The sequence below is a fragment of the Pongo pygmaeus genome, chromosome 14, assembly GCF_028885625.2.
Source record: "Pongo pygmaeus isolate AG05252 chromosome 14, NHGRI_mPonPyg2-v2.0_pri, whole genome shotgun sequence".
Taxonomy (NCBI): Eukaryota; Metazoa; Chordata; class Mammalia; order Primates; family Hominidae; genus Pongo; species Pongo pygmaeus.
The window spans coordinates 36,408,821-36,478,488 of record NC_072387.2 but is presented as its reverse complement, the minus strand read 5'-3'; the positions used below and the strand labels follow the sequence as shown (position 1 = coordinate 36,478,488).

General features: G+C 49.0%; 4 protein-coding genes and 1 long non-coding RNA gene across 6 annotated transcripts in view; 3 read left to right on the top strand and 2 right to left on the bottom strand.

Moving 5' to 3' along the window:
- URAD (ureidoimidazoline (2-oxo-4-hydroxy-4-carboxy-5-) decarboxylase) overlaps positions 1 to 5,343 on the top strand; it is a 10,983-nt gene extending 5,640 nt beyond the window's left edge. Inside the window, exon 2 of the mRNA XM_054446512.2 lies at positions 4,611 to 5,343. Coding sequence (XP_054302487.2) covers positions 4,611 to 4,954 — 344 coding nt within the window. The 3' untranslated portion in view covers positions 4,955 to 5,343. The remainder of the gene's footprint in view (positions 1 to 4,610) is intronic.
- An 8,373-nt stretch (positions 5,344 to 13,716) lies between these two features.
- CDX2 (caudal type homeobox 2) lies at positions 13,717 to 22,089 on the top strand. 2 transcript variants are annotated; one of them, XM_054446511.2, is made up of 3 exons: positions 13,717 to 14,566; positions 18,025 to 18,166; positions 19,656 to 22,089. In XM_054446511.2, exons 1-3 carry the CDS (start codon positions 14,026 to 14,028, stop codon positions 19,792 to 19,794), a joined length of 822 nt encoding a protein of 273 aa, XP_054302486.1. In that variant the 5' UTR covers positions 13,717 to 14,025; the 3' UTR covers positions 19,795 to 22,089. The 2 variants fall into 2 exon arrangements, with proteins under 2 accessions (XP_054302486.1, XP_054302485.1); XM_054446510.2 differs by having other exon boundaries at positions 18,025 to 18,170.
- Positions 22,090 to 37,336: 15,247 nt separating this feature from the next.
- LOC129011299 (ATP synthase subunit epsilon, mitochondrial-like) lies at positions 37,337 to 38,387 on the bottom strand. Its single transcript, XM_054446156.1, has 2 exons — positions 38,352 to 38,387; positions 37,337 to 37,714 (listed from the first exon to the last, which is right to left on the bottom strand). The coding sequence occupies exons 1-2, from the start codon at positions 38,385 to 38,387 to the stop codon at positions 37,508 to 37,510; spliced, it is 243 nt and encodes an 80-aa protein (XP_054302131.1). The 3' UTR covers positions 37,337 to 37,507.
- A 17,287-nt stretch (positions 38,388 to 55,674) lies between these two features.
- On the bottom strand, positions 55,675 to 61,680 carry PDX1 (pancreatic and duodenal homeobox 1). The gene is made up of 2 exons (XM_054446507.2): positions 61,275 to 61,680; positions 55,675 to 57,587 (listed from the first exon to the last, which is right to left on the bottom strand). The coding sequence occupies exons 1-2, from the start codon at positions 61,678 to 61,680 to the stop codon at positions 57,142 to 57,144; spliced, it is 852 nt and encodes a 283-aa protein (XP_054302482.1). The 3' UTR covers positions 55,675 to 57,141.
- Positions 61,681 to 64,453: 2,773 nt separating this feature from the next.
- The window catches only part of LOC129011485 (uncharacterized), a 98,774-nt gene continuing 93,559 nt past the window's right edge, over positions 64,454 to 69,668 (top strand). The window contains exon 1 of the long non-coding RNA XR_008493338.2: positions 64,454 to 64,595. This is a non-coding gene — a long non-coding RNA (uncharacterized LOC129011485). The remainder of the gene's footprint in view (positions 64,596 to 69,668) is intronic.

Below are 69,668 nucleotides of genomic sequence, written 5' to 3'. Positions count from 1 at the left end.
AGGAACTTGCTTCTCCATTTGCAGTGGGTCACTGGGGTTTATGCTTTAGGATGGTGATGTGGGGGCTATGTCAGATGCAGGGGGCCAGGTCAAGGGGCTGCTGCAGTAGTAAGAGTAAGAGATGAGGTTGCTTGGACTGTGGTTGGAGCAGTAGAGATGGAGAGATGCGAATGAATTCTCAGAATAGGCTTACAGTTAGAGTCAACAGGATTTTTTTTAAATGGATTTGATGATGGAAGGCAGATCAGAAACAAAGCTGAATGGTCACTCCTAAGTTTTCAGCCTGAGCCACTGGGTGGGTGTTGGTGCCATTTTCCGAGTTGAGGAAGACTTAGAGTTGAGAAGACAGGATGGAGGAAGGAGCTTGCTGAGTCTGAGATACCCAAAAATCATCCAAATGAAAATGCTGACTGCCCAGTTGCATCAAAACAGAGGAGGTTGGTGAAACACTGAGGGCTAAACTATATCTTGCTGTCATCAAAGAATGGATGGCATTTCAAACCCTAGGACTGGCTGAGGGCACTTAGTAAGTACATTGGTGTAAACAGCAAAGGGATGAGATGTGGGTACTGAGTCCTGTGGTATCAGTGCTAGTGACCTATCTGGCAGAGCAAGATGAAAGTAGGCAAAGGATGTCTCTGAAGGTAAGTGGTAGTCATTTTTTTGAGACAGAATCTTGCTCTGTCACCCAGGTTGGAGTGCAGTGGCGCAATCTCAGCTCACTGTAACCTCCGCCTCCCGGGTTCAAGTAATTCTCCTGCCTTGAGTAGCTGGGATTATAGGCGCGTGCCACTATGCCCAGCTAATTTTTGTATTTTTAGTAGAGACGAGGTTTCACCATGTTGGTCAGGCTGGTCTCGAACTCCTGACCTTGTGATTCACCCGCCTCGGCCTCCCAAAGTGCTGGGATTACAGGCATGAGTCACTGCACCTGGCCGTTTATAGTCATTTTTTAAGGAGAGAGGGCCAACCAGGTGACATGTTCTGGAGAGGTTGAGAAAGAAGAGGTCAGGCATTGGTCTTTGGGCTCAGGCAAGATGTCCTTAATGAGTGCAGATCAGTTGGTACAGTGGCTCGAAGCTTGACAGAGTGAGCCTGGAAAGGGAGGTCAGGAAGTGGAGAGGCCAGGAGACAACTCTAAGGTCTTTTCTGTAAGGAGGAGCAGAGAAATAGGGAGAAACAAGAGAGCAACAGGGAATCAAGGGAGAACGTTAATATTGTTTACGGGATGAGTGATTCTAAGGCATGTTTGCACATTGATAAGGGTAAGCAGTGTAGGGATGGAGAAATAGATATTTGAAATTGCAGAAGCAAAGTCTTTGACAGGAAAGGAGAGCTAGCTTCAAGAACACAAATGAAGGGGTTGGCCTTCCATAGGAAGAACAGATTGTCCATTGTACCAGGGGTAAGAACATACCCAGATACCACTGGGTATGGACCAGGAGGCAGTTGGACTGTTATGGGATTCTGAGCTTCCATGGCCACAGTTGCCTGCCCTGTTCCTCTCCCATAGAACAATGAATGTCTGCTCTGTGCCAGGAATTCTTCTAGGTGTAAAGATTCAGGTCCTGTGGTTCCGGCAAATAACACACATCCACACCTACATCTCTAGATGTGACACACCAGTGCTTAGGAGGTAAGTCCAGATTTTCAAGAAAGACGGAAGAACGGGCAGTACCTAGATTCCCTGAGACTCACGGGCTGTCTGACTGGCCTGGCTAGCACCTGGGCTTCCAGGTGGGGGACACTGAGGACTGGAGGCAAGGAGATGGCACCTACTTGCCCAGTATCCAGCCTCCCACTGGGGCTTATGGGCACAGCTTAGGGATAGCATACTGGCGCTGGCAGGGAACTGGGTCCTTGCTGCAGGCCAGTGGACACATAGACACCATTTCCGATGTACTTACTCAAGGGTCCAGTGGTTTGGGGCAATGAAGATGGGATATCTGGCCAGGGGAGGTCAGGCTCTGTTTCTTCTGAGCTACCATCCTCTACCTGATTCCTCACACCTTTTTCTTGTTAGGCGCAGCTAAGAGACAGAGAGAGAGAGAGAGAGAAGCGACTGAGACAGAGAATAAATTCTAGTTTCTCCTTTTTAGTCTCTTTTCTTCTGCCCTTTGCTCTTCTAGTTTATCTGCGTCTTTTCTCTTCTCGCGCTGCAAGAGTGGAAAACTCGTGCTCAGTTCTAGGCAAACATTAACCCCGGGCGACGTTTCCAAGCGGGAGACAAACTCTGGAGAGTGAGAAGCGAGATGCGAGGGCACCAAGGGCAAGAAGGGGGCCGGGAGTGCGCCACGTTGGCGGGAGGCCGCCGCCTGCCTCTGCTGCGCGGCCTGAGCGGGGAGCCTGGTGGGGGCGGCAAGACGACAGACCCCGCGCCCAGGCCTCCCACCAGTGACCACCGCCCCCGGCCTCCCACCAGTGACCACCTCCCTCGCAGCTTGGGCTGATCCTCCAGACAGCATGCAATGTGGGGGAGGGAAGTCCCCTGACTGGGCGGGGGACCTAGCGGCTGCTCTGAAACTCCGAACACCCGAAGAGGAGGCGCGGAAGGTCCAGCCGCCCAAGACTCACATTTTCCCCTCCTCCGCAGCCCAGGCAGGTTGCCGTCCTGGGCCTGGGTGAGCGCGGAGGGGATCCGAGCGGGAGCTGAGCTGGGTTCCCCAGGCCTGGCAAGTGGCCGCGTGGCACGACCAACCCCGGGCCCAGGGCTGGGGCTGCTCCCCCAGGTGGGGAATTTAATTCTCACATTTTCGCACTACCCGGACGGGGCTGGACGGGTAAGACCCGTTCCTGTTTGCAGTGCCGAGGGGAGGATAGAGAAGGGCTCTATCACAGTGGTGTTAGGCCGGCTCGGTGGCTCACACCTGTAATCCCAGCACTTTAGGAGGCCGAGGAGGGAGGATCGCTTGAACCCAGGAGGCAGAGGTTGCAGTGAGCCAAGATCGCCCCACTGCACTCCATCCCGGGCGACAGAGCTGTCTTGAAAAAACACACAAAAAACAAAAAGCAGTGGTATTAGAGGGATGGGATTACTGGTGACATGACTTTCGTTTTGAACTTTCCTTAACCTTGCAGGGGCAACCGTGCCCTGAAAACTCCTGTGATTTGGAGTAGAGGGTCCAGGCGCAGTATGGTGAGTGACCCTAGGCAGGTCACTAGTTCTTTTTGAGCCTTCACTGAATCCTCTCTTACACGGGGATGTTACCCCCAGTTCTCCGTGTCTTTCAGGGAGAAATTAGTTCATGAGTTAGATGGTGCACTATCAATCATCCTTTTATCAGACAGAAACAATAAGTTTGAGGAAGAGGACGTCTACCTTACAGGGGGTTTAATTTTCAGCCTCTTTGAGATAAAATTCATTGAATGGTGTTTTACATGCGCGCCTTTTCCAACAGACTCCACGCCTATTCCCAGCGCCAGAGGCGGACAACCGCTTTACTGAGATACAAAGACAGGTACTTCCTGAGGCACCTCAGTCCAGTTCCACTGGGTTTACTACGACTAATAATGACTGTTTCTGTTTACTAGGTATTACGCGATGTGTTTTAAGTAAATGAATTGTCTCTAATCCTCAACTCTAAAGCAAGTTAGGCGTCACCTGCATTTTACAAATCATGGCGCCCTGCTCACCATATCTGGAATCTTGCCTCGCCCCAAGGATTCTAATTTTCACTTTAGAGAGCTGAGCAAGATGATTGCCCAGCGCTAACTCCGGGAAATCCCTGCGACTGAAAAGCACAGGTAACTCGCCAGAGTTTTTCAATTTTAGGCCTAGGAGATTATGTAAAGCTTTCCTTCAAGTAAACGCTGTTCTCGGGGGCCTCTGGAATCTACAGTCAGAGAAGGGGAATAAGCCCCGGGCCGGTGGGGGATGAGTGGGTGCAATTTCCTAAATAGAGGAAAGCCACTTTCATTCAAAGGGCTGTGGAACTCTGGCTAGAGGTGGATTTCTTTGCAGTTAATCATCTGCAAGGCTCTTTGGATGCCTGATTCCAGAAACCCAGAACTCACACTTAGGGTCACAAAACCCAGGGCATTTATTTGCCGAGCCCCATGGATGTTATCCCTATGGATGCACCCCGCCCCTGTCAGTTCTCCTTTGGAGCAGAACGAAACCCATTCCAGAGCTTTTGCAGGAAGTCTTCAGGCCCTTGCGTCCGGCCCCTTTAGACATCAAAGCCCCCCCTGAGAGCAAAGGACTTTGAAAGATAGGAAAAGCTCAGGATCCTTATCGCGTCTCTGCTCCCTCCCGACCTAGTCGTAAATTCCGAGCCTCAGCGGCCGCCCTCTCTCTCCGCTCTTCTTCACCCAAGGTCTCAAAAGACAAACTTGTCACTTCCCGCCCCGCCCCTGGATCCTGGTCCCGACCGAATGTAGTGGGGACCGAGAAGCGCAAGGTCCAGGACTTGTTAGAGGGGCGCGCCAAGGGCGCCCCTGTTCCGCCAGGACATCACCGCCTGGGTACTCTACTTCACCCTCCCGCAGCCTTCTTTGGGGCGGGGCGGGGCGGGGCAGGGGGGCCGGGCTCGGCCTACGCGCCCCCTCGAGTGCGCGGTGCGGAGCGGGCGCGGTGACGCGCTCCCGCCTGTGTCTGTGCTTCTCCGCAGGCCAGGAGGGCATCCTGCGCTGCCACCTGGACCTGGCGGGCAGCGAGCTGCAGCGCCCGCTCACGGCCAAGTCGCAGCGGGAACAGAGCGGCGCAGGCCTGACGAGCCTGGGCGCGGACGAGCGGCTCCGGCTGGCCGAGCTCAACGCGCAGTACCGCGCGCGCTTCGGCTTCCCCTTCGTGCTCGCCGCGCGCTTCAGCGACCGGACGGCGGTGCCGCGCGAGCTGGCGCGCCGGCTGCTCTGCCCGCCCGCGCAGGAGCTGCGCACTGCTCTGGGCGAGGTGAAGAAGATCGGCAGCCTGCGTCTGGCCGACCTCCTCCGCGCGGACCCCGCCAAGCTGTAGCTGCCGCGCGGGCCGGGGACCCGGGACGCACAACCGGACGCGCGGGGGCCACGGCCCGGAGCTGTGCGTCCTGGGCGGGAGGCGGACTCGGGCCTGGAACAGCGTCCACACACGTGCACAAAGGAAGTGGAGAATTGAGGCAATCATACGAGTAATGAGTCCTTTTGTCCGCCCACCCACACGCGCACGCGTTGCCAAAATATCCATATTGTTTAGTGCTTTGCCGCGGATTTATCCAGCTCACTGCTTCAATTCTTCACTGCCTTTGCGACCCCCGACACCACCGGCCTTTGTGGATTCCAAAGCGTTTATCCAGTTCTCCCCAACCCTCTCCTGCTAAGCCCGAACTGCAAAGCAAAACGGACGGAAAAAGAATCTTTTATGCCACAGCGGTTTGTCTGTTTTTCTCTTTTCCCACTTCATTTGCTGCACCCGACCTTTACATGTGAGCGGAATCGGTGTTCTCGCTCTTGGGCACTAGGGGAGCAGACTGGGAGCCAGGAAAGTCAAACGCTGGCCTCGGTCCGGCCCGGGGAGCCGGGGAAGCCGCAGGAAGGAGGCGGTGGGCCGGGAAGAGCCCTCCGAAGGGAAGAGCCAACCGAAGGGTTGGGAAGGCGCCCCGTGGGGACGGACGGAATAGTTGCAGCCATCGCTCCTAAAAGGCGGGGGGGCGTCCATGCTGAAGATTTCTCCCGGAGGTCAGCTTTGAGGGGGTGGCTCGACTGCCCCGGGAAACCCATCAGTTATTAAAATAACACTCATTGAGCAGCGCTGGGTATTTGGACCCCAGAATGAAGCGAGATTGCAGTGTCGATTAAATGGAGGGAAGTGCCCATAGAAATCTTTGCTTGTCAGCCCTGGAGTTTCAGACCCCTATTAGGCTGGGCAGCTTCCTGCACCAGCAGCCAGACTGTCCACTGGGGGAAAGTACATTAGCATCCTGCGGAGGAGCCCACCGCATTCTACCACCCGCCGACACCCCCCCCCCCCCACGGAAGGTGTAAAGAGCCCCAACAAATACTACTTAGGCTTCTATTGGCAGAGGAGAAACGAAACACCCATGGTCTCCCCCAACAAAGACAAGGTAATAGGCGAAGGCCAGAGGTGGCCCTTTTGAAGACAAGAGCTTCCATTAGTCACCAACCGTGTCCAGGGTTAACAACAGCAGCAGCAGCAACAACAACAACAACAGCAGCAAGGAAACCTTTCCATAAAGAGCTGCGTGGCTACACCCTTGGTTCTGGGGCTGATGTTCCATAGAAATAAATCACTCCTGGAGCACTAGGAATTTTAGGCAAGGAAGCCCTTTTCCCGGTCCCATCTCACAGTGTTTCCTGCTGTGGTAAGGCTGAAGGAAAGAGAAGCTGGTAGTGGGGCAGGTGTTAGGAAAGCGGGCTGTGCTACCAGCGTCCCTGGGCTTGTGGCCAGACACCTTCTCTGGGTGTAGGAGCCCCGGGTGCACACCATGAAGAAAGTTCCATGGCTCGCTCCTGTTCTTTGGGACTCTGCAGCAGTGGTGGGGTGCTAGGCCTGGGCCAGACACCTGCCTCTCTCTAGCCAGGGTAACCTGGGGGATTTCCTGACACACACAATAACTTGCTGCTTGGTGAAGAGGATTTTCTGACCCAGGATCCAAATACCAAGGCTGGGCCTAAGACTCAGAATAATCCACTGTAGTCGGGGCACCCAGTCCCAAGCCTGGGGGTAAACCCCACGCTTAGATAAACCGGGCCCCAAATGCAGCCTCTGTGCTCTTTATGTAAAAAAGCTCATGTGAGATGCACAGATCCCACCAGGGCTGGGTTCCCCGCAGTTTAGCATGAGTGTAGATGAGCTCAGAATCTCCCAGACACAACCCCGGTGTCTCCAATTACACAGTTATATTTCAACAGTTCCAAGCTTGTCCGGAAAATGGTTTATTCCTGCGGGAAGGGGTGCAGATGGGGGCAGACGCTGAGTCTGTCCCTTTAGAAGGAGCTGGAGCTGAAGGGACAGAGAGCTGGCTGCGCGGCGCCTCCTCCGAAACACCTGAGCATAATAAGCAGCCGCGAGGGCGAGCGCAGGACGCGGGGCGTGGACGCCGGGCTGGGAAGAACCCCGACCAAACCCGCGGGTGGCTCTGACTCTCCCCTTCGGGAGGAGCTCTGCGCAGAGGCCGTGGCTCGCGCGGGCAAGTCACCTGTGGCAGCCTGGCAGGGCAGTTCTCTCCGGCAAATAGCGACATGCTCTCGGTTTCTGTCGGCCTTGGCCTGGCAGAGCCGCTTTCCACTTTCTGGCCTCTGGTGCGCCCGAGGCGGGAGAGGAGCCCCGGCCGTGTGGACCCTAGCTTGCGCTGCAATAATCGCGCCTTGACTCTAGGCCCGGCTGCTCAGGGAAGGGACAGCCCAGGGCGCGCCCAGCGAGCTTCAGGGGGTACGGAAGTGGTTAGGGCAGATTTCAGGGTGAACAACTAATATTTTACTTACCAATTCGTTAAAAACACAAAGAAAACAAAACCAATCGCGGTGGCAAGGCCAAGAAGAGTTGGAAGGCGAAGAGCTGATTTCAATTTCTGTAACCCGACGACCCTCCAGGCACAGGCCCTTACGAAGTGGGGGCAGCTTTGCGGATTTTCACTTCCCTTGGAAATGTCCAAGCCCTGGCAGGAGAACGCTCCCAGTAAAGAGACGGGAGAGCGCAGCTCCGGATGAGAACTCAGGAACCGACCCGGGCTTGTCACTCACCTATGTAACTTAACTGGGATACGGAATGGGGCCTCTCTTTATTAACCCAGAAAGGTAGGCATTTTGGTCTGTGTGCCCAAAAGATGTCTACAGACACTAAAATTGGAAGGAAAGAAAGGGAAAAGGACAACATAAATTCTATATATGATCTTTACCCATTTTAAATATGACACATTTCTAGAAATTAGCAACAGGATATCAGTTCTGACTGATTTTTTTTTTTTTTTTGAAACGGAGTCTCACCCTGTCGCCCAGGCTAGAGTGCAATGGCGTGATCTTGGCTCACTGCAAACTCTGCCTCCCGTGTTCAAGCTATTCTCCTGCCTCAGCCTCCCAAGTAGCTGGGATTACAGGCGCGCGCTTCCACTCCCAGCTAATTTTTGTATTTTTGGTAGAGACGGGGTTTCACCATGTTGGCCAGGCTGGTCTCGAACTCCTGACCTCGTGATCCACCCGCCTCAGCCTCCCAAAGTGCTGGGATTACAGGCATGGGCCACGGCGCCCGGCCCAAGAGGAGTTATTCTAAGAAAGTATTTACTGTGAGACAAAAGTAAACGGATACCATCTTTGTCAACTGGAGAAAAATCTGGGATGGAATTTATGGAAAATTCATGCAATAAATGAATAAACCACAGTTATGGGGTGCCTGTGAAAGACAGAGGACCTGGAGCATGGTCAGAATTGTAGCAATAGCAGAACCTGATTGTTCTGGTGCTATTTGGTGTAGGGGGTGGGAGTGGGAAAATGGGATTCTCTAAACAGTGCTAGTTGGTTTTGTGTTTGGGGTGCAATGTTGCCAGGGTGGCACTAGCAGCTGTAGTAATAATAAACATCTATACAGATCGCTATGGGTTGCAAAGAATGCACATACTGTAGCTCATTTACTTTAAGGGACTTGAACAGCTAGCTGTGCAACTTGGGGAAAATCACCTAACCTCTCTGAGCCTTGGGTTCACCTTAGTAAAATGGAAAGTTTACACAGACTTTAAGACCCCTGACTCCCCTCCAGGGAATGCAGGTAGCCAATGGGACCAGTAACTCAAGAAGAGCAGAACCTTTATTTAAGCTCCTTCCCTTAGCCACATAAAACTTACCCTGTAGGACTTCCTAGGAACATATTTTCATGTGGCAAACAAAGGTCATTCCAGGCATGAGACAATGGTGAGGGAACAAATGTTCATTGAAAGCTTTCCACGCCAAAGCCACGTGGTAACAGTTGGCTGGTGCTGCCTGGGGAGCCTGGGTTTCTAGCATCAAGAGGTTTCCTTTGGGGTGGAAGTCCTGGTTCCCAGTAGGGACACCAATCTCTGAGACCTCCAAGTCACTCCCTCTTGTGGATTTAAATCATCCTCTGTCCTCACCCACCACACAGAATGTGTTATACAATGCCCAAACAGTGTCCACAGGCCCTAGTTTCAGAAGAAAGGAAGAAAATGGGCAACGACTATTTATTTGCCTAACTTTTACCCAATGTACCAAACCAGATTTCTGTACCCAAATATTACCCTTTTTCCTGAGGCTCTTAATTTTCCTTGATCTCTTGGATGTGAGAATATATTTTGGATAGAGAAGCATAAAAAAAAAAAAAGTTGTTCCCTGCCTTGGATCAGAAGGCTTGGTGGTCTCTTCACAACAAGAGTAAAACAGCTGGCTTTTCTTATCCCATTATCCTGCAGCCTGGTCCCTGAGTGGTAACATGTTAGCTCACAGTGACCTCCCATTAATTCAGAAACCTTTCCTCAGGTAGAGAGGGTCAGACACCCAGTTTGCTTGGGAAGAAAATATGCTTCACTCCACTGGGCAAGGACACATCTGCTTCTGTGAATGAAGCCTGGGCAGCTGTGGGCAGCTGCGGCCCCTCCCTGCTGTTCAGGATGGACATGTTGGGATCCATTGTGGCCTGATGGGGCTGGACAGGTGGCGGACTCTCAGGAGGCCCTACAGAAAGGACACTGTCATTGATTTCCTTCCCAGAGATGTCAGCTGAGTGGGCTGTGGCAGGGCAAGGCAGGGTTGTTGGGGTCAAACCAACCATTATTGAGCCTTTCTTTGTGTGAGTAGTTGGCTGATTGAGTGCAATGGCTGAAAGACTCCCTAAACTCCAAATTAAGTAGAGATTGAGCTGTTTTTCCACAGCAGTATAGATGGCCAAGCTGAATAATTTTGTCAGCTGACATTCTCTTCCTTTTCACTCCTCCTTAATTATCCCTGGAATTCAGGTCAATGCAAGGTAACAGTTTCCTGTGCAAGGCATAGAAGGACTATATTATTTGGATAATTTTATTTTCCTTTTTTCAAATTAAAAAAAATTTTTAGAGACAGGGTCTCCCTCTGTCACCCAGGCTACAGTGCAGTGGCACAACCATAACTCACTGTAACCTCGAACTCCTGGGCTCAAGCCATCCTCCAACCTCGGCCTCCCAAGAAGCTGAGGCTGTAGGTGCACATCACCACACCCAGCTAATTTTTTAATTTTTTTGTAGAGATAGGGGTTCTGGGATTACAGGTGTGAGCCCCTGTGCCTGGCTGGACAATTTTCTTGATCTAAAAAAGATTCAGAAAGTCAACTTACATGCTAAGGTGGATAGAGATGGCCTGCCCTAACTGGGTCATGTTAGTCACTGGGCTCCCCAGTTTCCAGGAGCCACAAATATCGGGCAGAGCAGGGTCCCCTTAGTCAGAGCAAATATTAGGACTTTTGAGCAGGGAGGGAGCTGTGTCAGTGCTGTCTGGATTTAAGGAGTGTTTCATCTGCTTGGAGGGGCAGCCCGCCCTTCCAACAGCCTCCTGCTTCCCACCCCCTTTGTGGCCCCTGCCCTTGCCACCAGCCAGGATCCTGCACGCCTGGACCCTCTCTGAAGAATGTGGAATGGCCTCTACTCTGTCAGTAACAGAGGTGTCCTTTTGATAACCTGATCGTGGCCACTCCTGCAGTTTTACTGTTGCTTCATTTACCAGGGTCTCTTTTTTCCCCACCCTTTTCTGCCCTTAGATGTCAGCTCTAGCTCTGGCTCTGTGGGGTTGCAGTTTCAGCCGCAGGCCAACCGCAGGCCTGAGCTTCCCAAACAAGTTTGCCTCTCCCAGAGTGAGTTGCTACAGGCTTCTCTGGCCCAGCAGCAGGACTTACAGGGTGGAAGGGCCCTTCTGGCATCGGGGGTTAGGGGTGACCATCCCTGTCCCTTCCTGGGGGCTTCTCAGTGCAGGCCAAAAGGCTCCTAAGAAAGATGCCTGCACCTGGGGCCTAGGACTAAGAAAGCCCTGCATGGGTCCCTGATGTGGGTGGCTTCTGCCTCCTCCCAGGGACACAGGCCTGCACTTAGAAGCTGGAGAGGCTGCCCCTGAGCAGAGCGAATCTCCAGAGGCCAGGTATGGGGCACCAATCTGCTAGGGGCCAGGGCTGTCTAAATGCAAAGACAACCAGGATCCTAGAGTTCCGTCAGCCACCTTCTACCCCTGTCTGACTGCTCCCACAACCCTGCCTTTTCAGGGACCCAGCTGGGCCCTCTCCTGGCTGAGAGCAACCTGGATGTATGGGGACACTTACATTCTGAGAAGCTTGTCCGAGGACATAATTTACCAGCTCCTTTCCCCTCACCGAACAGTCTAGACCCTGGGACCACAGCTGTGCCATGCCATTGCTAAGGATACCCATTTTTTGCAATGAGGGAAACATTCGTTTTCACAATGATTTCTTTTCCGTGGCTGGGGGCACTCCAAGTGAGCCTCAGGCTTCCCTGTGGCTTGGCCTGCTCTGGGGCCTGGCTTGACTTGAGGGGCCACAGCAGCCCTGGCCACTCCCAAAGCAGTTGGATGAGCAGGCCAGAGCCACGTCTTCAGGGCACAGCACAGAGACACAGCTGGAAAACAGGGACAATTAGCCAGCGGCCGGCAGCCTGGGCCATAAAAACGCAGGAAGCGGCCACCGCAGGGCGGAGAGAATGGCTGTCCCTAATAAAGCGATTGTTCCAAAGAATGCCCGCATTCCGAAGACATAGGCTGGAGCCTCAGCCTCGGCTTCCAGAGCTCAGGCCTGGGAGAGGGGGTGGTGTGGGGGATGGAAAGGGGAATTGTGTCTCCAGGAAGAGGAGGAAGATGTTTGCTAGATCAAAAGTTCGAAGTGCCCACCACTTAACCTCCCACATTCCCACCCCATCAGGTCTGCAGACCTCCCCTACTGCCCTTCTCTCAATGATTTGGATTTTGTAACGGGGTTTGCAATTTACTTCCGGTTTTATTTCTCAGGAAGTCCGATGACACTCGGCTGTCCAGGCCAGGCCCTGGAGGTCCCCCAGGAGGACCAGCTCGGTCTCCCACCTTTTGAGTGCGCAGCTCCTTGGCCCCTGAGTACCCCACCATCCCCACTTTTAGCCTTCTTCCTTACAAACACGAAGGGTGGGAGGAACCAGAAAACAGGGGATCCCGCAGCCCTAGGCTAGTTCTGATCGCTTTCAGGTGTCTGCAGAGGCAACTTGCTGGTTGTCACCTGTAAAATGGGGAGGATAAAAACACCTCCTAGGTTTTGTTCTAGATCCTAGGAGGATGTGAGGCTCAAGGGAGATAAAGGACACTGGAGAGCACCCCAGAAATGACAGGATGAAGGCGATGGTGACAAATATCCGAGCGAAACGCTTGACAATGAGAACAGACAAGTGCAGGTCTCCGGGAGTGCCGCGAGCGCCCGCGGGTTCTGAGAGCGCTCAAAGCCACCGAGTCAGGCTGCCCAGCCCGCCGGGCCTCGCCGCAGTGATCCTCATTCCCGCATCTGGCAGCGCTGTCAAAGGCTTGTATAGGAGGTGAACGGCGGCCGCAGGCCCACTCCACGCGTTGCTGAAACCGAGCTGGGCGTGCGCGGGGGCCGAATCTCGCCGCCTCCGCCCTCCTGTCGCGGCAGCTTCCGATCCCGGGCTGCGCGGCTCCGGTCCCCAAGGCGGCCACTTCCAGCCCTAAGCCCCTTGGCCACAGCGCTTCCCAAACCAAGATAGATGCTTTCTTAACTCAGAGCTTTTCATTAGCAGTCGTTAATAACGGCCCTGAGTTACCTTGTAATCTCCTGGAAATGAGAAATAAATTTCTTCGGAGAACGTTTCACTTTGTAAAGGACAGAGAGTTTTAAAGATATAGGTATGATGTAAGACACATAAATACCTAGGTAAGCATTAGCAGAAATTCTCTTTTCCTTATATTTAAGTATAATAAACATACAAGTGTAGCTCAATGAATTTTCACAAACCTGACATTCTATGTAATCCGCAGCCTAAGAAACTGCGTTACCAACGATCCCCTAAATCGCCTCCAGTTATGCACGCAATAACCACTAGCCTAACTTCTACCACATGCCCATTACTTTTGTAGTTTAAAACTTCTGATTCTTGAATCTAAACGTTTAACAATAAATCGCTTGAATTTAACTCAAATTTCAAATGTAAGATGAAGTCAGAGATGCAGCCTGAATCTAGGATCATAATTTATCTTGTGCGGAGGGCGAGTAATTTCCTTGGGCAAGAAAATAACTGATTGGAGGTGACAGTTGTTTGGGGCTGCAGTCGTCCAGGCCAGGAGCACAGGGCAGGAAGGAATGGCCCATCTCTTAGGGCTCTCTGCTTGTCACCTACCAGGTTGGTCAGAAACGTTCTCATCAAAGCAATGGTTCTCTTTTCTTTTCTCTTTGGGACAGAAGGAGTTTCTTGACCGCCCCCTTCCCTGCAAATGCATAAACAACCACTGCTCCTGTCTCCAAGCCCAGATTCCCACCAAGATAGCCTTTTCTCTTCCCCTCTCTTTTGTAAGTCTCTTGATTTCATTCTTTGAACCTGTGATTGGAGGTTAAAGTGCACCAGGTTGGAAGGAGGAAGCTCTTAACAATAAAGGTTTGAATATTTAGCTGTGTTCAGGTCGCTGCCCTCTCACGAGCCTCCCCCCTTTATCTTTTAAAATGCAAATTATGTTTCGGGGCGTTGTGCGTAGAGTGCGCGCTGCGCCTCGACGTCTCCAACCATTGGTGTCTGTGTCATTACTAATACAGTCTTGTAAACACTCGTTAATCACGGAAGGCCGCCGGCCTAGGGCTCCGCACGCCAGCCTGTGGCGGGTCTTCCCCGCCTCTGCAGCCTAGTGGGAAGGAGGTGGGAGGAAAGAAGGAAGAAAGGGAGGGAGGGAGGAGGCAGGCCAGAGGGAGGGACCGCCTCGGAGGCAGAAGCGCCGCGAGGAGCCAGCAGAGCACCGCGGGCTGGGGCGCAGCCACCCGCCGCTCCTCCAGTCCCCTTGCCCCTTTCCCTTCGTGCCCCCCGGCAGCCTCCAGCGTCCGTCCCCAGGCAGCATGGTGAGGTCTGCTCCCGGACCCTCGCCACCATGTACGTGAGCTACCTCCTGGACAAGGACGTGAGCATGTACCCTAGCTCCGTGCGCCACTCTGGCGGCCTCAACCTGGCGCCGCAGAACTTCGTCAGCCCCCCGCAGTACCCGGACTACGGCGGTTACCACGTGGCGGCCGCGGCTGCAGCGGCAGCGAACTTGGACAGCGCGCAGTCCCCGGGGCCATCCTGGCCGGCAGCGTATGGCGCCCCACTCCGGGAGGACTGGAATGGCTACGCGCCCGGAGGCGCCGCAGCCGCCGCCAACGCCGTGGCTCACGGCCTCAACGGGGGCTCCCCGGCCGCAGCCATGGGCTACAGCAGCCCCGCAGACTACCATCCGCACCACCACCCTCATCACCACCCGCACCACCCGGCTGCCGCGCCTGCCTGCGCTTCTGGGCTGCTGCAAACGCTCAACCCCGGCCCTCCTGGGCCCGCTGCCACGGCTGCCGCCGAGCAGCTGTCCCCCGGCGGCCAGCGGCGGAACCTATGCGAGTGGATGCGGAAGCCGGCGCAGCAGTCCCTCGGCAGCCAAGGTAAGCGGAGGCTGCGCCCCGCCGGAGGGTGCTTGGGAAGGCGCGGGTCGAGCAAGTGGCTGCTGCGCGTCGTGCGTCCAGTGCGCACAGGGGCGTCCCGGGCTGTCTGGGAGCTCGGCGCCAGGAGGGGCACGGCCCGGGGACAAATTCGGCGGCCTCTGGCCCCTCGGGGCTTCTCTGACCTACTGAGCCTGGGAGTGAATATTCTGAGTCTCAACACCGTGTTCAGGCGTCCTCTTTCCAAGAGCTCCTCATTCGCAACCCCGGGACACCTTCGGGAAGCTCCCGGGAATGTCGGCGTGAGCACTGCTGGACGCGGGCAGAATCGCGTCCTCCCCTTCTTGCTGCGGCATGCATTCCTTGCGTGGCTCCTGGCCGCCGAGGAGAGAGGGAGGCTCGAACCTTCTTGGGCTAGGTCTAGGTCACTTCTCTCCGCTCTCTCTTTCCCCATCTGAGCCATCTAAGAAGAGGAGTGACCTGGAGGGGTCGGGGCAGGGCTAGGCTGTGCGTGGGACCGGGTTTGGCCATTTGGGCCAATTCAATGTACAGCGAGCAGACAGACCAGGGAGAGCTGCTGTCGCTGGGGAGAAGGTGCTAGCCCCAGCTGCTAAGGCGACGGGGGCGCGCCCCGTCTCTGAACCTCTGACCTGTGAAGGGGTCATTTCAAGCAAAAGCTGGAAGGCTAGGGGCAAGAAGCAGAGGGGCAGGCGTCTGCGGAGAGAGCAGGGAGACGGGGAGGAAACCCTGGTGGGAATTAAGCCGCCGCTCCAGGTAGGGGTCATTTCTCCCAAAGCTTCCTTTCAAGGGTGTCAGGGATGTCTGTGAGTGTGTGTGTGCAACTGAAAAAGATCCTAGGTTTGCCGGACTGTGGGGCTCATTGACTCCGGGTCTGCCCCTTCAGGGGTTCGAGTGTGCCTAGAGGTGGCAAGGAAGTGCGGTGGGGAGAGTCCTAGTTGAGTGCCCCCTTTATTTCATGAAGTCTTTCCCCAGCCCTCAGCGCTTCCGCTTTTCTTGCTTCGCTCCTTGCTGCCCCAATTGGGCAGGCACGCTGGTTATGGGCACTTTGCAGAAGTTTATAGCCAATTACCACTGTATAAATCAAAGCGCCCTTTGGGGGCTGTCTCTGGGCATCGGTTTCGGCGTCACTGTGCACATGCTAGGGAGAGTCCTGGTGGGAATGCGGCCGTCCGGGGAGAAGGCCACAGATAAGCCTCGGGTGGCCTCAGAGCTTTGGCTTGGTCCCTTCTCCAAGAGGAGGCGCCTTTCGCCTAGCAGGGGCTCCCAGATCCTGGCTACCAAAGACCCACTTTCTACAGCGCCTGTCTGGAGCGCGGTTGGCGGGGGTGGCGCACGCCCTAAGGAAGACTTTTGCGTGTCCCGGGAGAGCGGCCGCAGGGTGAGGGCCGGGAAGGGGGCGGGAGGGAAGCCGCCAGAGCCCAGGCCGCGGGGTCAGCAGATGAGAGGCCGCTGTGAAGTCCTGCGCCGAGGTGGCAAGGCCGCAGTCGGCGCCGGGTGCCCTTGTGATGTTAATGTGGGGTGGCCGCAGCCCGCGGGCCGGAGCCGGGCTCCTCTGCGGAACGTCATCTGTCAAGGGGTGGTGGGGGTGGGGGGGACGCGGCCTAGCTTGCTTTGATATACACCTTCCCAGCCCTGCCATTGTCTCTTTTAGGGCCCGGAAAGAGGGTGGTGACTTTCGCAGTCAATAATGAATTCTGACAAGTCCCTCTCATCCCTCCCCTCCATAGCCCCGCTCCTAAGTTCCCAGGGGGTGTGGGGCGCCTCCAAGGCCCTTGGGGCGCGGGCCGAAGAGCGCTCAGGGTCTGGTCATCGCGTTGCCCCACCCGTCCGGGACACTGAAGGGGCAGCACCCGAGCAAGGGTCGCTCCGAGATACTTCTAGGCGAGTCTCCCTCCTGGGGTGTTCGGCTGAGGGAACTGCCCTGCGCCCCCAGCTCCGGAGGTGTCCTCTGTGGCTCCAGCCAGGCTCCGGTGCCAACCCCGCCTGATACTATCTGCGTGACCTGGTCTGATTCTCCATTTCGTCATCTGTAAAAAGGGGCGAGTACCAATGGCAGCCTGGAGTGGGTTTGAGGCGTTCACGCGTGTCCGAGCGTCCACCGCGGAGAAAGTCGCGTTAGCTCCCTTTACTTTCATAGCAGGCGCGGGGTCGGGGCCGCAGCCCCATTCAAATGCGCCTGCAGGGTCGTGTTTATGTTAATGCGCCTGGCGGGGAGGGGGATGAAAGCCGGGGCCGCCATTTGCTCAGTAGTGGTAATTCAAACAGAATGTGGTTGTTATTAAGGCATTGAAAGGGCTTTTCTTTGATAAGATCGCCTTGTCCTGCATTGTTTGCGGCTGTGTTCCCCTTTCAGCGGCTCAGGGGAGCTCCCCTCTAATCAGGCCTGTATCTTCCCAGGACGCTTTTGTTGTGGTTTGCAAAGGGTTTTACCTGAACAAAGTCAGCCTGCGGGGCATTAAACACCTCCAGGCAACTCCCAGGCCCTTCAGATCTTTCTGTGGGATTGGGCACTGGGCGATTGAACCTGTTCAGCTGCAAGAAGACCCAAAAGTGGGACGGAGCCAGAGAGAACAGCTTCTGGCCAGGGCTCCGCCAAGGGCTGAGCCAAGACAGATCTGGTGGAGACGCCAGGCTCGGGCCTGCTCCAACATTGTGGACACTATTTGTCAAGGCCCTTCAGTAAAACAATCAATCTAGGATTTAATATGTTGACTCAATCCAATGAACATAGATCACTGGTCAGGATAACTCTGGCCGGATTTGCAGCAGGAATAAATGGAGGATCAAAAAAGAAAAAGTACCAAACGCCAAACCTGGTTTGGGCAGGTATAAAGTGTCCCCAGCAGGAGGGGTTTTCTGCCTGTTCCCTCGGCCAGAGCCCAGCTCAGAATTCCACCTGATGGGCCTGGTGTGTCTGGGGGATGATTCTGGCGACTTGTCAGCTCCTGTGCCCCGCTTTCCACTTGTAGTAAAGCAAAGTAGTAACCCCCACACTCCCTCTACAACAAGTGCCCACAATGACAGCTGTTTTCGGGGTGGGCTTCCATCTCTGGTAGGCCTGGAAATCTGGATGTTTCCAGGATCCCGGCCACTTCACCCTGCCTGCTTTCCCTTAGTGTCAAATATATGCCAGTACTGTATTTGGTTTACTGAAAGGGTGGTTACATTCTGCTATCTTCTGCGTGAATGAGGTTTTCACTTTTCTTAATTTTTAAAATCCACTTAATACCAAGGTTAGTTTAGTTGCCTCCACTAGCCTCACACCCTCCCCCCACAGGACCCTCTGGGGGGTCTTGTCAGACTTGGCAGGAACCAGCCAAACCCGGGCCCCCCAGGGTGGTGGAGGAAGAGAAATGTCCCTGGGTTAGGGAGGTTTGTCATTACCCATGACTGATGGGCTGCCTTGCAGTTCTCAGCCCTCACTTCTCCTTCCTCCACAGTGAAAACCAGGACGAAAGACAAATATCGAGTGGTGTACACGGACCACCAGCGGCTGGAGCTGGAGAAGGAGTTTCACTACAGTCGCTACATCACCATCCGGAGGAAAGCCGAGCTAGCCGCCACGCTAGGGCTCTCTGAGAGGCAGGTGGGGACCGCCTAGCTCCCTCCCGGCGGGCCACTGCCTGGGAGAGGACCATGAGAGTTAGAAAATCTGGCTGCAGGGGCCATCTAAATCTATGGATAGACTGAAGCAGGAGGATGCAAGCATTCGTCTTTGGAGTCCTTTTTTTTTTAATAGAGATGGGGTCTTTCTTTGCGGCCCAGGCTGGAGTGTAGTGGTACAATCATAGCTCACTGCAGCCCTGACTTCCTAAGCTGAAGGGATCCTCCTGCCTCAGTCACCTGAGTAGCTTGGACTACAGGCTCGAGCCACCATGACTGGCTAATGTTTAAATTTTTTGCAGAGATGGTCTCACCGTCTTACCCAGGTTGGTCTCAAACTCCAAGTGATCCTCCTGTCTTGGACTCCTAAAGTGCTGAGATTACAGGTGTGAACCACCATGCCTGGCCTGGAGTACATGCCCCCCACACCCCACCACCGAAACACAGTTTCACTCTTGTTGCCCGGGCTGAAGTGCAATGGCGTGGTCTCAGCTCACTGCAACCTCTGCCTCCCGGGTTCAAGTGATTCTCCTGTCTCAGCCTCCCAAGTAGCTGGGACTACAGGCATGTGCCACCACGCCCGGCTAATTTTGTATTTTTAGTAGAAATGCGGTTTCTCCATGTTAGTCAGGCTGGTCTCAAACTCCCGGCCTCAGGTGATCCACCTGCCTCGGCCTCCCAAAGTGCTGAGATTGCAGGTGTGAGCCACTGTGCCTGGCCCTGGAGTACCTTTTTTAAAAGCCTCCTTCTACCTTTAGTCCTCTTTTTTTGATGTTGTTGATTTTTTCTGTCTCTCTCTTTTGAGGGATATAAGAAGTGTGAAAAACAGCCAAGGGTATTAGTTTAATCCAGAATTCCATTTGGGTCTATAAAGACATATTAAAGACCTATTCTCTTTGTTTCTAGCACTGTACCTAAGAAAATAAACTAAATAAAGTACTCAGTCTCTCATAAAAACTAGAGGGACAAGACTTGGTTCATGAACATTTTATACATATAGTTTAGAAAAACAGGCCAACTTCACAGCCAGGAAGCCACACAATTAAATCTCATTTTCAGCTCTAAGGTGAGGAAAATTACATTTTAGTTTAGCCTTGAGGGGCCAAAGGTTGCCATTTGAAGTATACCACCCAGCACTGGCCTCCCTTTGCTGTGTAGAAAGGGCCTTGCAGTTTCAGTTTTCCTTGGTTCTGAGACTTTAAACTTTTCCAGTAAATACGTAGATAAAAGTTGCTTTGAAAAGAAACCCAGGGAGCAAGGAAGGAGGAAGACTCTTCCCCATGAGGCTGAATTGGGCCTGAGAATGGATCCAGGGTTGGGCTGTTATGAGGATGCCCAAGGAAAGCTTCTAGAAGGACTTGGAGTTCTGTAGCTGGAGTGGAAGATGTTGATGATACTGCTGGGTACTGTTCCTCTTTTCCCTCACATCTTCACCACCATGTGCTTTTCTCCACCTTTCCATTTCTAGGTTAAAATCTGGTTTCAGAACCGCAGAGCAAAGGAGAGGAAAATCAACAAGAAGAAGTTGCAGCAGCAACAGCAGCAGCAGCCACCACAGCCGCCTCCGCCGCCACCACAGCCTCCCCAGCCTCAGCCAGGTCCTCTGAGAAGTGTCCCGGAGCCCTTGAGTCCAGTGTCTTCCCTGCAAGCCTCAGTGCCTGGCTCTGTCCCTGGGGTTCTGGGGCCAACTGGGGGGGTGCTAAGCCCCACCGTCACCCAGTGACCCACAGGGGTCTGCAGCGGCAGAGCAATTCCAGGCTGAGCCATGAGGAGCGTGGACTCTGGTAGACTCCTCAGGAGAGACCCCTCCCCTCCCGCCCACAGCCATAGACCTACAAACCTGGCTCTCAGAGGAAAAATGGGAGCCGGGAGTAAGACAAGTGGGATTTGGGGCCTCAAGAAATATACTCTCCCAGATTTTAACTTTTTCTCATCTGGCTTTTTCTGCCACTGAGGAGACAGAAAGCCGCTGCTGGGCTTCATTCCGGACTGGCAGAAGCATTGCCTGGACTGACCACACCAACCAGGCCTTCAGCCTCCTCCCCAGCTCTTCTCTTCCTAGATCTGCAGACTGCACCTCTGGCTAGAGCTGAGGGGAGAGAGGGACTCAGGAGAAAGGCAAGCTTGAGGCCAAGATGGCTGCTGCCTGCTCATGGCCCTCCGAGGTCCAGCGGGGCCTCCTGCCTCCGGGCAGGCAAGGTTTACACTGTGGAAGCCAAAGGCAGCTAAGATAGAAAGCTGGACTGACCAGAGACTGCAGAACCCCCAGGTGGCCTATGTCTTTTTTCTCTTCCCTTCCCAGACCAGGAAAGGCTTGGCTGGTGTATGCACAGGGTGTGGTATGAGAGGGTGGTTATTGGACTCCAGGCCTGACCAGGGGGCCCGAACAGGGACTTGTTTAGAGAGCCTGTCACCAGAGCTTCTCTGGGCTGAATGTATGTCAGTGCTATAAATGCCAGAGCCAACCTGGACTTCCTGTCATTTTCACAATCTTGGGGCTGATGAAGAAGGGGGTGGGGGGAGTTTGTGTTGTTGTTGCTGCTGTTTGGGTTGTTGGTCTGTGTAACATCCAAGCCAGAGTTTTTAAAGCCTTCTGGATCCATGGGGGAAGAAGTGATATGGTGAAGGGAAGTGGGGAGTATTTGAACACAGTTGAATTTTTTTCTAAAAAGAAAAAGAGATAAATGAGCTTTCCAGATTTCAGATTCTGTATTTATCTTCAGATTTTGTCTGCAACCATTTTTTATTTTTTAAAGAAATGAAATATCTTCTCTGCTTGCAAGCTGATTTGGAAAATTCAGAGAGGGAGTGGAGATTATCTGGACAGCCTCATTTTACCCCAGAGCATCAGAAGCCTGAAAGAGCAGGTTCTGAGACCTTCCCTGCCCCCAAGCCTGAGCCCAGCCTTGGAATGCGTGGCTCTCCTGGGGGTGCCTTTGGGCAAAATGCACATCTGAATGGCCAGGTGCTTCCCAGCAGCCAGAAATTATGGGGGGTGGGGGTGAGAGGGCCCCCTCATAGCATCTCACCAAATCCACATGGAGGCTTTTTGCAAGCAGCAGGCAGTTCCCTTCTGCAGTGACTCCCTCCTAAGGACACCCCACAACCCAGCTAGTTAAACGTGAGCATTAAATGTTTTTTAAAAAATCCCCCTAGTTTCCCAAGACAGCATTTCCATGAATTTAGTCTTCTGTAAATCACTGGGCATTTCAATGAGCCCTTTCTGCCTCCACTCTCTTCTCTATCTTTGCAGTTTCCTTATCCCCGACCGCGCCCCTTCCAACCCAATCACCCCACAAACAAGATTTCAAGACCCAGTATAAAATGATCCTTTTAGTGACAGTTTCTTGTTATCTGGCCGATCCACTGGGGACCGGGCTGCAGCCTTTGAGATTTTTGATTCTTGAGGCCGCCGAGCTGAGCTTTCCCGGCAGGACCTGGGCGAGGGGGGCTTAGCCCTTCGTTTCGATCTTCCCACCAACATCCGAGAGCCTAATCAGCGCGCCCACGGAGGCGCCTTAAGGGCAGTTGGGGAAGATGAGCAGAGCCGGGAAACAGCAAGAGGTATAGACCCTCTGCAGCACCTCTCCAATTCCGCGGCCCTTCCGGGTGGCGTATACAGCTCCAGGATTGGGAAAGGGGCTCCGGTGGTCCGGCCCGCGGGCTCCTGGCCTCGAAGCCAGAGGGAGGAGTGCGGGGCGTGGGGTCGGGGGTGCCGGGCAGAGGAGGAAGCCGTGTCCGGGTCCGCTGGGCGAGGGGTCCTAGGTCAGGGCTGGTCTGAGCCCCGTTGCCCCGCAGGTCTCCCCGCGCCCCGGCCGCGCCCACAGGCCCGCCCCCTAGCCGCTGCGGTTGCTATGCGTTGCCGTGAAACGCCTGTCAATAAACCCTGTTTGGACAGTGGAGCAAGAGCACATGGGTTGTTTGCTTAGTGGTTAGAGGTTCAAAAGTCGACATTGTCCCGCTGCAAGCGATTACAAGTTCTTCCCCTTCCCAGGGCTCGGTCCCCTTGCACGCGGGTACGGGGCCAGGGAAAAGAGCTCGGCTGCTCTCTGGGATGCAGGCACCCGGCTCGCTGCTGCGAGCGCCCGGCAAGCCTCCCGGGCCACGGAAAAAGGAGCAAAACCAGGACCCTCTCCGGCAAGTGAGGCCACCGCGCTTCTAACGCCAACCGTGTCACCCCCGAAGCAATACCTACGGAACAAGGGATGTGGCACGAGTGGGGAGCGCAGCTTGAGGAGTGTAGGGAGGCCTGCACAGGGACGCCTGAGGTTATTTGAGACTAGATGACCTCGCGGCTCCTGGCGCCTCCAGCGCAGAGCTTGGGGTCCGGGCTTCCGAATCCCACGCCTCCACCGCGTCCAGTCGTCGGTTCAGGCGCCAGAGGGCGCGCGCGCTCTGGGAAGAGACGGGGCTTGGGCTCGTGGACCCGGAAAGGTTCCAGTTTTCACTCAGTTGGGAGGTGCAAGCGCCTCTCCTGACTCCGGCTGAGCCCAAACCCGGGCGCTGCAAGATTTTTCTACGTTGGCCGTCGGCCTGTTGAAACTAAGTTAAAACTAAGTCAGGCAGGGGAGATTCTTGGATTTGTTGAATGTTTAAGAAAAACAAAATTGGGGGAGAGGGACTGTCTACCATTCTAAAAGGGTCATTTTGCACAAGATGTTTTCTTTCTAAAAATTACAGTAATGTGGGCACAGTATTAATATATGGTAAGACTAGAAATTTAGGATAAATATGAGAATAAAACCTGTCAATTTTGTGGAATAGAGGTTAAAAAAAAAAGTGTCTATGGGCCGGGCCGGGGGCAGTGGCTCACGCCTGTAATCTCAGCACTTTGAGAGGCAGAGGCGGGCGAATCACTTGAGGTCAGGAGTTCGAAACCAGCCTAGCCAACGTGGTGAAACCCCGTCTCTGCTAAAAATACAAAAATTAGCCGGGCGTCGTGGTGCACTCCTGTAATCCCAGCTATCGGGAGGCTGAGGCAGGAGAATCACTTGAACCCGGGAGGCGGAGGTTGCAGTGAGCCGAGATCAAGCCACTGCACTCCAGCCTGGGCGACAGAGAGGGACTCCGCCTCAAAAACAAACAAACAAAAAAGTATTTATGGAGAATGAACAGCCTGAGTCTTCTCCCCCACGCCCCACCGTGAACAATTCGTGGCTTTATCATATTCATCCAATAAAGTTAACACGATGGACTGCCAATGAAAGTAACGAATATTTCATTGCAATGTGTTTCACTTCTTTCTAATAATATCCAGAAAGATGCCTACGTCAGTGAAGAAAATATTAAATAACAATCTAAATACACACATAGCAATATTCTTGCTGTTGTTGTTCACAACCACTCAGGGAAAAAAAAAAGAGGCAACAAGCAGAAATGAAAGAAGTCTCAGCTACAGAATGGCAAGAAAAGTTATTTTATTTATTTATTTATTTCTGAGATGGAGTTTCACTCAGTCGCCCAAGCTGGAGTGCAGTGGCATGATCTCAGCTCACTGTGACCTCGCCTCCTGGGTTCAAGAGAGTCTCCTGTCTCAGCAGCAGGTGCACGCCACCATGCCCAGCTAATTTTTGGTCGAAAAGTTATATATATTTTTAGGGCCACTCTTTGCACCTCGTTTTAGACAGGTTGCTATTTACTAGCCTACTGACCTTGGGAAGGCCCCAACCTCTGAGCTACCACTTCCTTATTTGTAACATGGGGATCCAATGGGGAGCCAATGTAGCATTGTATACTTATGACTAGACCCCAGTCATGATATGAGCAGCTTCTTGTACTGTATTCTGCAAAGTGCTGGAGAGTCCTTACAGAGAGCTTTTGAGCAAGATAATTTCTCAAATTATGATAGAATAACCCTTTCCCAGAATTTTTTTTCTAACGCATTCAGCTTTGCTTACTTTGTCAAAATTGCCTGAAGTCTGTTGTTCCTTGATTACCACTTCCTAACATCTGCATAAAATCTTCAGTGGCAAGGCACTAAGTAGCATTTCAGATGTGGCGACAAGTTGCTGATCTGTATAGCTTACTTGCCCTTTCATTTACTATAAGACATGTTTCCCACTAGAACATCTAGTTTCTAGCTGTACTTAGGAGAATAAAGATTAGTTGAGGATGTAGTTGAGAACCTTCTAATAATCCATCAGCACACTCTTTTTTTTTTTTTTTTTTTTTTTTGAGACGAAGTTTGGCTCTTGTTGCCCAGGCTGGAGCGCAATGGCTCGATCTCAGCTCACAGCAACCTCCACCTCCCAGGTTCAAGCAATTCTCCTGCCTCAGCCTGCCAAGTAGCTGGGATTACAGGTGACCACCACCATGCCCAGCTAATTTTTTTTGTATATTTAGTAGAGACGGGGTTTCACCATGTTAACCAGGCTGGTCTTGAACTTCTGACCTCAGGTGATCCGCCCACCTCAGCCTCCCAAAGTGCTGGGATTACAGGTGTGAGCCACTGCGCCTGGCCATCAGCACACTCTTAACCCAAAAGGAGCAGACAGGCAGATACTCTAACTAGATGGCATTAAAAGTTTCTTTATTTTGAGATAATTTCTACCTCAACACCTCAATATTAATTCTGTACTCTTCAGGAGCCACCCCAAGAGTACAGATTTAATATGAGGTACAGATTTAACATATTAAATCTGTACCTCAGGCTGCTGAGGTTTAAATTCTCTAAGGCTGATTCATCCTTAGATGTTGTTTTAAGAAAAGTGTTTTACTCTCATCTCCATAATTCCCCCTTACAGTAAAATTACAGCAGCAGATCTTGCATTAAATTGGTTTTGTTTCAGAGTATAACAACAACATTCATATCTGAGTAATGTAGATTAATTTGTAAATATTTAAAATAAACATTTAACTTATCTTCTTAATCACACTTAGGCTGCACAAATTTTCAACCCCACAACTCCTACATTCAGTCAATTTTCCTTTGCCTTTTTCCTTTTGCCTCCTGCTCTTCTTAGAGTGGGTGCACTATGATTTTAACAAACCAAGCAGGTTTTAGAGATGGCTGTGGGGCTAGCTGTGTGACACTGGGCCAAAAGAATCACCAGCTGTCTTTTTTTTTTTTTTTTTTTTGAGACAGAGTCTTGCTCTGTCACCCAGGCTGGAGCGCAGTGGCGATCCCGGCTGACTGCAAGCTCCGCCTGCTGGGTTCAGGCCATTCTCCTGCCTCAGCCTCCTGAGTAGCTGGGACTGCAGGCACCCGCCACCATGCCCAGCTAATTTTTTGTATTTTTTAGTGGAGACGAGGTTTCACCGTGTTAGCCAGGATGGTCTCGATCTCCTGACCTCGTGATCCACCCGCCTCGGCCTCCCAAAGTGCTGGGATTACAGGCGTGAGCCACCGCGCCCGGCCTCACCTGCTGTCTTCTTTCTTTAGCTACAAATCAGAGGAATACATATATATAAATAAAGATAGAGATATTTTGTGTTTAGCTACAAATCAGAGGAATACTATATATAAATATAGACATATTTTATACATATTTACACATATATAGACATATATGTATAAAATATCATGACTTCCTAGAAGGTTATGACATTAGATTTAGAAAAAAGACCTCTCAAATTCCAAATAAAGAAGGTAGACTCTGTGAGTTCCAGAGATTATACCAACATTTACCTTGACATTCTTCCTGGAGGAATCAGTCCAGAGAAGGTGGGGGCAGCACTTAGGTGACCTTTTGGCTCCTGCATCTCTAGTGCCCAAACATTACATTTGTTTTAACAACAGCTTTTCCCAATTGGAATTTGTCATTAACCACAGCAGATATAGATAATATCAACAAGGTTGCCAGAGCCCCAAAGTTAAATGACCAGTAAAGCAGGATCCTGGTGATTCTGTGCTAGAGATCTAATCCATAAACCACAACACAACCAGTTTTGATCCATGAAAAAGACTTCCCTGAGCTGAAATGATTTTAAAACCATCCCTTCACACACACGCACATTTACTTAAAAATAATATTTATATCATGTACTGGGTTTATGTGTCCAATATTTTATTGGTAAGTAAAAACCCCAGGCAGTTCATGTACTTTCATATTTGAGTTTTAACTTCAAAACTAAAAAGGAATTTTTTCCTAATTGCTCATGTGTTATCTCAGAACTTTCAGGATTAACAGTCTGCTATCTCAAACTTAGTATCCGTAGTATGATGATAATAGGTTTTATGCAAGTGGTAGTTGATAAGTTCCTCTCCAACCTCAGGGAAGCAAACAAGGAAAAACAATGCAGAGCTAAAGTCATTGTAATACAAACTTATGATGGCTTGTTATGTGGCACTTAAATAATTTTAACTTATTGATAATTAGTAGAATCAAGAACAAGGATTATATACCTAAACCACAGATTAGGAGTTGTTAAAAATGACCAGGGCAGGCTCTGTTTCCTACTCACGAAATATACTTCGGGTATTGTTCTTTCACTCTGTGTAGCTAATATTTAAAAAACAACAGCTACAGCAAAACTTAACAGAACTAGATTCTGTTTTCAGTCTTCACTTCACCTGGCCCTCTCTTTTCTTTTCTTTTCTTTCATTTTTCTTTTTCTTTCTTCCTTTTTTTTTTTTTTTTTTTTTAGGTGGAGTCTCACACTGTCTCCAGGCTGGAGCACAGTGATGCGATCTTGGCTCACTGCAATCTCCGCCTCCTAAGTTCAAGCGATTCTCCTGGCTTAGCCTCCTGAGTAGCTGGGATTACAGGCGTGCACCACCACACACAGCTAATTTTTGTATTTTTAGTAGAGACAAGGTTTCACCATGTCGGCCAGGCTGGTCTTGAACTCCTGACCTCGTGATCCACCCGCCTCGGCCTCCCAAAGTGCTGAGATTACAGGTGTGAGCCATCGCGCCCTGCTAGCCCTCTATTTTCTAGACTAAAGCAGCTCATGCCATGACTGGGGTCTAGTCATAAGCGTACAATGCTACATTGTCTTACATTACTTCACTGGATCCCCAGGTTACAGATGAGGAAGTGGTAGCTCAGAGGTTGGGGTCTTCCCAAGGTCAGTAAGCTGATAAGTAGTAACCTGTCTGTAAAACGAGGTGCAAAGAGTGGCCCTAAAAAACATAACGTTTCTTGCCATTCTGTGGCTGAGACTTCTTTTATTCCTACTTGTTGCCGCTTTTTTTTTCTCAGTGGTTGTGAATAACAACAGCAAGAATATTGCTATGTGTATTTCTTATTATGTGCATTGCCAGAAACAAATAGAAAAAAGACACAAATATGTCAGAACCAGAGATCACTGTCTAGTAACAATACAGAAATGTAGAAGAGTGCAGGAAGAACAAAAAGAAAGAATGCTTGTCTGGAATCCGCACATAAAAAATTAAAACATTATTTTTCCCTTGGACCACTTTATTAAAAATAATGCGTATTTTAGAAATCCAGATTCTTGCATTTATTTTCATTCATTCCTATTATTTTCATCAAATCTATGAATTTTACATAAAAATCTTTACGCTTTTAGATCGCTGTTAGTGATATATTGTTATATACATGGCACATTAGACAATGATTCAGATTCTGGTAACTGGAAAATGACAGTTCTTGGGCGTGATCACAAGTCTACAGAAAACCAACAATCGACATTTATTTATCATTTCTACAGAGAAGGTGAGAGTCTTGACATGTATTAATACATCCAGTGTTATGATTGGTTCTCTTGGGTGGATATTTGTCCGGAATAGGAAACTAAAAAGCGATTCATCAAATGATCATGCCATGTGAAGCTGTTCAGTGGGTAAGTTTCTAGGAGGGCTTGGTATTACTGAGTAAAGCAGGGTGCTCCTTTTGCAAATCTATAGTCAGACAAAATAGACAAGAAACAAGCTCCTCACCCCAACTTTTAGTTTATTCCCACCCACCCCCCCCAACACTTCTACCTCAGAGAAACTATTGTCTAGATTTGTCTTTGAATGTTTTAGACAAAAATGGATGAAATTTGTTCTTTGTTCATGCTCAAACGGGCCCGTTATCTACAACACGCCTTGGGGAAGCGTTCGGCCTGTATTCAAGTATCTCCGCGGATCTATCCCAGCCATTAGAGCAGACAGAGCTCCGGCAGCGGCGACCCGCCCCTTCCCCTGCGGCCGGCGCGGACCAGTCGCGTCCACTCCCGGCCGCCGCGGGGCCCGGGCTCCTTGACCCTCCCCCAAGACCACTCGGAGCGCAGCTTCCCTGAGCCCAGAGCCTCCCCGCGCTCCCAGCGGGCGCCCGGGGGCTCGTGTCCCGCTGCTCTCGCCCAAGGCGGCCGGTCTCGGCCGGCTGCCGGTCCTTGCTGGGTCTCCGCCGCTGCCCGGGATTCCCTGGAGAGATTCGCGGCGTCTCCCGAGGGGTGGCGCGCGGTGAGGGCAGGCGAGGTCCCGGCGCCGCGGCCTCCTGCCGGGTAGGAAGCCCTGGGAGCGCCTCTCCGCCGCCGCCCGTCGCCCGGAAGTCGCGCCCTGAGATTCCGGGCATTCTTTTTCTTCTTTGGAATGGTGTGATGTCCGCGGTTGTTTTTGTCCTGAACCTGAAGACGCCATGCTTTAAAAGGCGCGCGCAACTACGGCGCGGAGGTGCGGGGAACCTGGGCCGCAAGCGCCGAAGCCACTCAGTGAAGAAGGCCCGGAGCACTGGCCTTCGACCCGTCGTAGCTGGACGACCTGGGCTGGCGATGGTGGCACGAGGCTTAAGGGATGTGATTTTCAAAAGGCGGAACGGGAGCGCTGGTGTGTTCGGCCCCTGAAAGCTGCCGCCGCTCGCGGCCTCGGGCGTCTGGCCTGTCTCGCCTGCGCGAGGCCCCCGGCAGGCGGCGCTGCTGCTCCGGCTGAGCGGGCGGAACGGCCGGGACCCAGGGGCCTCTGTCCCCAGCCCTGCGGCCGATCTGAGAGCTGGGACTCGGGGCGGGGAGCGGGAGGCTGAGCAGGGGCAGCCGGAGCCGCCGCAGGAGGAGCTGAGGGGTGCCCCGCGGCCTCTTTCGGCCGCCTCGGTGGCTTTCCGGGCCTCCTGGCCAAGGGCGCGGGGTTGCGGGTGGGTCTCGGGGGGAGTCGCCTCGCATAGCAGGCGCAAGCGAATCTACTCCTTTCCACTCTCCCGGCGGCGCTGTGGCTCTTAAAACCCCCGCTCCTTCTCTTCACAGTCATCAGAAGGCGCGGCCTGCCACCTGGACAAACGCGGTCTCCCCCAGAGCCCGGTTGCGCCCCAAAGCCGGGTTCCATCCCATCTCCGACAAAGACACTTCCTGATTTGTCCCTCGCCAGACTCCAGCAATTTTGTGGGTCCCCGGGAAGCTGATTTCGCCTCTGGGCTTCCATGATTAGTGGCAGCTGGAGCGCCGCTCCCCAACCTGGGCCTACTTTAGGGTGTGTGGGGCAGGGAGGAGGGTGGGATCACTCTTAATCTCGTGTCACAGCTAAATAATTTACTCAAGGTCTTCTCTTCCTGCCAGTTCCCTTCCCTGTTCCACTGCCCTTGACTTCCTGCTTTGTGAAGCCCCGGGGAAAGAAAGGCCAACTCTTAATAAAAGTTAATATTAATAGAGGCCCCATGCTCCGGGCTTCTCCAACACCTCATCTTCCCCTCTCACCTCCACCCACTCCACTCAAGCCCCGTTTCTCGGGGAATTCTTTCAAAACTGGAGATGGGACTTGTACTTTGGGGTATATTCAGGAAACAAGGACGCTTGGGCCACATTGTGTCTAAACCATATCCTCCTCCAGTTCCCATCAGCGCGGAGGGTGGCAAAGGTCGAGCGTGCACACAGTAGCTGCCACACAGAAGCCGCGCTGGTTCCAAAGCAGTCCAGAGATAAGGGCGGGGGCCAGCCAGCCGGTTCTGCAGGAGAAATAACCTGCTGGAAAGAACAGGCCGAGCGACTACCGAGAGGCGGGGAGCAAAATTTACCAGTGTTAAACAGATACTTTAAAAAAGGCAACAAACCAATATTGTACAAAGAATACGTAACAGTATCAAGGTCACTGCTCCCTGATGTGTGTGCGAATTCGAGCCTACTGACTTTCCCATAGCAAAGTCTGGTTTGGTTTGAGCTAAGGGCTTGCACAAACAATTCCTTCCAAGAAGGCTAAACAACGCAGAAATGTGAAAAGAAAAAAGTAACTTCTCCTCCATCCTTTCAATTCCATCCCTCTGTTAACAATGTTAACACTCTGTTGGATGTCATTTCGAGAATTTTTCTGTGCTTACACAAATACGTATTACATTTGAAATCTTGTTCTTTCTTTTCTGTCCTTTAAAAAAAACCAACAAAAATGAAGTCACACTTTACTTGGTGACTTGCTTTTATCATTTAATAATATATCATGGACATTTCCCCAGGTCATTACACATAAATCACATCAATTTTTAAAATGTCTATTGCATTATGTAAATAAAGATATAATTTTATCTATTTATTCAATCATTTCTTTTGAATATTTACTATGTTCTAAGTGCTGGGAAAACAGCAGTAATCGTCACCGTTAAAAATCCCTATTCTTGGGAAACTTAGTTCTAGTGGGAAAAAATTTAAAATCAATTTATTTAACGATTTCCTTACAGATGAACATTTAAGCTGTTGTCATTGTTTTGCTGTTACAAACCATACAAAGGTAAACTTTTTACATATACCTTTTTGTAGTTTTGTATATTTAAAGGATAGATTTCTTAAGTTTGAAAAGGTAGGTCAAAAAATATGTTCATTTTAAAACTCTAGTAAAGATAGCCATTGCTTTCCAAAAAACTTTAGCAAGTCACACAATTCACAGTCCCCTTGAGTGAGTTTCACTTTCTTCATATCCTCTTTTGCCCTAGACATTATCTCTTAAATTTTTACCAATCTGATGGACAGAAAATGGTAACCAATTTAATTTTTCATTCTGAAATTATTAAGCAGGTTGAACATATTTCATGTTTATTGGGCATTCGCATTTTGTCTTTGATGATTTTTCTTTTCTAGTAAACAGAACCAAAAGAAATGGAGTGAGTACTTGCATATCCCAGCCTTCATGCTTGATTTTTAAACTTAAATTATTTTATTTAAGCTTTAAATCAACCAGCATTCATTTCTATGAGATAGATTCTAATCTAGGCCTTTCTGACATCAAACACTGTGCTATTTCAAGCGTTATTGAGTCTGCTCTCTGAACAGTATAGACTTTGGGCCAGGCGCGGCTGCTCACGCCTGTAATCCCTGCACATTGGGAGGCTGAGGCAGGAGAATCACTTGAACTCGGGAGGCAGAGGTTGCAGTGAGCTGAGATCACACCACTGTTCTCCAGCCTGGGTGACACAGCAAAACTCCATCCAAAAAAAAAAAGAAAAGTGCAGCCTTTATAAGTCTAAAGGTAGAGTGAGAAGTGACAAAGAAAACAGTAGATGGCAATTAAGGACATCATTATCTGAAATTTAAAAACAAATAACAAAATGATGAAAAAGTAGTTGCTACAAAAATGCCAGAAAATTGCTAACCTATAAAGAATCCAATACAAAATGAGAAGAAAACATAGACTTCTAAAGAAATACTGGCAAGGCCGGGTGCGGTGGCTTATGCCTGTAATCCCAGCACTTTGGGAGGCCAAGGCGGGTGGATCACAAGGTCAGGAGTTCAAGACCAGTCTGGCCAACATAGTGAAACACAAAAAAGTAGTTGGGTGTGGTGGTGTACGCCTGTAGTCCCAGCTACTCGGGAGGCTGAGGCAGGAGAATTGCATGAACCCGGGAGGTGGAGGTTGCGGTGAGCTGAGATCACGCCATTGCATTCCAACCTGGGCAACAGTGCGAGACTCCATCTCAAAAAAAAAAAAAAGGGCAAATAATAACCAAAACTAAAAAATCCGGTACTCAATGCTGGTGAGGATATGATGAAACAGGCACCCCACAGGAATAATAAAATAGTACATTAATGTGTATTTCTAAATGGCAATCTGGCAATATAGTCACAAGTCGTAAACTGCTCACACTAAGTTCCATATCTAGAATCTAGTCTCAGGAAATAATCTGAAATAGTCTCCCTAAAAAAAATAGGGAGCTGGAAATAAGTGTCCAAAATTAAGCTTTTGGATCACAGTGAGATATCATCTCACACTAATCAGAATGGCTATTATTAAAAAGTCAAAAAATAAGAGGTAGTGAGGTTGTGGAGTAAAGACAATGTGTATACACTGCTGGTGGGAATGTTTAGTTCAGTCATTATGGAAAGCAGCTTGGAGATTTTCAAAGAACTTAGAACTACCACCTGAATCAGCAATCCCATTACTGGGTATATACCCAAAGGAATATATCATTCTCCCAAAAACACAAATACACACGTATGTTTACTGCAGCACTATTCACAATGGGAAAGACACGGAATCAACCTAGATGTCCATCAGTGGTAGACTGGATAAAGGAAATATGGTACATATACACCATGGAATACTACACGGCCATAAAAAAGAATGAAATCATGTCCTTTGCAACAACACAGATACAGCCAGAGACCAGGAAAAGAAAACTAAATACTGCATGTTTTCATTTATAAGTGGAAGCTAAACATTGAGTACACATGGCTACAAAGAGTGGAACAATACACATCAGGGCTTACTTGAGGGTGGAGTGTGGGAGAAGGGCGAGGATCAAAAACTACCCATTGGGGCTAGGCTCGGTGGCTCACGCCTATAATCCCAGCACTTTGGGAGGCTGAGGCGAGTGGATCACTTGAGGTCAGGAGTTTGAGACCAGCCTGGCCAACATGGTGAAACCCCATCTCTACTAAAAATACAAAAATTAGCCAGGTATGGTGGTGCATACTTGTAATCCCAGCTACCCAGGAGGCTGAGGCATGAGAATCACTTGAACGGAGGTTGCGGTGAGCCAAGATCATCACTTTAGCCTGGGCGACAGAGCGAGATCCTGTCTCCAAAACAAAACAGAACCTATCCATTGGGTACTATGCTCACTGCTGCCTGGGTGATGAAATCATTTGTACACCAAACCCCAGCAACATGTAATTTACCCATGTGGCAAACCTGAACATGTATCCCCTGAACCTAAAATAAGTTAAAAGAAGAAAAAAAAATTAAGGTTTTGGATAACTAACATGTTACATTCACTCAATAGAATATTACATACCCATGAAAGTTGCTGTTTTCAGAGTATGTAATGGCATTTCAGAGTATGTAATGGCAGGAGCTTATTTTGGCTCATACATTTAAAAAGGCAAGATACAAAAGAATATATACAGTGTAATATTTTGCAACTATGCAGTGATAGCAGGCTGAAAAAGGGCACCCCAAAAGATATCCATGTCCTAATTCCTAGAACTTATGAACATTACTTTGTATGAGAAACAAAATAAACAAGCAAGCAAACAAACAAAAAAATCAAAATCCAACTCAAAAAAATCTTTGCAGGTATGATCAAGGATTTTGAAGCCAGGCGTGGTGGCTCACACCTGTTATCTCAGCACTTCGGGAGGCCGAGGAGGGTGGATCGCTTGAACTGAAGAGTTTGAGACCAGCCTGGGCAACACGGTGAAACCCTGTCTCCATAAAAAAAATACAAAAAATTGCCAGGCATGGTGGTGGGCGCATGTAGTCCCAGCTACTTGGGAGGCTGCGGTGAAAGGATCGTTTGAGCCTTGGATGCAGAGGTTGCAGTGAGCCGAGATTGTGCCATTGCACTCCAGCCTGGGTGACAGAGCAAGACTCTGTCTAGGAAAAAAAAAAAAAAGTATATGGAGATGGAGAGGTTATCCTGGACTGTTCATGTGGGCCCTAAATGCCATTGCAAATGTCATAATAAGAGAGAAACAGAAGGCCGCTCATGCCTGTAATCCCAGCACTTTGGGAGGCCGAGGTGGGTGGATCGTCTGAGGTCAGGAGTTCCAGACCAGCCTGGCCAACATGGTGAAACCCCATTTCTACTAAAAATACAGAAATTAGCTGGGTATGGTGGCGTGCACCTATAGTCCCAGATACTTGGGAGGCTGAGATAGGAGAATCCCTGGAACCCAGGAGGTGGAGGTTTCAGTGAGCTAAGATCATGCCATTGCACTCTTGGTTGGGCAACAAGAGTGAAACTCCGTCTCAAAAAAAAAAAAAAAAAAAATATATATATATATATAGAGAGAGAGAGAGTGAGAGAGAGAGAAACAGAAGAGATTCCCTCCACCCTGTCTCATCTTATGCACACACACACACACACACACAGAGACAGACATGCACACACACACTCAATGAGAAAGCAATGTGAAGAAGGAACAGAGAGAAATTTGTAGATATTGGCTTTGACACAAGTCAATGTCAGCAACCACTAGAAGCTGGAAGAAGCAAGGAAGGGGTATTCCCCAACAGTCTCCAGGCGGATGTGGCCCGGCTACCACCTTGATTTTGGCCCAGTGATAACAATTTTGGACTTCTGGCCTCCAGAACTGTAAGAGAATAAACTTCTGTTGTGTTAAACCACCAAGTTTGTGATAATTTGTTACAGCAGCCACAGGAAACTAATATAGCAGTGTTCCTGTTATTACTGTCGAACAACAAACAACTTCAAACTTAATGTCACACAACAACCATCTCATTATGTTCATGGATTCTGTGGGACAAGAATTCAGACAGGGTATGTAAGAATGACTTGTCTCCATGCTACAGTGTCTGGAGCCTCAGTTAGGAAGAATTGAATGGCTGGGGCTGAAATCACCTAGAGGTTTCTTTACTGGTATCTGGGGTAAAACAAAGTTGAAATTTGAGCTTACTTTGGGTTGTTAACCAGAGTTCCTTTTCATTTGGCTTGGGCTTCCATAAGGTTGTGACTTCTAACATTAGTGGTTCAGAGCTCCGAGAGTCAGTGTTCCCTGTAGGCAGGATGGAAGCTATATGTACTATTCTGACCTAGCTTCAGAAATCACATGATGTCACTTCCACTACCATTTTCAGTTGATTGAAGAAGTGACAGGCCCTCCCAGGTTTGAGAGGCGGAGACATAAATCCACCACTCCATGGGAGAAATATAAAAAAAATTGCAGCCATGTTTCAAACTTCCAGTTTGCCGCATGTGCACAAATTATTTACGTTCTTCCACATCCAGGCTCTTTCCTCCCAAAATTTCATCTCATTAAAGCACCGGGCTTATGCTCAAGGTACAGGGTCTCATGATATAAATCAGGTCCAGGTGCAGATTAGGCTCCTTCAGTTAAGTTGCTTGAATATGGTTCCTCTTGATCTGAAAATGTATGAAATAAGGTTTTCTGCCACTCTTCCCCCAAATAAACCCAACACAAAGTGATATAGGTATAGGATAACATGTATAAATACACTTGTTCTAAAGTGCGGAAAATGGAAACATGTAACAATCGTTGGTTTATGTTAATTTTGAAACCCATCTGAGCATATGTTGCCCATGTATTGATTAGGGCCCAGTCCTGCTTGTTGCAAAGTACTCTCTGGAATTTTTTCCTCTGCTTTGTAGGTCTTTATTCCCATTTTCTGAGTTATCCTTTCTTTTCCATAAAAGTAGCTTGTGTGTGGCTGGGCACGGTGGCTCATGCCTGTAATCCCAGCACTTTGGGAGGCCGAGGCAGGTGGATCATGAGGTCAGGAGTTCAAGCCCAGCCTGGCCAAGATGGTGAAACCCCATGTCTACTAAAAATACAAAAATTAGCCAGGCATGGTGGCGGGTGCCTGTAATTCTAGCTACTCAGGAGGCTGAGGCAGAGAATTGCTTGAACCTGGGAGGTGGACACTGCAGTGAGCCGAGATTGTGTCACTGCACTCCAGCCTGGGTGACAGAGCTAGGCTCCATCTCAAAACAAACAAACAAACAAACAAACAAACAAAAAGTAGCTTGTGCAGTTTCAGCCTGCTTTCTGACTAGAAGTCTGGGGAGCCTTATTTTATTTTGTACTATCTGTTCCTTTCGAACCAAGCTGATATAATTCCTTTAACATCTTTGTGGGTTTCTTATGTATCAGTTTATAAACTCCATTCCATTAGATAAGGTGACACCCACAAATCTCTTTGTGATAAGCTCTTCTCTACCTTGAGCTCCTTATGAAGTTGTAGTGCAGCAATGCCCACGAGATTTTCAGAAGCCCTACTGTTAGAGGCTGTTTGAAAGGCTTCCATAGAATCCTTAGGAGGCCTTTTGTCTACTTGAAAGTCTACAAAGGACCACCTTATACCTTTCTTAGATCTCAACAAGGAGCTTTAAAGTCACATGTTTGTCTTCATTTTTATTCTGAGAACATAATTTCTTGACTGTGTCCCTAGATTTGATCTTCCCTAGAGGTCTTTTCTTGCCTTGAGAATCTCCTGCTGGATAAATTCAGCTGAAAGCCCTCTATGTGTCCTCTTAATTTGACTTGAAAGCTGAACATCATTTTTTTTTTATTTCATCTTCATCATTTCAGATTTTACATAGGCAGCTATAAGAAGCTGGTGGCACCTTTAGTACCCTGCCCAGAAATCTCCTTAGCTGGACTACTTGAGCTTATTAAGTACACTTCCTGTTTTCCATATCATCTCAGATGACAGTGTTGCCAAATTTTCTGCCAATATATAATAAATATTTTATTTTATCCAGCTTCAAATACTATTTTTCTCACTTTATTCAAATACTCACCGTCAGCTTACCCCAGTGCCTATCTGGCTTCTTCCTGCCATTCAGTCCTCAAACTACATGTTTTATTTTTATTTATCTATTTATTTATTTATTTATTTATTTATATTTATTTATTTATTATTATTATTATTATTATTATACTTTAGGCTCTATGGTACATGTGCACAACGTGCAGGTAAGTTACATATGTATACATGTGCCATGCTGGTGCGCTGCACCCACCAACTCGTCATCTAGCATTAGGTATATCTCCCAATGCTATCCCTCCCCCCTCCCCCCACCCCAAAACTACATGTTTTAGTATTGGCTAATTAAATGTGGCAGTTATGTTTTAGGTGTTTAAGCAGTACTTTATTTCCAGGCACCAAACTCTGTTCCTATTATCCATTATTATTTAACAAACTACCTCAAATCCCAACCATTTTAATACCTTCATGGCTTAAAATGACAAGGTTTATTCTCTTACAGTTCTGGAGGCCAGGAGTCTAAAATCAAGGTGTTGGCAGGGCTGGTTCCTTCTGGAGGTTTCTGGGAGAGAATCCATTTCCTTGCCTTGCACTTTCCAACCTTTTTTTTTTTTTTAACAGTGAACCATATTTCAATTTTTTGACATTGTCAATTTATGAACAAGACAGGATTTTTTTTTCCCATGAAATGAGATCCTTTTCGATTTGCCATAATATGTGCCCACACATCTTCACCTTGGAAATGCAGCATTTCAAACTTTAGTCAGGGTAGATTATTCCTTCTTTACTTTCACAATTTTTACGCTGCTGCCAGAAGTCTTCTCAGTATTTGCTTTGAATTCTGTCTTCGGTGCATCTCTCACTGCTTTTGCACAGATCTGGGAGTATCGGATGTAGCTGAGTCCAGCCTGTCTCCAGCAGGCCACCGTGCTGTAGTGAAAGCGGAGCGCGTCGGGACAAATCGCCAAGCCGGCAATGTCCTTTTTTTTTTTTTTTTTTTTTTTTTTAAACGGAGTTTCACTCTTGTTGCCCAGGCTGGAGTGCAGTGATGTGATCTTGGCTCACTGCACCCTCCACCTCCTGGGTTCAAGCAATTCTCTTGCCTCAGTCTCCCAAGTAGCTGGGATTACAGGCATGTGCTACCACACCCAGATAATTTTTTTTTTTGTATTTTTAGAAGAGACAGGGTTTCACCATGTTGGCCTGGCTAGTCTCGAACTCCTGACCTCAGGTGATCCACCCACCTCGGCCTCCCAAAGTGCTGGGATTATAGGCGTGAGCCACCACGCCCGACCACCCTTTCCAACTTCTAAAGGCTGCCTGCACACCCTGGCTCATGGCCTTCCCTCCCATCCATCACCGCAGTCTCTTGCTCCCATCATCATCACATAGCCACGTTCTGTGGTCAAATCTCCCTGTGTCATTTTAAGCCACGGCATTTGTGGTAATTTGACAGGAGCAATTCAAAAGGAACACAGGGATTAGGCGTGGGTGCCTTCTTTGTGCTCTTTCTTGCTTCTGCATCTTTGCCCCAGGTGTTCTCTGGGCCTGGAACTCCCTCTCCCAGCCACCTTCCTCCAGGCTGCCTACTGCAAGAGAAACTCTGCTAAGACTCACTGAATCCTTCAGGCTTGATTTTTCCTTCCTCTGCATTCCTTGAGAGGAATAAACCTGTGTTATATCACTTGTCTTGCTGTGTTATAATTTATCTTTTCTACCTGTCTAATTTTTACTTTTGATGAGAGACTTCTTGGGGGCTGGGATCCTATATTTTGCCTCTTTCTATCCCCCACCAAGCATGAGCACAGTGCTTGGTAAATAATAAGCAGCTCACACAAGTTAATGGAGTGAAAGCAAACAGAAAACCACAATAAGGAATCACACCATATAAAGAATCCCTTAACAACGGCCACTTGCTCTGCAGTACCTGGTATTCCTCAGCCTGGTTCTGATGGTGTCCACACTCCACGCCCCAGGAAAACTCCCACTCCCTTCCCAGTCAGTCTGACCTTGAACCGTGAGGTCTGAGAGCCTGAAGGATCTGAAGTCAGACAGCCTTCCCAAGCCCTGTGCAGTTTGACCTCATGCCTTTATTTGGGGTCGCTGAGTCTCTATAGGTCAGCCAATGATTAATGAGGTGAAGAAGGGTTCACAGACTTCTAAGAGCAAGACCTACTTGTAACTTGATACACTTGTTGCACTTTCTGCAGGAAAAGTGACAACAATGTAGTCGATGTTCTTTTAAATAATGCTTATTTTTCTTAATATAAATATTCAAATAATAAAAAAAAATCTGTAATCCCTCTACTCAAAGTTAATCATTGGTAATATTTACAAAGTTTATTTTTTATTTATTTATTTTTTTTGAGACAGAGTCTCACTCTGTCGCCCAGGCTGGAATGCAGTGGTGCGATCTCCACTCACTGCAAGCTCTGCCTCCCGGGTTCATGCCATTCTCCTGTCTCAGCCTCCCAAGTAGCTGGGACTACAGGCACCCGCCACCATGCACGGCTGATTTTTTGTATTGTTTAGTAGAGACAGGGTTTCACCGTGTTAGCCAGGATGGTCTCGATCTCCTGACCTCGTGATCCACCTGCCTCGGCCTCCCAAAGTGCTGGGATTACAGGCGTGAGCCACCGTGCCAGGCCACAAAGTTTATTTTTAATTTTAAAATCAATACATTCCCATTGTGAAAAATACAAACAATGCAGCACATAAAGTAAAATAAAAGGAACAGCCAGTTCCACTCCCCAGAGTTCACTGCTACTATTAATGCTTGGTTGCAGCTTTGTCTAGTCTTTTTTTTTTTTAAACTATAAGCAACTGTTTGAAAAAGCACAAAATCTCAACAATAGGAATGCAAACAAATAAAAAACATTCCACTAACCCTAGCAAGATCAACTAATTTCTTTTTTAAAAAAAATCCTAGTCTTTTGTTTATGAGTGGCTAAATGGATTGTGTGGGAGATCTGCTTAGCAAGGGGAACACACCCTATAATTACACAAATCCTGTCATAGATTTAGTACAGAGCAGACAGGGATAACCGTAGTGATGAGGACTCAGCACTTTATCAGCATTGTTTGGTTATTTACATAATGCCTGTATTTTGTAAATGGCAAAACTAATACAGCTGAAAACGAGATTGTAACAGCCTTTACAAGTTAATTGCTGGCCTAAGTAAAGAACACTGGACTCTCCAGTTCCTATTTCTGGTCTCTATTCCACTTTTTCTCATCACTGAGGATTGAGAGCTATGTGGTGCTTTAAGTAATAGCTGGGAGAAATAAATAGTATGTGTGAATAGCAAGGGGAAGCCATAGAATTTACCTGTCAAGATGGCCTTAGTTGTGTCTATTCTCAAGCATGTAGACTGTGTCTGAGTTCTTTTCTTTACATATGCTTTAGGAATGCTTACTTCACTTAGCTACAGGGCTGACCTTGGAAAAACAGCCTTATTGTTTCCGGGAGAAACAACTTACATTTGCAAAACATGTTGAAGAGGTTAACATCTGAAATGGATTCTGTATTTGCCTATTTACTTTCATGAGAGAGTGAAAGATGAGGGCTCCACAGATAACACTGAGAACCTTACAAAATTCATATTTGTATTCCACTCCTCTCACAACTCAGCTCTACCCCTGGATTTTGCTTTTTGGGAATACCATTTATTCACTTTTGTCTTCCTAGCATTTAGCATAGGAGGGGACTATAATTGCATGCTACACTGCCTGATGGATAACAAATTAATTTGTACATTCATCAATTCATTCAATAGGCCTATCAGACTTTCTACTTATCAGAGCTTGTGTTAGGGCTAGGGATTCAGAAATGCACTACATGCTGTTAATTGGCCCTTATCATCCATTTCTAACTCCATCTATATTCTCCCCTTTTTTGAGACAGGTTCTCCCTATGTTGCCCAGGCTGAAGTGTAGTGGTGTGATCATAGCTCACTATGGCCTCAAACTCCTGGATTCCAGTTATCCTCCTGCCTCAGCCTCCTGAGTAGCTGGAACTACTGGTGTATGCTGCCATGCCTGGCTTTTCCAGAACTTTTAGCAGCAAGACTTCTAGGTGCAATGAGGGTTCTGTCAATTAGATGAATTCATGCAATATCCGGAGGACAGAAAGAAGACAGAAGTCATTGTTCTTGTCATAGTGGCTGGCTGGTTCTGGCAGATGTATTTGCATGGCCAAATCCACATTCCACTGTCTGGACATCATTTTCTTGGATATAGGGTAGAGCTGTGGTAGTAGCAGCAGTTTTTAGACCTATGCATTACAACCATGGTGATATGACCTTGAAGCCAAAAACCTAGTGCTGTGCCTTTGAATAATCTTGTAAATACCTAATCTCCTTTTGCTTGAAATGCCTTGAGTGGTTTCTGTTTTCTATACTGAACTTTTTCTGATAAAATAAATAAAGATGCAATCACCACCCTTTAGAAACTTACCATCTCTTAGGGGAGACAGACAATGCAACTTGAGTAGGAATATAATAGAGGTACAAAGGGACAAGGTGCTATGGGATTAAAGAGTAAGAACATAGAACGGGGAAGGGGCATTTCAGTTATCTATTACTGCACAGCAAACTACCTCCAAAACTTAGGGGTTAATTATCTCTCACATTTTGTAGATTAACTGGGTTCAGCTGGGCAGTTCTTTTGCTGGCTTCATATCATTGCAGTCAGATGATGGCTAGAGCTGTGATGAGATGCTGGGATGAGATACTGGGATGCCTGGGCCTCTCTTCTCAGGTGTTCCCGGGGTTTCTTTTCTCCATGCAGTATCTTCCTGTGAGGACATCGTGATATAGTCTCTCCAGCAAGGCAGCTGGGTTTTAAAAATTTTTTTAACGTGATGGTCCAGGATTCCCAAAGCACAAATGTGGAAGATATGAGGCCTTCTTTGATTTTAGGCTCAGGCTGGGCATAGTGACTCTTGCCTGTAATGCCAACACTTTGAAAGGCCAAGGCAGGTGGATTGCTGGAGCTCAGGAGTTTGAGACCAGTCTAGGCAACATAGTGAGAACCTGTCTCAACAAAAAAAGAAAAAAAATTAGCTGGGCATGTTGGTGTGTGCCTGCAGTCCCAGCTACTTGGGAGGCTGACATAAGAGGATCACTTGAGCCAGGGAGGTCAAGGCTTCAGTGAACTGTGATTGCACCGCTGCACTCTAGCCTGGGCAACAGAATGAGACCTTCTGTCAAAAAAAGAAAAAAAAAGATGTCAGGCCCGGAAGGGGCACAGCATCAGTTTTGCTGCAGTTTACTGGTTAAAGTGAGTCATAGGCTCAGCCCAGATTCACTGTGGGAGGGGAGGACATAAAGGCGGGGAAACCAAAAGGCACAATTTATTGGGGGCTATCTTAGAAGGTAGACACCACAGAGGGGTACTTGGGACGTTTGGGAAGTTTCACGGAGAACATGAAACTCGTTGGTTCCATGGTTGTGTGCTAACAGACTTTACAGAGGACCCAGAGCCCAGTCCGGATCCTAGTACAGTTACTCAGTACATTTTATTATTATCATTTTTTTGTTATATAGATGAGAGTTTTCTATGTTGCCCAGGCTGGCCTGGAACGCCTAGCCTTGCCTCCTTATGCGCCAGGACAACAGGCCTGAGCCACTGCGGCTCCCCACTCAGTACATTTTAAGAGAAGGCAAGACGGAAGAAAAAAAGGCAGGCAGGCAAACACAGGAAGTATAAGCTGGTAGGCCCTTCCAGTCAGAGGCACTAAGGCAGTGGTGTCCAATCTTTTGACTTCCCTGGGCCACATTACAGAAAGAATAATTGTCCCAGGCCACACATAAAACACACTAACACTAATGAAGCTGATGAATTAAAAAAGAAAATTGCAAAAAAATCTCATAATGTTATAAGAAAGTTACGAATTTGTATTGGGCCACATCCAAAGCTGTCCCGGGCCACATGTGGCCATGGCCAGGGATCGGACAAGCTTGCACTAAGGCATCAGGGAGTAATTGCAAAATGCAGCTACCAGCCCCCAGGGCTGAGGCAACAAAATAAAGAGGTTGTAAATATGAAAATGGAGAAGCTTGAAGGAGGGGCTCCACAGAGCTGGGACTCACACCCCTGAGAAGGGGTTGCTGGCCAACTGGTGTTGATATCTTTGAGGTGGTGCCAATTCTGAAGAAACTGCAAACCAGAATAAACTACTGCTAATGGAATAAATTGCCACTATCGGGAGAAGCATGGCCTGGCTCGCAACTGAAGCGAACTGGAAGCAGAAAGGAAGAAACAAGTTCTTCCACTGGCCTTGCACCTTGAAGCCTCCCTCCTGGCCCGTGCTGAGTAGCAGAGCCTGACCAATAGCCCGTTGCCAAAGGAGAATGTCATTTTCAGCGCCTCAGCCCACCTCCAGCATCACAAAGAGTGGAAGACTGACTCTGAGGCTGAGATTAAGAGTTTAACAATCAGGCTGGGCACGGTAGCTCACGCCTGTAATCCAGCACTTTGGGAGGCCCAGGCAGGCAGATCACAAGGTCAGAAGATTGAGACCATCCTGGCTAACATGGTGAAACCCCGTCTCTACTGAAAATACAAAAAATTAGCTGGGCGCGGTGGCGTCTGCCTGTAGTCCCAGCTATTAGGGAGGCTGAGGCAGGAGAATCACTTGAACCCGGGAGGCAGAGGCTGCAGTGAGCTGAGATTGCACCACTGCACTCCAGCCTAGGTGACAGAGTGAGATTCTGTCTCAAAAAAAAAAAAAAAAAAAAAAAAAAAAGTTTAACAATTATACCTTGTTTGAAAAGTATTTAACATGAGTTTTACCCTGGCCCTCAGTCTCTCTCTCCTAGCTCAACTTTCTCTCTCCAAAATAGATGTGAGTTGGTTTCTAATAAAAGCACATGATGAATAGAGCACTAAAAACAAAACAAAACAAAAAACCAAATGTTTAACACAGATAAAATGAAGATCATACCATTCCAAGCAGTGTTTTTAAAGCAGTGTTTTGAAAACTTTCTAACAAAGTTACAATGTCAAAATATATTTTATATTTTGATCTGTTAGGCATATACATGTATAACTAAAAAAAGTTACATGAAGCAATCTTTATCCTCACTGTGCATAATGCACTCTGATATTTTCTATTATGTTTTATCTAACTTAAAAAAATCTGGTAATAACCCACTAAGTTGACTTCATTGACTAATCAGTTGCAACCTACTGTTTGAAAAACACTGACTTAGAGGAAGGGAAGATCCAATGTTTTATACATTTCATATAAATGTTATATGTTTTAATTCTATAAATACATGTATAGGGCTCTTTTTCATCTCAAAAAGTACCTTTCGCATACCTTATTTAACCCTCACAACAGTCTTATGAAGTTGCTATTTCTCCCAATTGACTAATAAGAAAAATAGAGGGTCAAAGATACTAAGTCATTTGCCCTAGTTCAGAAGGGGCATGAATGAATGGTCAATGCAGAACTGGAAGCCAATGTTTCCATTGAAACATTGAATGGAAATGAATTGAAATCATTTCATTTCAATTCATTGATTGAATTGAATTCAATCAATTCAATTGATTGAAAATCTCAGCCTTCCTCAATAGCCCATGCTAGGATGAGACACATAGTTGAGTGTTAATTGAATACTAATTTTAGTTCAGAGTTGTCTGATAGACAAGGCTAACACTGGATGTTGTATAATGCACATTGTTTGATGAAAGCACACAAGTTTGTCTGAACAAACTTCCTTCTAGAATTAAATTCCAGGACATAGGCTTCTCTTATGGCTGTTGTATCATAATGAGTATTGTTTTCATCTGTGGCTTTTCTGAGAACACCAGATTATTATGACAATTTTTTTTTTCTTTTAAGATGGGGTCCTTCTCTGTCACCCAGGCTGGAGTATAATGGTGCGATCTCGGCTCATCGCAACCTCTGCCTCCCGGGTTCAAGTGATTCTCCCGCCTCAGCCTCCCAAGTAGTTGGGATTACAGGCATGTGCCACCACGCCCGGCTAATTTTGTATTTTTAGTAGAGATGGGGTTTCACCATGTTGGCCAGGCTGGTCTCAAATTTCTGACCTCAAGTGATCTGCCCACCTTGGCCTCCCAAAGTGCTGGGATTACAGGCGTGAGCCACCATGCCCTGCCTATTAGGACAATTTTTTATACAGATCCTTGGTAACTGTCATGGAGGCTGCTAGTTGTCCCCAGTATCCACTGGACCCTTCCCTTTTTAGTGATGTGCTTCCTCCCATTTTTCATTAGACAAATGGTTGTCCAGAATAAAGGCTACACTTTCCCACCTGCTGTGCAGCTAGATATTTTCATGCAGCTAAGTTCTGTGAATGAGGTGTAAGCAGGCATGGTGTAACTTCCGAAAGTGTCATTCAAGTAAAGGAAATTATATTCATTTTCAATTGCTGCAATTACAAATCACCACAAATGCAGCAGCTAAACACAACATGAAATTTATTTTTTCATTTTTATTTTATTATTATACTTTAAGTTCTAGGGTACATGTGCACAATGTGCAAGTTTGTTACATAGGTATACATGTGCCATGTTGGTTTGCTGCACCCATCAACTTGTCATTTACATTAGATACTTCTCCCAATGCTATCCCTCCCCCAGCCCCCCACCCCCCGACAGGCCCCAGTGTATGATGTGCCCCACCCTGTGTCCAAGTGTTCTCATTGTTCAATTCCCACCTATGAGTGAGAATATGTGGTGTTTGGTTTTCTGTCCTTGTGATAGTTTGCTGAGAATGATGGTTTCCAGTTTCATCCATGTCCCGGCAAAGGACATGAACTCATCCTTTTTTATGGCTGCATAGTATTCCATGGTGTATATGTGCCACATTTTCTTAATCCAGTCTATCATTGATGGACGTTTGGGTTGGTTCCAAGTCTTTGCTATTGTGAATAGTGCTGCAATAAACATACGTGAGCACGTGTCTTTATAGTAGCATTATTTATAATCCTTTGGGTATATACCCAGTAATACCCCAGTTGAGTCAAACGGTATTTCTAGTTCTAGATCCTTGAGGAATGGCCACACTGTCTTCCACAATGGTTGAACTAATTTACACTCCCACCAACAGTGTAAAAATGTTCCTATTTATCCTCATTCTCTCCAGCATCTGTTGTTTCCTGACCTTTTAATGATCGCCATTCTAACTGGTGTGAGATGGTATCTCATTGTGGTTTTGATTTGCATTTCTCTGATGACCAGTGATGATGAGCATTTTTTCAAGTGTCTGTTGGCTGCATAAATGTCTTCTTTTGAGAAGTGTCTGTTCATATCCTTTGCCCACTTTTTAATGGGGTTGTTAGTTTTTTTCTTGTAAATTTGTTTAATTTCTTTATAGATTCTGGATATTAGCCCTTTGTCAGATGAGTAATTGCAAAAATTTTCTCCCATTCTGTAGGCTGCCTTTTCACTCTGATGGTAGTTTCTTTTGCTGTGCAGAAGCTCTTTAGTTCAATTAGATCCCATTTGTCTATTTTGGTTTTTGTTGCCATTGCTTTTGGTGTTTTAGTCATGAAGTCCTTGCTCATGCCTATGTCTTGAATGGTATTGCCTATGTTTTCTTCTAGGGTTATTAAATTTATTATTTCACTGTTTCTGTCCATCAAAGTCCCCCTTGGCTCTCAGCAGTTTCTCTGGTCCAGTGTTGGAGAGGCCAGGTCCTTGTAGCTGCCCCCAGTTTCCTTGCTGGCTGTCACCTGGGGGTGGTGGTTAGCTCCTACCAGCCTCTCTTGGGTCCTTGTCAATAGACCCCCTCATCTCAGAGGCAGCAATGGCTCAGTAAAGCCTCCTCATATTTGGAATCTCTTCAACTTTTCTTCTTGCTGTACCTCTTGAATTCTAGCTAGAGAAAGTTATTTGCTTTCAAGGACTTGTATGATTAGATTGGGCCTACAAGGTTAATCTAGAATAATCTGTTTATTTTAAGTACCTAATCTAATTACATCTGTAAAAATCCCTTTTGCCCTGTAAGGGAACATAGACACAGGTTTCTGGAATTGCAATGTAGATACCTTTCAACTTTTCAGGGACCATTATTCTGTCTACCATAGATGCATATCCTTCTGATTTGTCTCTTCTCCCCTGCTGCTGAGAAAGTAAGCGTATTGGCTGGAGTGCTCTAAGGGACTAGGGAGGTCCACAACACTTAGGGATGGCAGAATAAAATGTCAAAACATCTTGGGTTTCATATATATATTTTATATATATAATAAATATATATATATAAAAAATAAAAATCTGGTAACAACCCACTAAATTGACTTTTTTTTTTTTTTTTTTTTTTGAGATGGAGTCTCCCTCTGTTGCCTAGGCTGGAGTGATCTTGGCTCACTGCAACCTTCACCTCCCGGTTTCAAGCAATTCTCCTGTCTCAGCCTACTGAGTATCTGGGATTACAGGTGCGTACCACTACGCCCAGGTAATTTTTTTTGTATTTTTTGTAGAAACGGGGTTTCACCATGTTGGCAAGGCTAGTCTCGAACTCCTGACCTTAAGTGCCTCGGCATCCCAAAGTACTGGGATTACAGGTGTGAACCACTGAGCCTGGCTAAATTGACTTTATTGACTAATCAGTTGCAACCTACTTTTTGAAAATATATAACATATATTATATGTACAATATATTACACATAATATATATTATATAATGTATAATATATATTATATTATACATAATATATATTATATATTATATATAAATTATATATAATATATATTAATACTAATCAATATAGTAACATCTAGGGAAATGACTTATTAAGAAGGTCTTGGAACAAGCTCCTATTCTTTGAGCGGGCGGCTAGAGATCCCTAAAAAAATTCTACTTTGTCAAGAGACTTTCTACCTTTGGTCATCTGACTATCCTTAAATTGGCTGAAACGCTTGTGCCTTACAAGTAAAGCTAGTTGCATGTCGGTATCAATGCTGTTTGACGTGTGACTTCAGTCAATACAGCTGGCTTTTGCCTCTCTGCTTTATACAGTGGTGGCTTATTTTTGCTCATACCTGGTCAACTTCAATGTGACTTTGCAGTCCAGAAATTCTCTTCTGAAGAGCCAGGACAAGACCTAGCTGTCCCCATCCAAGGGAGGACTCCAGGGCTCCAGGGAAAAGGGCATACATCCAATTGGTGTGGCAGTTGTTGTCTCCCCTGAGGTCCACCGAGCAAAGAGCTGTCTGTGATTTAGTAGGGCAAGAAAGACCTCAGCTTCTGGAAAAACCACATCCTTCTAAAGGGCTACACTCAGCCAGGTGAGGTGGCACTCAGCCAGGTGAGGTGGCTCTCACCTGCAATCCCAGCCACAGGAGGCCAAGGCAAGGGGATTGCTCAAGCCCAGGAGTTTGAGACTAGCCTGGGTAACTTAGCAAGACCCCTATGTCTAAAAAAAAAATGTAAAAAGCTGGGCTTGGTGGCACGTGCCTGTAGTCTCAGCTACTTGTGGGGCTGAGGTGGGAAGATTGCTTTGAGCCCAGGAGTTTGAGGCTACAGTGAGATCATAGGACCACACCACTGCACTCAAGCCTGGGCAACAGAGTGAGACCTTGTACCTAATAAATAAAAATAAAGGTTTCCACTCACCCAAGTATGTGCTCTTCACATACCTTATCTTACTTAACTCTCACAATAGTCACATGAGATGGGATTATCCCTAATTCACAGGGGAGTAGACAAGCTCAAATGGATCAAGTTATTTGCCCTAGTTCGAAGGGCAGTAAATAGGGAACACAAAACCGGAAGCTAAACCCCGCCCAAGGTAGTGAGAAACAGCACTTTCAATTTGCACATTTGACCAGGGATTGTTCCTTTTCTCCTCCATGGGACTGGAGGACAAAGGGTAGCATGAACAATGGCTTGTGCTTTATACAATCTCTGTTTGTGTTTCTGTGGAAAGGCCCAATCATCCACAGGAGAAATTATCCACTCTCCTGTCCTTCTGGCCTAGAAACATAGTCTTTCAATATTAAATAAAAATAAACCACACATTCATTGATTGCAATAAATCCAATTATATAATATTAATTAATTAATTAATTAATTAATTAATTTATTTATTATTTTTTGAGATGGAGTGTCACTCTTGTTGCCCAGGCTGGAGTGCAGTGGTATGATTTCGGCTCACTGCAACCTCTCCGGGTTCAAGCGATTCTCCTGCCTCAGCCTCCCTACTAGCAGGGACTACAGGTGCTCGCCACCATGCCTGACTGATTTTTGTGTTTTTAGTGGAGACAGGGTTTCACCATGTTGCTCAGGCTGGTCCCAAACTCCTGACCTCAAGTGATCCGCCCACCTTGGCCTCCCAAAGTGCTGGGATTACAGGCATTAGCCACCGTGCTGGCCAATTGTTTATTTCTTAGAGATTATTTTGAACATTTAAAAATGCTTTATTTAGAGACAAGGTATTGCTCTGTCACCCAAGCTGGAGTGCATTGGCACAATCATAGCTCACTACAATCATAGTCCTAAACTAAGCTCAAGCAATCCTGTCTCCTCAACCTTTCAAAGTGCTAGGATTACAGGCATGAGCCACCTTGCCCAACTCTATTTTGTACTTTTCTTTTGTTTTTTGAGATGGAGTCTCGATCTGTGGCCCAGGCCGGAGTGCAGTGACATGATCTTGGCTCACTGCAACCTCTGCCTCCCAGGTTCAAGCAATTCTCCTGCCTCAGCCTCCCAAGTAGCTGGGACTATAGGCACCTGCCACTAGGCCTGGCTAATTTTTGTATTTTTAGTAGAGACAGGGTTTCCGGGTTTCACCATATTGGCCAGGCTGGTCTCGATCTCCTGACCTTGTGATCCACCCACCTCGGCCTCCCAAAGTTCTGGGATTATAGGCATGAGCCACCGCGCCCAGCCTTATTTTGTACATTTTTTGTTTGTTTGTTTGTTTCTAGAACTATGAAGTGGAAATAATTCCATGTAATATGTCGATTTCAAATTAGCAGTATTTCCAGACAGATTTAGAAGTGTGGAACTTCTGAATTTTCTAAGAGCACATGTAAATAAGAGAAATGACTTTTCAAAATGTCATACCTTTTGGAAATCAGGCTCATTGAGAATTCTGAAAGAGGAGAGATAGAACTTATTCAATGATGTAAATAATTAACAGCAAAAATATTGTTACACACAAATTTTTTTAAATTGACAAGTGGTGCTTGTACATATACATGGGGTACATAGTGATGTTTTACTCCATATTATGTGTGGTGATCAGATCAGGTTCTTTACACTTTTTAGATGTGTAATTATCATTAGAAGTGAGATTTCAGAGTATTCCACAATGTAGACAAGAATCTTGAATACTGATGCTGATGATATGGCATATATTTAAGGTTTCTATATGCTCTATGTTCAGGAAACAACTCCAAGGTGTTCAACTTGAAGTTGAATGATAAAATACTGCTTAAAGTTAGAGCTATTTATGCTTTCAAAAGCCATGGGATCTCATTTACAGAGGAAATAATTTTAATGAAACATCAGGACTATAATTTATTTATTTATTTTTTGAGGCAGAGTTTCACTCTTGTAGCCCAGGCTGGAGTGCAATGGCACAATCTTGGCTCACTGCAACCTCTGCCTCCCAGGTTCAAGCGATTCTCCAGCCTCAGCCTCTTGAGCAGCTGGGATTACAGGCATGCATCACCATGCCTGGCTAATTTTGCATTTTTAGTAGAGACAGAGTTTCTCTGTGTTGGTCATGTTGGTCTCGAGCTCCTGACCTCAGGTGATCTGCCCACCTTGGCCTCCCAAAGTGCTGGGATTACAGGCATGAGCCACCGCACCTGGAAGGAATATAATTTTATCATGCTCATTCCATCTTACAGATGTGTAAATATACCATACTTTAATATGGGAATCTGGCATTGACAGGTTATCACTAGGTAGCCTATGAGCCTCATCCCTTTCAGCCAGCCACTTTCACTCTGAAATCACCCATTTTTAGCTGCTATTATCTGCAGACCTTGACCTCCCCTTCCTACCCAGTGTTTCCTGCCAGTCTCTTCCCACTGCTCAAGCTGACCATGGGAAGCAATTTCTTGATGGCTGGCTGCCAGATAAGAGGATGCATCATTCCCATTTCTTTTGCAAGGAGGCCTTCTGCTTCCTACTGCCCTGCCTCAGTTTCCCATTAAGTTTATTGTTCCCACATCTAGCCTGTTAGAGCTGGGTTGGAGTAAAGCTTGATTCAATATCAACCCAGAACTTCCTTCTTCTGACATTTGCAACTACTTAATTTTCAGGAGGCTTTATAGGTAAATTTGTTGAAGTCATGAAATACCTTAGTTGTGAACTTCTTTTTTAGAAAGAGAAGATTTTAAAGTTCCTTATGGTAGTACTTTAGCAATCTGTCAGCTTCTACCAAAGTTTCAACTTTGTGTTATTCTAAAGACGGCGCTTCTTGCCTTCTAACGTTGTGCCAACCCGAAGAATTGAGACAGTAACCTGAGCGGACAGTTTTCATCATCAGCAATGTCATCAGACACCTGTGAGATGGCTGTGCTGTAATCCAAGCACTTTGGGAGGCCAAGGTGGGTGGATCACTTGAGGTCAGGAGTTCAAGACCAGCCTGGCCAATGTGTCGAAACCCCATCTGTACTAAAATACAAAAATTCACCAGGCATGGAGGCTGGTGCCTGTAATCCCAGCTACCCGGGAAGCTGAGGCAGGAGAATCACTTAAACCTGGGAAGTGGAGGTTGTAGTGACCCGAGATCACGCCACTGCACTCCAGCCTAAGCGGCAGAGTAAGACTCCGTCCCCAAAATAAATAAACAAGAAAATAAATACACCATAAAATAAAAAGTATATAGGAAGGTTTCCTTGGTCCCTAGATACACCTGATCATTATCATCATGGCAACCCACATAAGACCACCCTAAACCCATGCGCACAAACACACATAGGCACATAGGTTACACAGGCATCCTCAGAAACACAAAGATGGGGACACTCACCCTCAGACACAAACCACACCTACAGAGAGAGGGAGAGAGCAGACAGAGAGAGAGAGAGACAGAGAGAGAGAATGAGAGAGAGAATGAGTGGTGGGGAAGTGGAAATAGAACAGGTAGATTTCACCAATTTGAAAAGGAAAGTACAATACTTAAATTTCAGTCAAACTTACATGCATCGAACTGAACTGGTTGAAGGAGAGGATATGGAGAGGGTGGCAGCGCTAGACTAAGGAGGCCAAAATTAAGAAATGAAAACAGCCCTTGTTCAAAAGGAGCATTCATTTTGGGGAATCATAGTGACTTCTATTTACTCTGGTAAATTCAGTCACTGATAATCAATTCAATCTCCATGACGGTGTTGAACATCAAGTGGGAAGATGTGATTTGTCTTGTAAAAACTGTGAGTGCTTCCAGGGCAAGAACTGTGAGGCTTGCTGCGTGCAGCAACAAAGCAGGAATCCAACATAAGTTGCTGAATGCGTTCACGCCCCAGTACTGGAGCGAAGAGCAAGTTATTTATGGACATCAGCTCTGTTAAAAACAATATGCATGACCCGAAATCATTACCATCTCTCAGATATTGTATGGTATGGATTTAGCTTTTCAAGGTGAGAACTTCTTCAAGTACTATGTTAGCCCACCTACAGGAAAAACTATATTGCGGAAGAAAATGAGAGGTGTTTTTTGTTTGTTTCCCATGCACTATTTTTTGGAGCTATGCGATCCGACACTACGAGTCCCCTACGCCGGCAGGAAACAGAGGGACCTGGAGGAAGTCCCATTGCTCAGGCCCCTCTGAACAAGCGTGCTCTCCCAGATACTGCACCCAGGTTCCCATTTTCGATGATTTCCACTTGATGGTGTATGGTGAGAAACAAGTGCCGGATTTCCCGAATCGCGGGATTCAGCGGCTTCGACAGAGCCAGGAACACGATCTGAGAGATGGGGGCGCGCACGGAGCGCTCGGTAGAGTCTCCCCCCACCGATCGCGCACGGAGCGCACGGAGCGCTCGGTAGTCTCCCCCCTCGATCGCGCGCATCGCTGGGCGGCGCTCGGTGAACTTACCTTACCTTGGGGTTGAAGATTCCAAGAGGAATGGAGAGCTTGTGGCTCCAGCTCGGACCGTCTCTGGGGCAAGGAGGTGCAGGAGGCTGCGCTGTTGGATTTCTCCTCGGGGTGAGCAGGGCCGGGCTGTCCTGCCGGCTCTGGAGCGCATATGCCGAGCCAGCGGGCACTTGCGCAGGGCTAACTGCGTTCAGCGTTGGCAGGAGTTCTGCTCTTCCTCTGCACCCAAGTCCACTTCCTCCGTTCCCGCACCCCAGACCTTTTGAAGGCCACTGGTGTCTGTCCATTATGAAAGGAGCGCGCCAAGCCCGAAGAACAGAGGGAAGCTGACAGCTCCCGGAGAAGTCAGGTACTGGGGTCAACCCTGGAGTTCTGGGACCAGATCACTTCCTTTGCAGAAAAGTCTTTCTGAAGCCCAACTGGCTGCTTTTTTCGGCTTCCTTGGAGACCTCCTTACGGCCCCCTCACTCTGGAGAGCCCGGCACCCTGCACAGGCATGCAGTTCCGAGCGCCCTCGCCCCTCAGGGCCCACGATTCGCATCCACTGGCCAGTTGGCTGAGGGTGGCCGCTCAGAGTTTGAACTACAAATATCGGGCCCCACGCGAGTCTCCCTGTGGGGTCTGATCCAGGAGGTATCGGTCCAGCTGCCTAAGGGATCGGGACGGAGCCCACCGTCCCGCCTCCGAGGCTCGGGTGGAGCCCAGAGGGGCGCTCCGCGGCATTCATTCCTCTCCCCGTACTCTCCTCGAGGTCTCTCCACCGAGCGGGACTTCGCTCTCCGCTGCCTCCCTGGGCCTCCCTGGAAGGTCGGTTTCTCCTGTTAACAACGCATCACCTCCGCCACCCCCCCACCAGGCGTATGGGAGACGCCAACCCCCTCACCAGGTGTCTCCCCACCAGGCGTACGGGAGACATCAGGTCCTGTCCTAAACTCTTCAAAGACATCATCATCTCCTTACCGCCTCCTTATGAGCCCACTGTATAGACGAGGAAATGGAGAGTTAAATGATGTAAGCACAGCCACAAGTAGTAAGGAAGGACTGAATTCAAGCCCAAGGCGGCGCGACCTCCGGAGTCCGAGCTCTTCCCCGCGGGAGGCACAGGCTCCGGTTGCCCGAGTCTCTGCCACCCAGAGAACTTCCAAGCAAAGCTCTGATCCCGGGCCCAACCCTGGTCAGTCGGAGGCCACACGCCTGCCCGAGTCATCCAGCGCCCTCGGCTGCCCGAAGACCAGTCTCAGGCAGCCTGTGCCTCTTCTCCTCTCCTTGGCGAACTCTCGGGCCTCGCGGACAAGCGGCGGCTGGCCCAATTCGCAGAGCAAAGTCGGGGCTGGAGCCTCGGAGAGGGCGGCGGCTTCTGCGTGGGGCCCGAGGACAAGTTTCTGCGCCTCCACCAACTAACTGGTCGGCGGAGCTTCAGTTCTTTGCCTGGTGAAGTTTGCTGTGGAAAACCTAGGGAGTTTATTTATGAGGAAGGGCGTCCTGAAACTAGGCAGTGTTCGGCAAAGATCAGTGGGTAGAGGAATAAAACTCATATCAACAGCGACAGTGTGGGGGTTTGCCAGAGGAGAGGGGCTGCCTGGGGACTGGTGGGGAACTTTAGAAACTCCACAACAGCAGCTCCCGATTGCCTCTGACAACGAAGATGACAGCCTAAAACAATAGCTACTATTTGTGGAGGGATTCCTAGATGCCGAATTAGCATTTTACATGTATTTCTTGGTTTAAACCTCACAGCAACTCCATGAAGTAGTATTTCCCTCCACTTTCTGGATGAGGAAACTGAGTCACTGAGAGTTCGAATCATTTTATCAGGACTTCGGGCTGGGCCAATATTTGAGGGACCAGGGATGCGAGCGCAGATTTGCCCCACCCTGAAGCCCAGGCGGGTGTGGAGAATCGCCAGGAAAGAGCACTCTCAAGGATGCGCAAGTTCCGCTTTCTGATCCAAGGGACTTAACTTTATCCCGAGGGACTCGATATCTCTCTCCAATAAAACAAAACAAAACGGCAACAACAAACAGCGTCTATCTTTGCAAAAAGTAAAAGAAAAGCAGCGACTCCTGGGAGTGAGGTACTGGTACTGAACACAGGGAGCGCCGGAGAGGGCCGTCAGGTGCACCACCGGGCTAAGGCGCCCATCTGAGAGCTTCCTGCAGGGAAGAGCAGAGTGGTCCTAGGGGTTGGAAGCCCTCTAAATCCGGGCATCTTTGCCTCTAACATAAGACACTTTTGGCCCTCGGCCTCCGGGGACAGAGACTCATCCAAAACAACGCTTCTTTTGGAAGGGTCACGGAAAACGGCCTCGCCTGCGTCCTCAGCTTTGGGAGGAAAGAGGAGACCTGACCATGGTGGGAGCCAGCGGCGGGTTTCACCACCCGCAGCACTGAGGCGTCAGGTGGGCGGCGCTTGGTTCTGCCAGGATGCAGTATTAGCCAGCAGTACTCCGAGCTGTCTCCCACCCTCTAGTCTCTATTATCTGAGAAAGCCATCTTGAGAAGATATTCTTAAATTAAAAATAAAACAAAACTGGATATTCATCCCCTCACAGGGTGCTCCAACTAAAACTCAAGTGCACTATTTCTTAATTACCTGATTTTCCCTGATTAGTACCGAAAAAAATAGACGCTGATCAGCCTGGCCATCATGGCAAAACCCTGTCTCTACTAAAAGTACAAAAATTAGCCGGGCGTGGTGGTGTGAGCCTGTAGTCCCAGCTACTCAGGAGGCTGAGGTAGGAGAATCCCTGAAAAAAAGAGGAACCCGGGAACGACAGAATGAGACCCTCTCAAACAAAAACAAAAACAAAAACAAAACAAAACAAAACACGCTAATTTAATTTTAAAAGTGAATTCGAATCATCCCACTGCCAGAAAGGTTTGAAACAAAGTGAGGAGAATCAGTTTTCATCTCTTCCCATATTATCCGTATTTATTAAGCATTTCCCACAAACATAACCTGAGCACAAGGCCCAGACCTTGAAAAGAAGACAGACCTGGGATGCACAGACCTGTTAGTAAATAACTGTTAGGTAATTTTTAAAATGTTAAATAAGATAACTGGTTTTCCAAACACTCCAATCACATACGTTTTCATAATTTCTAAAGACGTGAAGGTCATACTGGCTCGTGAATAGTTGTTGGTTTCCAAGGCGCACCAGGCCACTGTGCTTGTCTTCAGCACAGCCTCTACCTCAGAACAGGAATTACATCCACATCCTAAATAGAAAGTTCCGAATATCTTTGGTTTAGTGGTCACCCAGGGGTCCATCTTTCTCCCTCACCCCCAGATCCAGGCCTGTCCCCCCTTGCCTTCCCTGCCAGCAGTGTGGAACTGGGGCACAGGGACTCTTGCACTGCTCCTAAGCCAGCCCTGCCGCTGCTCGCCCTGCCTTGCAAGATGTTCTCTTCCTCAGAAGAAAGGGGTGCAAGTTATAAGATGTGCAGTAGTGAAGTGTGCAGCTAGAGAAGAGGAAGAGGAGGGATAAGAAGAGGAGAAGGGAGAGGAAGGGGAAGAAGAGGAGGAGGAGGAAGAAGAGGGGGAGGAAAGGAGAGCAGGAGGAAGAGGAAGAGGAGGGAGAAGAAGAAGAGGAGGAGGAGAAAGAGGAAGGGGAAGAAGAGGAGCAAGAGGAGGGGGAGGAAAGGAGAGCAGGAGGAAGAGGAGGAAGAGGAACAGGAGGGAGAAGAAGAGGAGAAGGGAGAGGAAGGGGAAGAGGAGGAGGAGGAAGAGGAGGGGGAGGAAAGGAGAGCAGGAGGAAGAGGAAGAGGAGGGAAAAGAAGAGGAGGAGGAGGAAGGGTAGGGGGAAGAGGAGGAGGAGGAGGAAGAGGAGGACTCACTGTATTCCACTGGCATCAATTTCACCGGATCTTTGAAAACTCAAACATTTCCTTTCAATTATTTCTAAACTTAAAGGGGTCGCCCGAGTAAGAATGGCTTTATGGGCAGATTAAGGCACTCGGCCCAGCTTCCCCGCTGTGTGTTAGTGAGCCTTCCAATGTGTATGGTACAGTTTCCATTGTCTTTGAAGAGTCGGCTTCTCTAAACAGGTCCCAGGGTGGAGTGCCGTAGGCGGGCAGGGGGCAGGGATGTGCGCAACAGCCACAAACAACGCCAATGCAGTATCACTAAGTGAGGGCCCCAATACTACAGAAACCAATGGCTCTTTTTCTTCCGGAAGGCCTGCCAGCATCTACCCGCGGGGCCCCAACTGGCACATGCGCCTGACAGAGAGCGGGTTTTCCCCTTCGGTCTAAGGTGGGCCCCGCAATTGCCGCCCCATTCAACTGCCAGGGCGGGTGGTCCACGCCCGGGGTCCTCCTAGGCCCTCTGCTCCTCCTCGGCGAGTGGTTGAAGCCGCTCAGCCAGGAGCAGCTCCTGCCTCTCACCGTGGTTCCTGCGGCCGCCGAGGCGCGACGCTGGAGGGCTGTGGCGACGCGCTAAGGCCAGGCGGCAGGCGGCCCTCTCGGGCGGCAACGGGGGCAGCAGGCGGCACAGCACCTCCGGGGGGCGGCGGCGGCGGCAGCGCCAGAAGCTCCTCGCCGGAGGTCACCGCGCAGTCCTGCTCAGGCTCCGCGACCCCGCCACCCCCGACCGCTGTCCCGCCGCCGCGCTTCTTGTCCTCCTCCTTTTTCCACTTCATGCGGCGGTTTTGGAACCAGATTTTGATGTGTCTCTCGGTCAAGTTCAACATGACAGCCAGCTCCACCCGGCGCGGCCGTGAGATGTACTTGTTGAATAGGAACTCCTTCTCCAGCTCTAGCAGCTGTGCGCGCGTGTAGGCCGTGCGCGTCCGCTTGTTCTCCTCCGGCTCCGCCGCGTAGGCGCCGCCTGCGGGCGACACAGGGCGTGAGTGTGGCCGCCGGAGCCCCGCATAGCCCCCACCCACGCAGCCCAACCCCTTCAAGGGGGACCAGGGAGCCCTAGCCCTACCAGTTGCTCCCGCCAGAGCCACCAAGCCCCAACATCCCATTTCAGCGCCTAGTGTAGGCGCGCGAAGCCCTTCCCTAGTAACTCAAGCCCTTCCTAGTAAAGGAAGCCTTTTTATTGGAGACCAAACTCGGGTCGGCTCTCGCCATGAGCCTAAGCTTGGCTCTGCCAATGAGTGGTCTTTGAATGCGCTCATTTAATCGGTGTTAATCAACTGACTGATGTTGATTTAAATATATGTAATAGATAGTTAAACCGGCTGGATCCTACAAAAGCAATAAAACGCCTTTAATCCAGGGCTTTAAAAAACCTCCTGATGGTGACCCACAAATGTGAGAAATACATTTCGGATCGTTGTGTTCACACACGGACACTGTAGGTCAGTTATACTGACAAATCTTAAGGACATAAAACAAACGTTTACCACGTATGATGTTATCTACTTTTTTCTCCATTATCTGCTATTTCGTTTAAAAAATACTAATCTCAACCTAGTAAATTGATTTTATGACCTGCGAATGGGTGCAACCTGCAGTTTGAAAATCTTTGTGCTAATGGAGACTGTGACACATTTTGTTATATCTGACCACGTATTTCCTCTCTCTATAGTTATATCGTAATTAGTCCCAACCTGAGAGCCAGCAAATTCTCCATAATTGTTTTAACTTCAGCCGGACTTCTGCCCGCGAAGTGAAGGAATATTGTTCTGGCGGTCACGTTGTCCAGAGCAGAACTCTGGCAGCTCCAGACTCTATGCCCTGGATCCCAAATGCCCTCCGAGGTGTTGAGGGGAGACACAGCGGCCCTAGCCCAGCTGCAGAACCGACAGCCCCACGGAGGAGAGGGTAGTGGTGCAGAAACAAGCCTCTCGTGTCTCCAAGATGCAACAGGACGCCCTGGCCCAGGAAGTTGGAGACCCACATTCACTGTTTGCCGCTTCGCTCAGCCAGGTCCCAGTCTTTTCTTTTCTGTGGAAAATACTGACTGCACCCAGGCTGTGGACGCTGGCGCGGGAAGTTCCACCAAAGTTCCGGGGAGAGGCTTGTCTTAGAGCAAAGGCAAGGGGACATTTCTCCTGTGAATGTTGGCTAAGCCTTAAGGAATTGAAAGGCGAGTGTGTGTGTTGGGGGCGGGGTTAATTTCGCGATGGAACACTACTGGGTTTCCCCCCAGGTCGAGAAGAGGGGCCAGAAGCTAAAGCAGAGGCTCAGACCCTAGTCCAGGGAGAGTTCTACTCCCTGGGGGCATCCCCGAATCTACCTGGCATCCCACGCCTGGGAGAGAAGCCAGACGGACCTTCAATAAACATTTTGAAAGGCTCTCCAAAGTTCTTACATTAAACCCACATGTCTCTGGGTTCCTGCCTTAGGCTGCGGGCTTCGTGAAGTCCCTGCGAGAGACTGCTCAGGGAGAGACTGCCTGGGGTGCACTATTCCCGGGGGAACTTTGCCCAGCGCGACGCGGCAGGGATGGAGGTTGAGGATGGTGGGAAAAAGTCAAGGGCGCCGAGCCTGGGCCCTTCCCCAAGGCGCAGGGTGAGGCAGTTTAGGTGCCAGCTGGACAGCGCTGCTGAAGCATTTGGGGGTCAATGTTTTTCAAAACCTCTGTTGTCATTAGCATTCAGATTCGTACTGCCAGTGAGAGCCCTTTTGTCACTTAGCTCTTCCCAGGGGCAGGTGAGTTTGCAATTTTTGAATTTTGGCCCCATCGAAGTTTCCCCTAGAGTAACGCGGGGATAGCAGCCGGCCCCACAGACGGCTTCCAGGGGAAGAGAGGGGAGGTGGTCTCCTTTCCCGAGAGTCGAGCATGCAGCGGGTTAGAGGGCGCCAGCAAAGGCCTGGGGCCAACTCGAGCCCGAGAGTGTCGCCCTCCTTGGGTCCCCGAACCCACGCCAAGGCTGCTGATTTGCCTTCTGGTTTTACTTTCTGGCTTCTTGGGTCAGCCTAAGCCCAAGTCTTCCAGAGCAGAGGTATCACCGCTTGGGTTGGGATAGGGAAGTTACTCCACCTCACAAATCCTCTTTCGGGACCCTGATGTCGCCCATTTCCTGAGGAAGGCCCAGGGTGGCAAAGCAGGAGCTCCGAGGGCCTAGGAGGCCAGAAGAGAGGCCTGGAGGGGAGGCAGCCCTGGAAGAAAACTGGGTGAGGACGGGGAGCCCCCCACTTTGTTCGAGGGACTGTCTTCCCGCCTCCTAAGAACCCCGCATTTCCGGAGACTTCAAGGCCTTTGGCCCGGGCCGCGCGAGCTGGATAAGTTCGCAGAGGCGCCGCGGCAGCTTCTGGCGCCCCTGTCAACTGGGTTTCGCTGGAGGTAGGGACGATTGCAGCGCAGTTCAGCCCTCGTCCTGCCTCAGGACCTTCGCCTTAGCAAGAAAGTGAACTAGGAAAAAGAGAGTCCCGTGGACCCCAGGCGAGCTGGGGTCCCCCTCCCTCTCCCGCACAAAGCCCCTCCTGGCTGCATCTGGGGTCAGTGTCAGGCAGGGCTGGCCAGACCCCGCAGATGGGCGCTGAGGATTTTCGGGGTGGGCCGGGGGACGCCGGCTCGAGCTGTTTCCCCCTACTCCCGGCTGCCAGTTGAAAGGAAAAGGCAACTATTTGCGCTGCAGGTGTGACCAGAAGTGGCTGAGGCACGGCAGCGATGACAGTGAGTAGCGGCGACGACACAGGCCTCGCCGGAACTCGCCGCTCGCGCGAGGCCGCGAAGGACCCGGGGGCTACTCCGTGCCTCCGGCTCCCGGCTCCGGGAAATACCTTCTGTTCTCTGCCGGCGCGGAGGGCCGCAGGAACCAGGCCTCTCGTCTCCCCACCAGCTAGGCAGGGAGCGCCCATCTCCTGAAAAATTACTTCCTGGGAAGCGGTGCGGGGGAGACAGCTTCAATTGCTTTCGGTTGGTGAAAAACGAATTCGCTTCTCAGATTGCTCTCCTAGCTGCCAGGCTCTGACGTTGAGAGGCCGGCCTTCAGCCTCGGGGTGAGCCCCCGCCTTGCCCTAGCCCCTTCCTCTTTACTCCTATCCTATTTCCCCAACCAGGGCAGCCGGACACTGCGGGGTTGGGTGCAATTTCCTTTCCCTCCCTGCCTTTCTGCACCTACCTGGCGCCCCTAGATGCCTGCCCTTCCTTAACGAAGCGCGGGAAGTGAGGGGCTCCGGGGCTCCGAAGACGATCTGGGGCCTGGGTCCGAGGCACCCTTGTCCCTACTCGGCTTCCTCGATGTGCACTACCAAGGAGTCCTGGGTTCCCGGATCCCCTGCTCGAGGAGGATCTGTAGTGTCCGAAGCCCTGAGCAGAACTCAGCCTCGGCTCTCTAAGGATGGCGCTGGGAGCGCGGACTACTGGGGCGAAGATGGGCTCAGCGAATAGGGAAGGAAGGAGTTTACGCTCCCAGGAGAGCTGGGTGGGAAAGATGCTTCAAACTGGACCAGAGAAGCACTGCTGTGAGGGATGGCCTCGGTAGCTCCCTGATGTAGTTTAGTCCGACCCGGGATAATCCAAGGTGCCGGGAACAGAGAGAAGGCTCCGGGGAGCGCTTGGAGGTAAGGCGGCCGGGTGAGAACCGGAAAGGAGAAAGGGGTGGGGAGCCAGGCTTACCTGCCCACTGGCCTTTCCACGCGTGAGCTTTGGTAGACTTCATCCATGGGAAAGGCAGCTGGACGCGGTTGGGCTCATCCAGGACACCCGGCTCGGCTCCCTCCGGGAAGGGCCCGGCGGGCGGGTGGGGGAGCGCGAGCTGAGCCGGGAGGTGGTGGTGAAGGTGCGCCACCGCGGGGTCGTCGGCGAGGGGGGGCACCTCGTACGGGGAGATGTCCGGGGGGCTGCCCTGCTCCAGCGCGCCCAGGGCGCCAGGGAACGGGTGCGGCGGCGGCGGCGGGGGCTGGCGGCCCATGTACAGGCACGCAGGGGGGCTTGAGCTGAACTCCGGCGCGGGGCCTCGCTGGAACGCGCATGGGTCCTTGTAAAGCTGCGTGGCCGCGTAGTACTGCTCCTCGCCGTTCATGGCTGCGGCCCGGGATTGGGCACCGGGAGCCGGGAGCCGGGAGTCGGGAGCTGGAGCCGGGGACTTGGCACTGTGCGGCGTTCCCACTCCCGGCGCCACCCCTGCTCGCTTTGACAGCTCCGCACTGATCTCAGAGGGAACCCACAGCCAGCACGGACCGGCGGGCCGGCCGCCGCGCCATAGGCTCCGCGGGGCCCCACGTGGTTCGGCCGGTGGCCGTGATTGGCCTGGCTGACCGCACTAAGAGGCGAGGCCCAGGTACCCGCGAGCACCTGCTTTCGTTCCAATTTTCTCTCTCAGCTGAGTTTGCTGCACACCCTTGAACGGGCAGCTGGCGGTGCTCTCCAAAGTGGGCGCTCACGAAAACATTAGGACCACTCATTTATAGAAACATTTTCACCGTGGCTTAAACGTTTCTATTTTCCTATATTTTTCTATTTTCTATTTTCCTATATTTTTTCTATTATATTTGAAAATGGACATAGTGTGTTTGTTAATTGATGTAGTTTACAAGGAGACATGGAGGTTTTAATTTTTTGTTTAACTGTTGGGGAATACGATAAAAAAAAAAGTTTGCAGGCCCAGCTTCTAGGTCAGAAGCATTTGAGTCTATTTTATTTACGAAGTTTGTTCACAGCTACAAAGATGTCTGTTAAAAAACACACAAAACTCTGGCATTCGTTGTGTGTTTTTACTTGTGGATGTGCTGCAAGTACTTCTGGGGTGTAAACGGTAACTTCTGAAGCATTCACAGAGACTTTTTAAAGTTCTTTTTTTTAAAATTGAAGGGTATTAAAAATTTTGGTTTTGGAAAATTGGGGCCCATTTGGCCAACCCGGAATGTAGTTACCCAATACAGCGAGGGGGAAAGACGCGGCCTTCCTCTTGGGGCTGCGAGGCAGGGGCAGGTGTTGGCACGGGGGTTCCAGACCCTTGACGACTCTCTACGGGCCGGGACCCTGGCGGAGTTTGCTGGCGGAGAACACTCACTCTCTTCTGCTTGCAATTGAAATAAGGCAAGCGGGAGAGGGGGAAGTGGAGGACGAGTTACATATTTAGAAAAAGAAATAAAAACGCTGCATTTTCCATGATAACACCTGTGCTTGGCTTCAAACCATTCAGTAACTTCTGGGCATTCTGGGGTCCTGACTTAAACAGGGCCACTTTTTCTAGGCCTGGCGGCCTGACCAGCCTCTGACTGGATATTCCCGAAATGAGGACGTTTCTCGAAACGCCACCGAGGGTTTTAGAAAAACTAGACAGCTTTGCAGAAACGTCTCAGCAAGAGAGAGCTTGAACCACAAAGAACCAAGCAAGAGAAAAAGCACTGCACCGCCTTTCCTTAACAACGCACCAACATCCAGACCTTTGAGAGTAAATCTTAATGTATGTCTTTCTTCCTACTGGAAATATTTGTGTTTTAAGTGCGGATTGAGTGCTCTATTCTGAGGACTCTTTATTTTTATTAAAAGACAAAAAAGCCAGTCGGGAATGTGGACTTCTCTGCAGATTCCTTCTCTTGCGGGAGGCTGGTATAGTCTCAGCATTTGCTTCGATGTGTGAGAACTCATGTGTGTGGCTTCCTGGCCTGTGGCCTCACGTGTGCGGCTCTGATGTGTGGCTCCCTGGCTTGTAGATGCCCTTGCTGTCACCGAAGACAGGCCAAGGGAAGCACGGCGGCGGGCGGGGAGAGTTTCGGTGATTTCTTCAGGGAAAAGTGCCACCTGCAGTCTTGGTGGGGGCAGAGAGTGAAAGGCCGTGGGGCCCGCGCACCTAATCTCTGTGCGCCCGCGTCAATGAGTCCATTGTCTGCAGCCGCGGAGAACTCTACCCTATCACCCTGGCCGCGAGTGACCACATCGATCAGGAGGGCAGGCTGGAGGGGGTTGCCCGGCCGCGGCGTGTTGACCCTTGGAGATAATCTGCCGAGTCGCCGCGGGTTGACTTGGCGACGCGGTTATGAACGGACGGCAAGCTCCGCTCAGGACAAAGATCGGCCACTTTTCCCCTCCCCCTCCTTTTCCTCCCCCTTCCCCTCCTCCCTGGGCACCCCTACACCCACTCTGGACTCAGTCTGCGCTCCACTCTCCCTCCCCTGCTCCCTGCCTGGCCTGCCACCCCCGGAGTGTTTACTTTGCACTTCTCAACTAATTGCACATTTCTGTAAATTGGTCCCCATTTCGATGCTTCATTTGCTTCCATTTAATATTTTTGCTCGGCCCTGCAGAAAGAAAAGAGGCTCTCAGCAGAAAGCAAATCCGCCGGTTGCGTTCGCCGGCAAAAACCCGGGTACCCGCGGCTGTGGGGGAGGAGGCGGGGAGCGCCGGGGGTATTCCATGGAGGCGCGTTCTCACTTTCACAATTAGCATTTTCTGCTGCCTGCGACCTATAGAAGGGACCCAGGGAGCAAAGGTCAAACAGCCATTTATTACTGTTATTATTATTATTATTATTATTAGATGAGACAAAGTTATCTGGAATTTTATCACGTACAGCCGTATAAAAAACGCATCAAGCGGAACCCTCCGCTGAGTAAGGTCGTGTGTTGTACTTCCCCGTGGATCTAGCTCCTGGTATCGTAAAATCGCCGAGTCCATTACAGGCGAAATGCGTTTCCGCTCTGAATCCCCGCTGACGCCTGCGCCCCCTCCAAGCCGCCTCGCCCACAACAGGCCCGGCAGCGATACCGAGCCATTAGGCGAGCACCTTCCCGAGCCATTTAACAGCAGCTCTTATGGATAAATAAACAAAAAAGGCTGTAAACCAATTAAAGTGTGGACAGTGAAAAAGTCGTTTATTAGCAGGACGTCCTGATAGTCCTCGCTGATACTGGAGGTCCTTGCCGGCCCTCTTCCCCCTTTCCCTTCACAGAGACGCGGTTTGCACCCGGGAGAACACAGGTTACCTTGTTCTTGGTAAGTGGCTAAGTCTTCCTCGGTGGTTTCAGAGGCATGCTAAGGGCTGAATTTGGCTTGGTGATAAGATTTTTAAGCCATTGCATCCCATTATAAATGAAAAAAACAGATGAATCCCACTTAACTCCAAGGTATACATCATTAATGCACATTGAATTTATATTCATTTTATAATTAAATCTCTGTTGAAAATAAAAATTATTTCTTGAGTTGGAAAATTCTGTAAAGCAAACTATGTGATGTGTGGAATGAGAATACTTCTATAATTGATTGCACTCTTCTTCATTAGCATTTCCTTCAATGAGCACTAATGCAGGCAGGTTTTCATTCTCCTAAGTTGAATCAATGTTTCCCTCCTGCTGGTTTATAAATACCCAGAATTGGCCGAGCGCGGTGGCTCACGCCTGTAATCCTAGCACTTTGGGAGGCCGAGACAGACGGATCATGAGGTCAGGAGATCGAGACCATCCCGGCTAACATGATGAAACCCCGTCTCTACTAAAACTACAAAAAAATTTAGCCGGGCCTGGTGGCGGGCGCCTGTAGTTCCAGCTACTCGGGAGGCTGAGGAAGGAGAATGGCGTGAACCCGGGAGGCGGAGCTTGCAGTGATCCGAGATCGGGCCACTGCCCCTCCAGCCTGGGCGACAGAGCAAGACTCCGTCTCAAAAAATTTAAAAAATATATATATATATATAAATAAATACCCAGAATTTGGTATCCAGGTCTGAGAGGGGCCAGGGAAACCCAGCTTGGGTTGTGGGAATTGGAGAGAGGAAAGGACCTCAGACTTTGAATGAAGTGTTTTCCAATATTCCTAGGGCTAAGCAATCTAGTGAAAATAATCAGAGAGCTGAAATTATTTTCCAGATGATTCAGTGCTCCCTGAACTGTAAAGATAAAAGCAGCTTAAAAACCGAATTGAATTGGGTAATTGTCTTATTCCCTACCTTGTTAGCTCTCTCTGGTGTAAGAGGAGTAGAGGGGCAGGAGGGGGGCTCCATGTGCCCCAGAACTGTCTGCTGCTTCCTCCAGCCACTGCTCAACGCTTCCTCCCTGGGAGTGGGGCCCCCAGACACGAGCTCTTTCCACTTTTGGTTTAATCCTTCCGTGGTCCTCAGTTCACTCTGCTGATGAAAGGAAAAGTATGAAAGGACGTTGAGGCTCCAAAGGATCTGAGGTCAGCTGTTGCTCCCCACTCCTGGTGTTCCCGGTGGCTCACCCCCTACAGCTCTGGACTCACCCCTTTGGTTGTCTCATCTCTGGTTCTACCTTCCAGATGTGCAGTCTCCAGAAATCCTTGCTGCTTCCCTTCTGAGCTTAGTCCTAGGTAACCAGCTCCTTGCTTCCACACAGTTCCTTTTCTTTGCCTTCCACCTCCTCCTCCCACCACCATTTCCTATGACTAATCCTTTGTTCTCCTAGGAGCCTCTCCTTACCTCTGGGTTCCTGCTGCAGCCTAAAGAAGGCTTGACCCACACTACCCTCCAGCCTCCTTCCTCAATCATCCTACATTTCACATGGTTTATGGTTTGAAGGACCCAGATTTTCGGTAACACGTACTGATCAAACGCCTGTAGATCTCTCACTGTGCACCTGCCTGCACACTCTTTGAGTGACCAAAACTCATTGGTAGAAATATGCGCTGGCTTTGGTGGGCCATAGAAAGGTCAGGAGCTGCATACGCCTGTCCTCCACATCAGGCTCTGCCCTGCACAAGCTGTGTGTCCCTTGCCAAGTTACATGACTTCACTAAGCTTCCCTGCCCTTATTTGTAAAATGGAAATACTAGCACTGTCCCATAAGCTGGCCCCGTTGCACATAGTAATCCTAATGGCAAATGCATGGAGCCAGGCGTTGTTCAAATATTTTCCAATGTTAACCCCATGAGCCAATTACTGTTATCTCATTTTCCAGTGGAGGAAATTGAGGCCCAGTGATGGTAAGTTACTTGCCTAGAATTATATAGCTAGTAAGTGGCAGAGCCTAGATCCAAGCAGAGACGGTGTGGCTTTTTTTTTTTTTTCCAGATAGAGTTTTGCTCTGTCACCCAGGCCGGAGTGCAATGGCGTGATCTCGGCTCACTGCAACTTCCACCTCCTGGGTTCAAGCCATTCTCCAGCCTCAGCCTCCCAAGTAGCTGGGATTACAGACATGTGCCACCATGCCTGGCTAATTTTGTATTTTTAGTAGAGACGGGTTTCACCATGTTGGTCAGGCTGGTCTCGAACTCCTGACCTCAGACGATCTGCCCACCTTGGCCTCCCAAAGTACTGGGATTACAGGCATGAGCCACCATGCCTGGTCTTTTTTTTTTTTTTTTGAGACTGAGTCTTGCTCTGTTGCCTAGGCTGGAGTGCAGTGGCACGATCTTGGCTCACTGCAACTTCTGCCTGCAACTTCTGCCTCTGGGGTTCAAGCGATTCTCCTGCCTTAGCCTCTCTAGTAGCTGGGATTACAAGGACGCACCACCATGCCTGGCTAATTTTTGTATTGTTAGTAGAGACAGGGTTTTGCCTGTTGGCCAGGCTGGTCTCGAAGTCCTGACTTCAAGTTATCTGCCCACCTCGGCCTTCCAAAGTGCTGGGATTACAGTCATGAGCCACCACACCTGGCCCTGATGTGGCCTTAAAATCCATTCTGTTGGCTGTGACACTATACTATCTTACTATATAGTAGGTACTCAGAAAATATTTTTTATTGTTTTTGTGAGGATTTAATGAGACAAAACATCTAATGTTCTTGGCACTTTGAAAGCATTCAATAAATGGTCATCTCTTCCTTTCTCCCCCAGCATTGCTTTTAATGTGCATATAAACATTGAACTATTGGCTATTACTGCATCCAGAAGAATGGCAGACTATCACCATGAGCTAATGTGTAAAGATATTTCCAGATGGGTAGACCTGGAAAGGTATATTCAGGAACACTGGGAGGAAGTACTTAGTAGGCATATTACTCAGTGTTTTAGGGGAATGTGCCCCCAGGTACAGTCCTGCTTAAAAGGGCTGGAGGAGGCGGATTGCTGGAGAACTCTCATGTCAGCCATCAGCACACCACAGAGAGACTCCACAGGTGTGGAGAAGGGGCAGGGCCTTCTTTTTCACAGCCGGGAAAGCCAAAATAAAGACTTGAGTGGGTGAACTAATCACAACTCAAAATGCCTTAGCTAGCCCAGTAGGTGTGGAACCCAGCATCTAAGTAGTGTGTTCTGGCCAGAGACCACTCCCCTAGCATTGTCTGTGGTTCTTGCATTTGTGGGTTGGAGATGAAGCTGTCATCATAAACTCAGAGGAAGCCTTAAAATGTCTAGGGAGGGAAGGGAGCCATTCTGGTCTCTAGGCCAGAGCAGAGCTGAAATCCTGCCCCATTCCTGCTTTTTCCACATCAGAAAAAGGGTCATGGTCAACCCTGGTTGTCTTTGTGAGGGTGCAGGAACACTGCCGTCAAAGTGATTCCTCTGTGTGTCCCCCCAAATCAAATCCACGTTAAAATTAGAAATCGATAGGGTTAAGATGGGAGAGCCAATGCTAAACTCAGAGCAGCACAAGTGAAGCCTTCTCTTTTGACAGCGTAGGCTAGGTCCACAGCCTCTCTTGCAAAGATTAAAGTAAAAGGCTAACTGACTGTGGTCTCAACTTTATCATATTTTCCAATTAGGAATTCTTCCTGTGGTAGATATCTCTTAGCAGTGTATTGTTGTGCACAGAGACACAGTATTTGAACATATTTATTTTTTATATTTTCTCCAGTTACATATTGCAACACATTTACCTTTAGGAAAATCTCAGAAAAATACAAACTCTTACTAATCAATGAAGTAACATGGATTTATAGGGAAGTGTTCCTGGAAGTGTGACTCATGAACTGTGTATATCAAGAATCACTGGGATGCTTATAAAATGAAAATATCTGAGCCCAACCCCAGACCTTCTGAATAACGATATGGGGGTGAGTGAGACTGGGGAGTCTGCATTTTAAACACGTACACAGTCATTCTTTTTTTTTTTTTTTTTTTTTTGAGACAAAGTCTCACTCTGTTGCCTAAGCTGGAGTGCAGTGGCGCAATCTCGGCTCACTGCAACCTCCACCTCCCGGGTTCAAGCAATTCTCCTGCCTCAGCCTCCCAAGTAGCTGGGACTACAGGCACATGCCACCATGCCTGGCTAATTTTTTTGTATTTTTAGTAGAGATGGGGTTTCACTATGTTGGCCAGGCTGGTATTGAACTCCTGATCTCTTGATCTATCCACCTTGGCCTCCCAAAGTGCTGAGATTACAGACGTGAGCCACTACGCCTGGCCACAGTCATTCTTCTGAACATTATAAATTCAGAACAACAATAGACACCTCAAGCATAATTTGTTATATAGAGATTTATATACTCTCTTAAAGAACACATGTAGCACGCACATTCAAATAAAAATATAGCTGTGCATCATGAGGTTGTGGTGAAGTTGAAATGAAGAAATCTTGGAAAAATGCCTAAGTCAGTGCAGAAAGCAGAAGTTCAATAGATGTTATTTGAACCCCTATATGGAGAAGATGCTTATCAATCCTCAACATTTTCATAGGTTTGCTTTTCTCTCTTAGACATCACCCATTTTAAAATTTATTTATCTTCTTAATTGAGACAGGGTTTCCCTCTGTCACCCAGGCTGGAGTGCAGTGGCACAGTCTTACCTCAGTACAGCCTCAACCTCCTGGGCTCAAACAATCTTCTCTCCTCAGCCTTTGGAGTAGCTGGGACTACAGGCATGCTCCACCATGCCCGGCTAACTTTTTCTTTTTTCTTTGTCTTTTTTTTTTGTAAAGACAAGGTCTTGCTATGTTGTCCAGGCTGGTCTTGAACTCCTGGCCTCAAGCGATCCTCCCACCTAGGCCTCCTAAAGTGCTAGGATTACAGGCATAAGCCACCTTGTTCAGCATCCATTCTTTGTGACTAAGTATTAAGGGAGGATCAGCATGATCTTACTTTGCTACTGTGTTTACTTGGACTGAGCTCTTTAGAAACAGTGGGACTCTCCTTGAGATGTTAATGTGGCTACAACATGGGCTCTCTGAACCTGAGCTGA

Coding starts and splice junctions, on each gene's coding strand:
- CDX2 (XM_054446510.2), top strand. CDS start 14,026: ATGTACGTGAGCTACCTCCTGGACAAGGACGTGAGCATGTACCCTAGC. Junction 14,567..18,024: donor GCAGTCCCTCGGCAGCCAAG/GTAAGCGGAGGC, acceptor CTTCCTCCACAG/TGAAAACCAGGACGAAAGAC. Junction 18,171..19,655: donor TAGGGCTCTCTGAGAGGCAG/GTGGGGACCGCC, acceptor TTCCATTTCTAG/GTTAAAATCTGGTTTCAGAA.
- LOC129011299 (XM_054446156.1), bottom strand. CDS start 38,387: ATGCAGAGGAAGGAAAAATCAAGCCTGAAGGATTCA. Junction 37,715..38,351: donor AATCAAGCCTGAAGGATTCA/GTGAGTCTTAGC, acceptor AAAAAAAAAAAG/GACATTGCCGGCTTGGCGAT.
- PDX1 (XM_054446507.2), bottom strand. CDS start 61,680: ATGAACGGCGAGGAGCAGTACTACGCGGCCACGCAGCTTTACAAGGAC. Junction 57,588..61,274: donor GTGGAAAGGCCAGTGGGCAG/GTAAGCCTGGCT, acceptor TGTCGCCCGCAG/GCGGCGCCTACGCGGCGGAG.